Genomic DNA, 71,463 nt, shown 5'->3' with positions numbered 1-71,463 from the left:
GATCTTACTAGATCTTGTGCTTCCTGTATCATGTCTGGCCATGCTCCTCCATTGCACGCCTCTATCAAGCCTTATCATCCATTTCATGGAACTTCCATGAAACCAGTTTCTGCACTGCATCCACCTTCAAGGCTGTTCATGCCTTTGAGAGTGAAGTCCGGCCTTCTACATTCTTTTGTGACCATTTGCGTGTGTCCCTAAGACACAGAGGAAGTGTAGTAAGGATGTAGAGGAAGCCTATGGCGTGGCAAACCACAATCAAAACACACCAGAGGGTCGTTCTCAACTCCCCTCTTGATTGCCATCAAAACTGCCTCTTTGCTGCCTTCAAGCCTCTCTTGGTCTTGGATTGTGTAATCCGACCATCTCTCTGTTTTTCTCTGTTTTTCTTTGTGTTTCAGGAAGAAGAATGAAGCCCTGGCGTGCCTGCAAAGGCACGAACTTGCCCTTGTATTTATTGAAAAGGAATGGTCACCTTTCCAAAGGTTGCACCCTTTCGGTATCATTTCTGGCCATTGATTTAATCAATGGTCCAGATCACACCTGTTCGCCTAGGGCAGTTACCAGATGTCCTTGACAGCCCTAACTGCTCCTAGACACATCAAACACAAGCCTAGGCTGGTTGCCCAAGCCCCTGGTTCAACCACAAGTGCCCACCAGCTCACCGGCACACCCGGGTGGTCCACATGGTCCGACCAGTGTCCGGACCTGGCCCAACTGCCCAAGACTTGAACACTCAGTCCAGCTGAGTTGAGCTGATCCCCAGCTGACCCAGATGAGTGAGCTAGTTCATCCAGCTCAGGGATCTGACACACTCTTCAGTGAGCTACACTGAGCTGCACTACACTTCATCTAGCTGGTCGAGCTTGCTCACCGCATCGCCCAGCTGCCATACACTTTGTACAGCTTCTTTATACTTGTCTCCTTCTTGGTTTAGCTATGTCTCAGCTTCCTGATGCCCTTATCCTTACTTCCAGGCCATAATACCCTTGTGTTTAGGTCACATGACCTGACTGGTGCGTCCCCTTGCACCATGGCCAATTCTAACGATCATATCCAGGATCGGGGACATGACAAGTGAGCTTCCTGGTAATCTTCTTTATTGTCTGGAATGAGCTGATGTCGTGCCTGATCTGAAGGAAAAGAGCTGTTGGAGTTTTATTGCAAGAATCTCCAAATAAGACAGTTTGGTGTAAGTGTGGATCCTCCTGATCCAATGGGGGCTGGTGCATGGTAGGAACTTGTAGAACTCTTCTTGGACTCCTATAATGTCTCCTGGAAGTCTTGGTTTAGTCCTGATGTCTTCTGGTCGGATTGGAATGGCTTGGAAATGATCAAACCGAAAGATTGTCCAATCTTTCCATAAATAGCTCCGGTTTGATTTAAGTGAGTCTTCATTGAACCAACTGGATCTCCTGTGTTCTGGTGTAGCTAAGGACTTCTGGAATACCTCCTGATTGGTTGAATTGATCTCCTGGACGCCAATGTCTGGTTTGAAGCTGATTGAACCGGTTAGCTTCCAATTGAGGCAAGTGTAGAACTGGTTTGACCGGTTTTGGAAAATTGGTCATAACTCCTGATTTCCGTGGCCATTTGATGCGGCCATCAAACCAGTGGTTGAACCAGAGGTCAACCAACCTGTCCAAACCAGCCACTTTGGAGGTACCAGCGACAGAGGTCCAGTCCCAGGCGATATCTCAACAACCAGAAGGTCTTTTGTCATGAATCCAATTTTCCTATCAGGCCAACTCATCAAGGATTCACTGAGGCTTGGATTTACAAGAAAATATTAAAGGAGGAAGAAGTTATGAATTTTACAAACCGGAGGTTCTCCAGCCAGTCCATCTGCGAGTACCCGACTTTTGAAGGATATTCAAGCCCAATGAAGAAGCAGCCTGAACCAAAGCCGATCATAGGATTCAAGAGGAGTCTCTCAGATTTCCAGAAAGCCCAATATCAGGAGAAATGGCCACGGAAATCAGGAGTTATGCCCAATTTGCCAGAACCGGTCAAACCAGTTCTACACTTGCCTCAATTGGAAGCTAACCGGTTCAATCAGCTTCAAACCAGACATTGGCGTCCAGGAGATCATTTCAACCAATCAGGAGGTATTCCAGGAGTCCTTAGCTACACCAGAGCCCAGGAGATCAGTTGGTTCAATGAAGACTCACTTAAATCAAACTGGAGCTATTTATGGAAAGATTGGACAATCTTTCGGTTTGATCATTTCCAAGCTATTCCAATCCGACCAGAAGACATCAGGACTAAACCAGGACGTCCAGGAGACATTATAAGAGTCCAAGAAGAGTTCTACAAGTTCCTACTATGTACCAGCCCCCATTGGATCAGGAGGATCCACACTTACACCAAACTGCCTTATTTGGAAAATCTTGCAATAAAGCTCCAACAGCTCTTTTCTCCTCAGATCAGGCACGACATCTGCTCATTCCAGGCAGTAAAGAAGATTCCCAGGAAGCTCACTTATCCCCTTAAACCATCCAGGAAGACAAGTTCTTGTTGCATTCAAAAAAAAAATTTGTAAAAAGAGGAAGACAAGTTTAATTTCGTGTAGATCATCTAGGATTCAAATTCTATTCATTAGCTTGTTTGCATTCATTGCCCAGCTCCATTTTACATATTTATATTTTGTCATTCATTTCAAAAAAAAAAAATTCTGCATTTTGCAATTTTTGATTCTTGCATTGAAAAGTTTTTTTTAAGAAAAGAGACATCCTCCTATATATTAAAAGAGAAGTACATTGGACACGTGGCGCTCACACAGCTCTTCTCACAAAAATTCTCGCGTTTCTATTGGTCGAATTTTTCTAATTATTCTTTTTGATTTATTTTTTTCATCGACCTTTTAATTGGAAAGTGACATTAATTGTCAAACGCACTAATTATTTCTTGCGCAAGAATCGTAATCAATGTCGACCATTAATCATAGCTTGCAGAACAATTTTAATAAATGTCGACTAATCATTAAATGTCTTAATGGGAAATACATTTTATATTTTATTAGGAAACTAATTATTATCAACATACCTTATTTATATTGACTACTTGCGCAAGTTTCGCATCGTATAAAATGCATATTCGTGATTAATTTTACAAATTTATTATGTTTCCTTTAATCATTAGTCATTTAATTTACATACCTTATTATAACCAATTACTTGCGCAAGTCTCGCAAATCATATTTCTTGCGTCGTTAATACTCTTCACCATCAAAGGACTATATATAGAGTACAAAGTGGCGTTGAAGCAACTCAACCATTCTTCTATTTTTGAAGGAAAATGGCAATGCTCGCAAAGTCAAAAAATATAGTATCTTTGGTCCGAGAATTAAAACCCCGTAAAGATACGTCCCGTATTGAAGTTAGGATTATTCGGTTGTGGAAGAACTACAACAAAGAATCAGGAAACACTATTGAAATGGTTTTTGCTGATAGAGAAGTAAGTGAAGAACACACAGTTTTGTTAAGATTTTGTTTATTGTTTATTAATAATATTATTTTTACTGGTATTCAGGGGACAAGAATTCATGCTTCAGTTGGTGAACAACTCATTAAAAAATATGGTGAAAGGCTACATGAGGGAGATGCAATTGTCGTCCAGTTGTTCAAGGTCTTCGATGCAATTGGTGAATACCGTACAACTCCACATCCGTACAAAATTGGTTTCTATCCAACCACTTTTGTTGGAAAAGCTATAGATTTTCCAAGTGAAGTTCCTGAAAAGAATTTTGCGGATTTTACCGACATTCTGGAAGGAAAGATTGATAGCAGCTGCTTAGTTGGTGAGTCAGTTTAGCACACAATTAATTGTCTGTCATGTTATGTTAAATTTGTTCTTTTTTTTTTTGTATATTGTAGATATTATTGGACAAATAGTCAACTTTGGGTCGCTGGAAAACAAAAGCATTAAAGGCAAAGATAACATGAGGCTTTTGATCGAGCTACGTGACCATAGGTAAGCTGAAATTTCTATTATTATTGGTTATATTTTTAAAAATAAAAAGCTCTACATTTTATGATGAGTTTTTATTATACAGTAATGTCAAGATGATGTGTACTCTGTGGGGTGGTTATGCTAAACAAGTATACGACTACAGTATGAGTAACATGTCCATAATGATAATTTGTATTATCAGGTTCTGTTCCATTAAAGAGTGGAAAGGTATGTAATTTGATTTCTTAAGGTTTCTAATTATTACTCGCAGACAATATAATATGATGAATGTTCTCCAGGGGTTTACTCCATATCTAGCGGGTTTAATTCCACCCACATTTTGCTAAACCCAACGTGTTCATTGGTTGATGAGTTTAAATTGTGGTACGTAATAAAAAATGTATTTTTTTTTAAATGTGTTATTAAATTGGACTCTAAAGTAAAATTATGTCTTTTTATCTATGTAGTCTTCCTGATGATTCACTTGCTATTACAAACAAGGATAGTAGCCAATGGAGTGTTGCTAGTGCTACATCTGTTCGTGCCCGGTTTTTTGTTCTTAATGAGAGGCTAACAATAAGAGATATCGTTGACAGTACTCTGGTTAGACGTTCACTATTATTTTTTATTAAATTTAAATTATTAATTTTAATATTGATCCTAACATGCTGTTGTCTTGAGTAGGTTGGGACTTTTGTCACCTTGAGGACTATTGAAAACATAGATACTGAGCGTGGTTGGCAATATCTAAGTTGCAAATACCACAACAAAAAAGTTATGCCTACAACCAATGTTGATGATGAGAACCGTCCCTTGTTCTACTGCAATACATGTGATAAAGAACACATTGATGTCATTCCGAGGTATTTCATTGAACGCGTACATAATTAAGTATTCTGGTTTTTGTTATATGATGTATAATTATCGTGTACGTTATCCAGTTATTAATTGACATTAAACTTAATTGGTAACTCAGGTTTAAATTAATTGTCCACGTTAAAGACGATACCGGTGAGGGAAACTTTCTTTTGTTTGATGGCAATGCTCAAGTGCTTGTGCGTCGTTCTGCCGCTGAACTCTATGATGAGGTACCGTCAAATTTAAATAAAAGAGGAAATTATTACTATATGTATAAATTAGAATCCTCACTTTTCCCTTTCTACTTGTAGAATCTAGATGAAGACTTGTTACCAGAAGCTGTTAGCGACCTTTTTGGCAAGAGAATCCTTTTTGAGGTTTCAGTTGATGCTGATAACATCAAAGGAAATAGCTCTCAGTATGTTGTTCGAATTGCTACTGCTGACCGTGAACTGATTGAGGAATTTGCTGTTTTGCCAGTTAAACAGGTATTGTTCTCATTGGTGTGTATAGTTCAGCTAATTCTTACATTATCGTAATACTGATCGGTTAAACTTTTTCCTTCTATGTCCTAATGCTGCAGTCTTCAGATGATATTTCTTCTGGTTCAGGTGGTTTATCAGGAACTCCATTGTCTAAAAGAAAAAGCCAAGATGAACAACAGAGTAGCCTAGAGGATCAACATTCCGTGAACAAGAAACTTTTTCTAAAGAAAGTCAAGGGAGAGTAACATAGCTAATGTCAACGATAGCTAATGAGACGTATCTTTCTACTATCGTGGCTTTGTCTTTGTTTTTATTTCTTTAATCCTTCGTTGGAAACTGTTTTACGAATATTGCATTATATCATTGAGATTCTTACTATTTTTCTATCCAAGGATTGGATAAATCTTACTATTCATGGTTTACTAATTAGTTAGTACGAGATTCAACTTGAAGATTGAAGATTTACTACGCTATTAAATATGAAATTTTTGTGTTTTGTATGAATTAATAATGCTATACACGGTTGTTTCAATCTCAGTATCCTTTTTTTACTAATTGGCAGAGCAAGATGCATAGTCGAGAGTGAATATATAATTTTAATAGCTCTTCCATGAATAAATGAAATTGGCAGAAAAATATTTCTTTTTCCTTAACTCCACCTATATCTTGCAGATGTGATCATATAAAGGTTTGATGTGAATTATATTTTTCGGTTGATTACATTTGCATAGACATGCGTTCGTTCATAATTTAATCGATTGACATTCATAAAGGTTTAAGAAAAACTTGAACCGGTTTAGGGTGTTCATTTTTTCTGATGAACTTAGCCCATGAGTTATATCGCCCTTACTACAAAATGAAGCCCAAATACTAAAAATGAGAAATGACAAAAAGGTATGAAAACATTTGACGGGGTCCAGTTGTCATGTGAAAAGTCACGACCCTTCGATTCTCCTTCTTCTATATAAACTGTACACTGACCGAGAAACTTCCCAAATCTATCATTTCTCTTCTTCGTTTGCTTTTGTCTCGCCAACTATTACGCAAGTGAGTTCTCTTTCTCTTTAGGGTTTCGTTTACTGTCTATTGATAAACTGTAGATCGATTTATAAACTGTATATTGCGTTAGGTTTTGTAGCCATCATTTCTATTTACCTGTATATTTCGTTATGTATTTTTCGATTATAGGATGTATATATCGTTAGTAATCAATATGAAAAACAGTAGATCGATTCACAAAGAAAGGAGTTTAGATAGGTTTTGTAGCCACGATATACAGATTTGTTCTGTAGATTATGTATGTTGATCTTGCTAGGGTTATTATAATTTATATTTGAATCGGAGAAAAATTCGAAAACATCATCCAGTTTATTTGTTATAGTATTTTTTGAATTTTGGATTAGCAAGTAAGCAAATGGTTATTATTGGCTGTTTCATTTCTCATCCTTTTATTTTTCTAACCCGTACTGTTTAAACCTAACATGCAAATCAAGATCTATATCATGGCAGGAAACAAGGATCTCAAAATGAAGGCTCCAATGGTGGAAGACTATGGTTCAACCGTTGAAGAGGCATTCAAGAAAGGGCGTCTGGAGACAACTCAGCATTACCGAGCCAAGCTGTTCATGTACAAGCAACTCCAAGAGGGTCTCATGAAGAAACATGATGCAGAGCTTGAGGTCTCCCGCGTTGCAGGGAAATTGGAACTCATTGAAGAACTCTTCAATGAGTCTGCATTCACTGAACTCAAGGAGAAGTTGGAGTCTGATCTTGTGCTTGCTACGGCGAAGGTGGCTGATGTGGAGGTCCCGTTCATTGATTGGTACAAGTTGGGTGAACCACAGATGTTTGACTAATCTGTGCGGTTCCTCAATCTCTCCAAGTTAAAAACTTTTTATGTTGTTTTAATATTATGTTTATATATTTCTGAACTTATTTACTGGTTTGTTAAATCAGTTTTCCCATCTTTATGGTGGGAAATTAAACTTAAGTACTTATTTTATAAATAATCTATTCCGTTTTCTATTGTTTGTGTTTGTTATTGCATATATTACTTGTTAGTTAGCCTGTTTTCAGTAGAGTTTAGTATATGTTATTTCTATAGTTAGAAGAATATATATCATTTTAATCATGAATTACCCATAGAAAGGATAAAGATAAGCGTGAATAGTTAGATATAGTAGTTGGACACATTTGTGCAGACTTTCACATTTCTCAAGATGATAAAGCCAATTAAACTTAATAATTTGATATATTATGAAGTTGATAATTGATTAGAATATATATTCTTGACATAATATAAAATAGAAATTGGTTAATTATAAGTTTCCGTTTTTAACATGAGAAGATATTAGTTGCAATTGAATGAAAAATTTAATTGTCTTTAGGAAGCCTTCGATAATTGATTATTTTGTCATAATCATAAGTTAATAAATTTTGAGATACTAGAATATAATGCGAACTATAAATACAAAGCTTTCATAGCAATTTTTAGTATCTCAAGTTTCCAGAGTCTAGGTGATTGTATTGTCAAATATGCAATCGAGGTATTGTAATGATGATCTGTTTGATATTTTAGCAACTTTATTTGCAGACATGTTGAAAGACTTTGACATGTCAGTATGGACAATTTTCAAGAGTTATTAATATTTTCCAAATTAAATCGCATGCAAAAAAAATGGAAACCTATGTACCTAAATTTGACAGGCAATAATTTTAAATTCCTTTTACATCAAAATTACTATTTCCTTGATCATTTCTTCTTTAATTCAAATAGTACATTGTTCTTTTAATAGTGTCGAATATCTATATATAAGGAAATATATATCATCTTGAAGGAAATATCTTTTTTTTTTGGTCAACTGTAAGGAATATCTATATATAAGGAAATTGTAGTTTGATTGGACTGTAAGGAATATCTATATATAAAGAAGGAAATTATAGTTCAATTTCAACGAAGATTTCGCTTCGATTTGCGGTTTTTTTAAATATGATTATTTATATGTACTCCAAAAATATCAAGTTGATTAAATATCTTTTCCTGTGTATCATAAATTAAACTTGCATTTTTTACAAAAAATGCATTAAATAAATATTGAAGTAAAATCTAATTGGATGAGTCTTAAAAGGGCAAATGGAAAGGCATTTTATGGGAATCGGTGGTCTTTCAATATACATTTTGTTTACTTTATCATTATCTTACCAAACATAATATCAGTCTTCTTCTCCGACGTTTTCTCTAGAATTATCTCTTTACCTGCACCTATCCTTTGGTAAGATTTTATTTTCTATCTTATGTTATGAACACATGTAGATCATCAGTCACTTATTCTATTATCGAATCATGGTTTATTAGAATCATAATAGAAGTGCATATGTTGGTTCTAGAATACATTACAATGATCCTTCTAGGTTAAATATAATATGCAAGACAAGATCTCTCGATGGCTTTCAACAGCGACCTAAATCTCAATACACCGACGGCTGAAGAACACAGTCGCAAAGACCTTGAGGCGGCTTTCAACAATGGAATGATTGCCACTAGGGAGCGCTACCGAGGCCTGCTGTTTGTGTATCAGAACCGATTGGAACAAATCATAGCAAGGCATGATGAAGAGCGTGAAGTGTATCGCATTCTAGGTAAATTAGAGTTACTCAAGGAACTCTTCAATCTGGCGGCTATGAAGAAGGAGAAGAAGTTACTTGAGAACGAACTTGTGCTCGCAAAGGAGAAGATGGAGAGTATTAAGATTCCTGAAGTTGATTTTGTAAGACCCAAACCTGGATCCCATGATCCAACCAGTCCGCGGCCTTACCTAACATTTCTAAGTGCAATTCAGCCGGTTTAAGTCCAATCCTTACTTAGTCATTTTTCAATCATTTGAGGTTTAAACAAAAGTAAATCAATGCGGAAGCTTAAGGCAAACATTCATATTATATATATGTCAAATGTGATCCATACAAAGTATTCAAATCATTCAGTTGCACAATAGGCTATGATAAATCCAAATGTAAACAACAAGTACTACATCACACATCCCACACGGCCAAGGTCTTCATGGCTCCTTAGCCTTACCACGATCCCTGTCAGGACCTGAAATCAAAACCCACAACACATATGCATAAGAATCATGACCGATATCCTAGCAATATACAATCCTAAGCATGGTCCGGACACTTAGCCTATTTCTGGCCAAAAGTGACCCATCCTGATACTTGTCCAAAAACTAATTAAAATGCATGATAAATCATGATAAATCATGATTAAGAGAATGGTCCAAGCGGAATTTCCAGAACCGGCCTTGATCATATTGATCTTGGCCATGAACAGCCTAACCGGCCTCATGGTACCATCTCGAAATCAATGTTATAAAATTATTCTATCACTGATAATTCATTATAAATCCCCACTAAGAGATATCAAACGCCAAATCCCAATAACTCCCACTGGAAGCATGAGATCGGACCATACATGCCCAACCAAGGCCATGGAGAGATTACTCTGATCTAACCAAGCCTTGGTGGCGTGTCCATGAGTTTAGACCCATAGATAACTTCAGAATATGATAGAGAAGAGATATATTGACAGAAAAAGAACAATAGATGCAACCATCCACTCATGGATCAAACGGCCAAACCATCCGGATGGAAGATTTTAGGCGGTTTGTACTTGGTTTGCATCCAGTACCTTAGGTGTGTGTTCGGAAGCCCCCACACTCTTCTCTGCGGCCTTCTCCTTTCCTCTGGTATCCATTTCCGATCAAGTCTCCTTTGCCCACGGCTTAGAACTCACCGGAATCACTTTGCCTTCACACGGACTGCCTTTGCGGTCACACTTCTCTTTTCTCTCTTTGCTTCTGTAGAGATTTGGGCAGAGTTTCCCCTTATGTTTCTGATGATTTGTGTCGACAGAGGAGGGGTTTATTTATAGGGAAGAGGCTTGCCAACCGTCCGGACGATGTGATTGGCTCTTTGGCCAACGGACACCTTTTCGCCCAAACCGTCCCAAAACCGTCCAACCGCTTGCAACTGCTCTCCTCTTCGGTTGGGCTGATCGATCTCAAGCCCAAATGCTTGCCCAAACACTTAGCTCACTTGCCAGAGCCTCCTAGACCCAACGGACGTCCATGACCATCATCCGGTCCATGATCACACTCATGGTCCGCAAAGACCGGCCAAGACTCCATCACTCAGTTCAGCTGAGTTGAGCTGAGTACTAGTTGCCTGAGCTGAGTGAGCTACTCCTCCAGCTCCAGTGAGCTGCCCAAGACTGTGTGAGCTCCCTACCAGCTCCACCTAGCTGATTGAGCTGCCTCCAGACCATATCCAGCTTCCGGATCACTCATCCAGCTATCTTTTCCTTCTTTCTTTCTTATTCTGGTCAAGTCTCAGCTTCCTGATGCACTTAACCCTTAGTTTGGACCATGATACGCTTGCCTTTAGATCTTTATGACCTGGCCAGCCCATCTCCCCGCACCATGGCCCGTCCGGATGCCTTAGTTAGAACTAGGGACATGACAGATTGGATCAGATTGGGTGAGCCACAAATGTCTGATTAACCTATTTGCTTCAATAATCTTCCATGTTTCGAATGTTTAAGGTCCTGTGATCTTTTGGCTACTTATTTCGGTTTTTATCATCTGGTTCTGTTATCCAGTTTATTGAATTATCTTATTTTGTGGAACTAAACTTATTGTTCCTTTTGCTAAATTTATTTTTTATGGACATGGATCAGTGGAATATTTCAAATATGGTTTAGCCTCTTATGCAATTATTAAAAAGTTACTTTAGTTTCGATGTATTTATAGGATGGATTCGGTTTAGTTGGTTTAGTTTCGATGTCCTTTAAGATTTATTAGAGGGATTGATGATCAGTTATACTTGGTGTAATGATAAAAAGTTCTAAAACTTCACAATAGTATGATATTTTTGTAGTTATAGAATTAAATATACTACACATGAAAAACATTAGGTGGAATTATATTTACATGAATTTGTTACGATATTTCAAGCCATAATCAGATCTTTTATTTTTCTTCAATCTACAGAAGAAATACGAAAACTAATTGGAATATTGTATCGTTTTTCACAGGGTGCTACTAAAATGTTTTTCAAGGTCCTGTGATTGTATTAAATAGTCTAATATGATGGTCAAACTGAGATCAAAATCTTCATTTCAAGAAACGGAACAATAAGAATCCGATTGTAAATTTTAAACTATCACTTAATGCGAAGTAAATTTGAACTGGGTCTTAAATATACAAGAGGGCCTTCAAAATCTTCATTTCAATGTTACTAATTACTTAATGCGAAGTAAATTTGAACTGGGTCTTAAATATACAAGAGGGCCTTCAAAACTGAAAATCCTAAGGTCCCATTAGTGTAAACCTAACTCTATAAATCAAGAAATTGCAAATCCTTAATCAAACGTAGCAATACTTATTTCTTAGCTTAACATGCAGCCGGGCAAGTATAGTTGGTCAATTTCTACACAGGTTTGCTCTCTCTCTCGAGATCCAAACATTAATGCTGAACATTACTTTTTTTGAGTTAAGGATTCATGCTTTATTTTCTTTTAGGAACTATGCACATTTGATCAAACTTCACAGTCTTCCTATTGTTATGTAAGTGATTTTTATCTTATAAAATATTTACAATGAATTATACGTTTGGAGTACTTCGAGGGAATAACCTGTCGTATTATATTTTGCAGGTTTACAAAAAAGTAGAGAATCATACAGAGATTGAATTCCATCATAGACATCGATATCACAATATGATGACATTTATACACAGAGAGCAATATTCATTCGAAATCAACGAAGACCAAGATAAATCCAAGTTTGTGTATTGGATGGAGAATAACAAACAAATACCTCAGGTAGTAAATCTAAATTCTTCATATGACGGTGGTGTTTGTAACTTTGTTTGGGATTCAAAAGCTAAATCATGGGCACCAAATATCCAGATTTGAAGTTTGCTACTATATTAAGACCTAATTTGTCCAATTTATTGAATAATTAGTAACATTTTGTTTTATTTTAGACAAAATTTGGAGTTTTCTAAGTATATTATTAGAGATACATCATCGGTAATATTTGGTTCCACCTCCTCTAATATCCATAAGATCATTGATTTGTCGTTTACAAAGAAGGTGAATTACTTGACCACTATATTATGCCTAAGAAATATTTTGAGTGTTTTAAATAAATGTCTTTTGTACCTATTACATGAGATCTTAATAATTATATTTTAAGAAGATTTGATTGCAAATAAATTCCCTGCTAACGTCAATCATATTTATTAACATTCAATCAATATAAAGTAGTTTCATTGTGATAAGTTAATATATAATCTTACCATATGGAAACACCATTTACGGTTTCCGTTTTGTTTTTGGAAGGTGAATTACTTTACCAGAAAGTAATAGTATGAAATTTAAATGAATTATATTTCTTTTGTATTTATTACAAAAGATTTTTATCTTTGATTTTAGAAACCCGAGTAATTAAATGCCATCGCGACTAAAGTCAATTAATCCTATTAACTTTTATATTGAAAGTACAAAAGGAAAAATAGTTGTTATCAATTAATATGATATGAATTTTGAAGATTGTGTCGACCTTCAATTTAATTTTTCCTTCATGGACACACTATTTAGTAAATAACGTGTGTCACCAAATTCTATCTCTTATTGTTACAAAGGTTGTTAGTTTTTTTTATAGAAATTTCAAAGACATATGTTCATGAACCTACAAAGGTTGTTAGGTCCTTTTGTAGAAATTTTCAAGACATATGTAATCATAACTTTTTATAATACATTAACTACGTATATAGTATTATCTAAGTTAATTCAGTAGTTTATATACTGAGGGATATGTTATTTAGATTCTATATTATATAAATATTCAAATAAAACAAACAAAGTAGCAACTTAGAAAATTGAACGAAATAGATAAATAATCATGTAAAAACATAAGTACTTTTACATGCGTTCATAGATAATAACAGATGAAAACTCTTCCTTTAGTTGTTTTTACTCATAGCAAACTCAACAAATTGATTAAGCCTTTCATAGTAGTAACCATGGTTGCATACTCGACCACGTCTTTTCCTTGAGCGGCAACCACAGAGTGTCTCAAGGTTGGCACGAGCTATATAGTAGCCTTGATTCATGAAGTACGGGATATCAGTCAGAGATTTCTTGACTCTTTCCCAGCATTGATCGGAGGTTGAACGATTTTCCTTCCATCCCAGTTTATCCAAATACTTCTGACCTTTATGAAATCGTTCTACGGCAAGCAGTGACAAACCATAAAGATACGTACCGTCTATATAACCTCCATCCGATGAATGGCGTAAATGATATAGGCCTGCATGCTCGTCTTCCTTTACGAACAATTGAAGAATGCCCTCAATATAGTGTGCCTCAGGGTTCCCACTCTCCAAGCATAGTTCGTTGAACTCTATGTGCTTAGACAGCATTTCGATTGGTTGGGCAGCAAAATATGACAAGGAAATGTTTTTGAAGTAGTTGGTGCGATCTGAGTTGGAGTGATCGTCATTTGAAGACGCAGAATCACCGATGGATATGATGTCATAATTGTTTACCTATGCATCTTCTCCCATCTTCAAAGTAGTGTCTTTCTTCTCGGGAAGTATATTCTTTTAATTAAGGTATTGTTTACTCGCAATTGATAATGAGAATGTTGTGAAAGTAATGTAGGAAGTTGTAGGATATTTATAAAGAATAATTTTATTTCTTACATGATGTGATTGAACATGCCAAGAATGCTGTTTACGTGGAAGGAAAAAATTGTTACCAAGTTGTTATTACCAAGGATGCTAGAAGTACGTGCTAAAAAAGGAGAAGGGACGACACATGCAGAAGGGTCTACACCTTCTAGGCTAAAAGGCTGTGGTAATTGTATTGTCATTTAATAAGAGGATATTGTCGTTGATTTTCTTGGCATGCACCAATAGTTAGCATCAAAATAAGTTATTTTAGTAATAAAAAATGTAGAAAGTAAAACCTCAATTAGACCAATAATAGTTTACATAATATATTCTGCAGTTCTATAAATTTGCTTACTTAAATTAAGCTGTCAATTTAGGAAAATGCACTAATGGTTGTGATCGAAATAACTTTAGGAAGGCATATATTTTATGCCATTAACTATAATAAATGTTTCAAAATTACTTCACCATTACTCCTCGCCATTCTCATATGTATAACAATATTTTGTTGCTCAAGGAAAATATTTACTTGACTTATTAATTTCATATGCTCTTATAAGTATGAAATTATGTTATATGCTCGACCATTGTGTAGATCATATTGAGGACAAAGAGGTTATAATATCCACTATATATATTCTCTGTTATTAAGTTATATAAACCTCCATGAATTTTCATATTGATATTTTTGTATACAGAGAAATGGCAGTGACAACCGTGAAGAAATCCATATCTGAAATTATTGAATCAAATTCGGTAAATATTTTGTCCTTTTACTAAATTGACAAAATGTATTTTTGTATAAGGCAAAAGTAATTCTCAGCATCTAATTTTTTTAATATGATTTGCATTTCAATGCTGGTTCATAGTCTGGAAAGTTTATGGTTGTTGCTAAAATCGAGGCCATTGATTTGGATAAACCATGGTACTACACGGCCTGCAAAGTTTGCGCAAGAAAAATGGATAGACAATTAAATGGTATTGAGGGAGAGAATCAAAATATTCACCAGAACCCTCAATACAATTGCAAAAGATGTAGAAAGGATTTTGATAATGGTACTAACTGGTATGAAGTTTATAGTTTTCAACCTTCTGGACTTTATACTCTCATTTTGTTAAAAGTTCATATACTAATTAGCTTTTATATCTTTAGTTACCACTTGGTTGTACGTGTTAGCGATGAATCAAATGTTGAAGCCAAGTTTGTGCTTTTCAACAATATCGCGGAGAAGCTAATTAGAAGACCTGCGTTTCAGTTGGTCGAAGAGGCTCCTCAGGTATTTGCTTCATTTTGAATAGGGGGATTAAAGAATATATTATTTCGATACTTTACATCGTGAATGAATAATTATGTTTTATAGGAAAATCCACATTTTGTACCACAATCTCTAACTGAATTGATTGGGAGGAAAATTCTATTTATGCTGACAATCGAATCTAATGGTCAAAAAGAACAAAATTCAGCATATGTTGTTGATTCAGTTGTTGACAATGCAGAAATAATCGAACTCTTTCATCCACATGTAAGTTTTGTTTTTACTCTTATATAAACTATTTTTAGTATATTTACATTTTCTAACAAAATTATTTATTTATGCAGCCACATGTTGTCATATTTCATGATTATGACTCGGATGACGAGTGAGTATTAAAAGAATCGATGCTAATCCAAAATGAAGGAAGAAAGTTGAAGACATTATGCACTTGAAAGTGCAAGCGTTTAAGCAATTATTTGTTTTTGGCATTTTTTTAAACAATTTCATTATGTTTTCCATTATTTTCCTTTTGCGTTTTGTTTCTTATCACAATGAATAATAAGTTGTTTTTATATAATTGGTTTATAAAACAACTACTATACCACTTTGGGAGAGATTATAGCACATTTAATCTTTAAAAATTTATCAAAAGAATAACCCAATCAGTTGCAATTTAGATCCGAAAAATAATTTTATATCTAAGGTGAAAAAATATTGGGGTTCTATATATGGTAAACTTTACAATAAAGGTACACAGCTAACAACAAATGATTCGTCAATTATAAAAATATCAACTGTTTTCCGAAAAAATATCATATTCACTTACGCAAGGAATATAAACACGGTAAGAAATTAATACCAACTTTAGAATTGGCAACAAAGGATTTTGCATATATTTCAAATGATGGTAAAACCTAATGGTCATTGTGAGGGATTAAACTCACCTCCTGATTTTAGGTCAGGTTATAGTTTAGGAAAGGATTAGGGAAAGATAATCGTGGGCTGAATCCCGTAAGAACTTAAAAGATGAATGAATGATTTTATTGATGATTTTGGGTAAAGAATATGTTTACAAAGATGTTTATAACGTTTACAAAGAAAGAATTAAATGATTGAGAGCTTGTGTGTGAAATGGGTTCTGATCCCCTTTTCTTGATTGACTTCCTCTTTAAATAGCCTCAGGCTCCGTCGGTTGCTACCAACAGGTTCCCGAGATCCTCTCCGTGATTTGAGGGATTTGTAACAGCTCCCCTTTGACCGGGTCCTGCGCCTATTTATTTGTCCACGAGCTACCTCTTTGACCGGGTCCTGCGCATGTTTACTTGTCAACGAGCTGCCTCTTTTCCTTGACCTCTCTGATGAACATCTCCAGCTCACAGCCTCCGGATCTGACTTAGCTGTTTTTGAAGATTGAATTCATGATGAGCCTTTCGCGGCCCGTTATCATTTCTTATTGTCTATCACTAGCTAGGGGGTCATATTTGGGACCAACAGTTGCCCCCAGCTTTCGAGATAAGATTCTTTATCTCGGAAGCTAGACCTAGCCGCCAAGCATCAATCTTTTTGTTGAGATCTCGAGCAACAGTTATCGTTATTGAAGATTTCCTTTGCTTAATCTGATGGCTACGATTGCGTATGAAAAGGCGCAAGTATCCGACTTCTCGGCCAGCTAGCTTCCCATTCGTCAATTCTCAGAGAGTTCAGGTACTTTCGAGATTAACATGTTTAATCTATCCTTTTCCGGAGAGTATGGTTCTAACTTAGGTTTGGTGGGCCCTGATTCAGCTCCAGTCGAGACGTCCCAGATGGGCGATGACAAGGAGGCAGATGAGGGAGATCCAGCCAAAGAAAGTGATCCAGTCGAGGGAGACAAGGATGTCGGGATGAGCTCCCGTGATAATGATGTCTAAGATCTGCGGCTCTTTTTGAATTGTAATGTTGCTTTTCATGACTTCTGCCCAATGGGCTTTGTTTACGTTTCAGACTTATAGCCTGAGGAGGCTTTTAAACCTTGACTTGTTTTAGGATCTTTTGAACCCTCGTTAGCCTGGGGAGGCTTTTAAACCCTTTTATTCAAATTTCGGTTTTGTTTTTCGTATTAAGTCATTTGACTTGGTTTGATCGTTTCTTGGATGAGATTGACTTTTGTCAAGTGGAAGTTTCGGTTAGGACATGTATCGTGATTATTATATACAATGTCTAACGACTTATCAGGTCTCAACGATTTCGAGTGTATTCGATTATGAGGATCCTTAGAAGGAGTTCCTGAAATATTGAGATTAGCTCCGGGTTTTTAGGAACCTGAGCTACCCTGAAGACTTTAGGAGGGGGTTCATGGGAACCTGAATTCGTTTGTGGGATTTTAAGACCCATTGAAGTTTGCTTAGGATTTTAAGACCTTTTGAGATTTATAAGGATTTTAAGACCTTTTGAGATTTGATAAGGATTTTAAGACCTTTTGGGATTTGATAAGGATTTTAAGACCTTTTGGGATTTGATAAGGATTTTAAGACCTTGGAGATTTGATAAGGATTTTAAGACCTTGGAGATTTGGTAAGGATTTTAAGACCTTAGGTCCAGGTTCGTCGAGACCTGATATTGCTTGAAGGATTTTAAGACCTTTAAGATTGTTAAGGATTTTAAGACCTTAGGTTCAGGTTGACGGAGACCTGAATTTGTTCGAAGGATTTTAAGACCTTAGGTTCAGGTTCACGGAGACCTGAATTTGTTCGAAGGGTTTGAAGACCTTAGGTTCAGGTTCATTGAGACCTGAATTTGTTCGAAGGTCAAGTTATCGAAGATAATTGCTTTATTGATAATAGGATACATGGTATCACAATAATCATACAATCGCTGTTTGGGCTAGATGTTCTCAAACATATGCCCCCTTTCGTCATGGTGGAAAGAGTGTTAAAATGAGATTGGGGTTGCACTCATAACACAATTGCCTACGTACCCAGTCAAGGGGTCAAGCCTATCGTAATTCGAGGAATTTAAGTACCTAATGATAGTATTTCTTCAGATTTGTGGCATTCCACGATCTGATTTCAGGTACTCCGGTTCGCACCTTCAGGAGCTTATAGACGCCAGGTCGTACCACGTGGATAATCCGGTAGGGACCTTCCCAATTGGTTCCTAACTTCCCAGCATCTGGTTCCTTGGTTCCTTCGAAAACTTTCCTAAGTACTAGGTCACCTACAACGAATTGTTGGGGCCTGACTTTGGAATTGTAATGTCGGACCATTGCTTGCTGATAGTTTTGAATATGAAGCAAAACTTGGTCTTGTCGTTCCTCGATTAAATCGAAGCTGTCTGATAAGAGCTGGTCGTTAGCTTCGGGATCAGACGTACAGAGCTCTCGACGGAGGCTCCCTGTGGAGGTTTCCGCCGGAACGACAACTTCCATTTCGTAGGCTAAATAGAAAAGGGTTTCCTCTGTAGCCTTTCTCGGGGTGGTTCGACATGCCCAAAGTACTTCAAGTAACTTTTCTGACCAGAATTCCTTCTGGGTTCCGAGGCGTTTCTTGAGGTTTAATACTGATTTATTAGCAGCCTCCGCCTGTCCGTTACCTTGAGGTCGTCGAGGTGTTGAGAAGGTAAGGCGGATATTCCACTTGTCGCAAAATGCTTTGAAGTCGCGAGAAATGAACTGTCCTCCATTATCGGTTACGATCTCATACGGGACGCCGTGGCGGCAGACAATGTCTTTCCACACAAATCTTCGACTTCGAATCTAGTTATCTGTTGGAAAGCTTCAGCTTCTATCCACTTCGTGAAGTAGTCTGTCAAGACCAATCGGAAGCGTAGCTTCTGCCTTCATCTTCCTGACGTTATGAGTGGTTCTACGATGTCCATGGACCACCTCATGAACGGGTACTGAGCGGATATTGAGGATAATTTTTCCGCAGGCTGATGTATAATCGGTGCATGCCTTTGGCATTTATCACATGAAGATGAGTGAACCTCGCAGTCACCGATAATGGTGGGCCAGAAATAGCCATGTCTTTTGATTCGGATAGCTGGAGCTCTGCCCCCAGAGTGGTTTACTCAGGAGCATGCGTGCATTTCTTTCATTAGATTGATAGCATCGAGGCCATGGACGCATTTTAGGTAAGGTCCGGAAATGCTTCGTTTATGGAGGGCTGACTCGATTATGCAGTATCTTGCACTTAATGCTTTGAGTTTTCGGGCCTCCCACTTACTGCATGATCGGTATTCTCCAATCCTCTCTCCCAATGATTTTGTCATGAAGAGATGAGGGCGGGTCTTGTTCAGGTCCCTGAGTGTCGTGACCTGATGTGTCTTGTTCAGGTCCCTGAGGGTCTTGACCTGATGTCTTATTGCCCCCGGAGATATTGGTCGGTTTAGGCTCGAAGGAGTCTAAACTCTGAGGAATATCTCCAGTTCTGGTGTTGTTCTCCGGAGTCTGGGTCGTTTCTTCGGATGCGCTTTCAAAAGCAGAACGACTCCTGGTCCTGGCTGCGTGGACAGGTGAATCCGAGGTCTGGATCTTGCCCCCCGAGGTATTGGTCGGATTAGGCTCGAAGGAGTCTGAATTCTGAGGAATATCTCCAGTTCTGGTGTTGTTCTCCGGAGTCTGGGTCGTTTCTTCGGATGCGCTTTCAAAAGCAGAACGACTCCTGGTCCTGGCTGCGTGGACAGGTGAATCCGAGGTCTGGATCTTGCCCCCGGAGGTATGCTTTTTAAAGCTACGAATTCTGGTTTTTGGGAACCAGTACGTTGTAAGAACTTGGGTTGCTACCGTCTGGGGGTAGCTACCTTCCGTTTACTCTTTCGGCTTGCTATCGATCTCAGCTTTGGTAGCTATGTCGATACTTGGCTTTTCGATTCCCTTTACGGGTATGATCCGTTTTACGAGGGGGTCTTATGTTGACGCTAAAGCAGCCAGCGCGTCTGCTGAGGAGTTCACTCCTCGTGGGATCCTCGTTAGTTCAAATCTGTTGAATTGCATAGTGAGGTTCCAGAAAACTTCTAGGTTTGCCCCCATTCTTTCGTCCCTTGTTTCATACTCGCCGTGGCACTGGCTAGCTACTAGCTGTGAATCACTATAAGCGTTCAGCTCTCGAATTCCGAGGCTTAGGGCGAGTTTTAATCCTGCAATTAATGCTTCGTATTCAGCCTCGTTCTTAGAAGCGCTGAATCCGAGCCTGTAGGATTTTTTGATGGTTTCTCCAGCTGAGGAGGTCAGCCTTAGACCGATGCCGGAACCTTGTCTTGGTGAGGCTCGTCAATGTACAGACTCCACTTCGGAGCTTCCGTTTCCAAGTCTAGTTGTTCGGAAGCTAGCTCGATTATGAAATCGGCAAGGACCTGAGCTTTTGCTGCTGCTCGAGGTCTATACTCGATATCGTATTCACTGAGCTCTATTGCTCATTTAGCAAATCGTCATGATTGGCTAGGGCTGTGCAAAATTGTTCGCAATGGTTGTGAAGTCACTACGACGATTGAGTGCGATTGGAAATAAGGTCGTAATTTTCTGGCAGCTGTTACGACAGCTAGAGCTAGTTTTTCCATAGTAGGGTATCTAGTTTCGGTGTCTATCAGACTCTTGATGGTATAATAGACAGGTCTTTACTCGTTTTGCTCTTCTCGTACCAGCACACCATTAACTGCAGCGGTTGACACAGCGAGGTACAGATACAGTGGTTCTCCCATTCTTGGTTTGGCCAAGATGGGAGGTTCGGAGAGGTAAGCTTTCAATTGCTTGAAGGCTTCCTCGCACTTCTCGTCCCATAAGAACTTCTTATTATTTTTTAGAAGTTTGTAGAATGGGAGGCACTTATCGGTGGACCTGGATATGAATCGATTTAATGCTGCGATTCGTCCAGTCAATCTATGTACCTCTCTGGTTGTCTTAGGTGACGGTATTTTCAGAAAGGTAGCTCTCTGTTTCGGGTTGGCTTCGATGCCTCTTTCGGTTACGAGGTAGCCGAGGAACTCGCTTGAAGGTACCCCGAAAATGCACTTAGCAGGGTTGAGCTTCATGTCGTATTTGTTGAGGATATCGAAGCATTCCCTTAGGTGGGAAATGTGGTTTTCTCCAATTGAGGATTTGACTAGCATATCATCAATATAGACCTCCATGGTTTTTCCTAGTTGTCTAGCAAACATCTTATTTACTAGCCTCTGATAGGTAGCTCCTGCGTTCTTTAACCCGAATGGCATAACTTTGTAACAATAGGTTCCTCGTTCGGTTATGAATGCAGTTTTTTCTTGATCCTCAGGATCCATCATGATTTGATTGTACCCTGAAAAGGTATCCATGAAGGACAGGAGCTGGTGGCCAGCAGTGGCCTCGACCAAACGATCGATGTGAGGTAACGGGAAGCTGTCTTTGAGATAAGCTTTATTTAGGTCGGTGAAATCTACGCAGATTCTCCATTTCCCGTTCTTCTTTTTTACAACTACTGGATTAGCTAGCCAGTCTGGGTAATGTACCTCACGAATGGACCCAGCTTTCATAAGTCGGTCAACCTCGTCGTTAACAGCTTGAGCCTTTTCTAGGCCTAGCTTGCGACGCTTTTGTTCGATCGGTTTGAAAGTGGGGTCTACATTAAGCTTGTGCGTAGTGACGTCGGCGTTTATACCCTTCATGTCTCTGGTGGTCCATGCAAAGGTTCCGACGTTGCTTTTTAGAAAGTCGATGAGCTCCTTCTTAGTCTCGAGAGGTAGCTCGGATCCGATACTCACTTGCTTTTCAGGATTTGAGTCGTCGATACTAACTTGCTCGGTGAGGTTCTTAGGAGGACCTCAAATATTCTGTTGTATCTCACGACCCTCCTGGATCTGTAATTGCTATTGAGGTGATTCTTTGAGAATTTCGAATCCTCCTAGATAACAGATCCTGGAGATCTTTTGGTTACCATGCACGGTAGATATCCCTTCAGGTGTCAGGAATTTCACACATTGGTGATAAGTTGAAGCTACTGCTTTCATCTTATGGATCCAAGGTCTTCCTAGGATCGCGTGAAACGGGGAAGATCTGTCGATGACTACGAAATTCATCATTTTCATGATTCCGTCAGCTATAATTGGGAGCTTAATAGTTCCCATTGAGGTAGCTGTTTCTCCGGAAAAGCCTATGAGGCTAGCTTTCTGGTCGACGATTTCGTACTCATCTATTTCCATCCTCTTTAGGGCGTTATAGAAAATGAGGTCGACGGAGCTCCCGGTGTCTACCATGAGCTTGGGTACTTCGTTCCCTGCGATGTTCAAGGTGACGGGACATCGTCGTGAGGTCTGTCAAGGTTTGACGTCTCACTTTCCCAAAAGGAGATCTTAGTGTTCGACTCGGGGTTAGGAGGCTTGGATTGAGTGTCAGACACAGCCTTCCGTACATGAGTTTTAATAGAATTAACGGAGTCTTGACACATATCGGATCCTCCGAGGATGTTGCCTACCCTTGAGCTGGGGATCGATTGAGGTAGCTGTTTGCTCAGGATGGCCTCGACTTGTAGGCTTTTTCCTTGGGGGAGCTTCCCGAGGACCATGTCGACTCTTTTCTTAGGAGCTGGGGGTGGTGAATTGGTCTCTTTTTCAGGAGACCCTTCTCGTTTCGGTGAGGTATCTCTGGGACCTCTTTTCTGGTAGGGCTGTGGTTTCTTGAGGTCCAAGCCCTTTATTTCTCCGGCAGAAAATTTAACTGCCAGTTATCGTTGGAGGTCCCAACATTCCTCGGTTGCGTGCCCTTGCTTTTAGGATGTGAGTCGAGTATTGCTTCATAAAGGCATTACTTAACTGGTCGAAGCTGTCCATCGAATTTGGTTCAAGACCAGAGAACCATTCGAGGGCTGTTCCGACCAGGTTTTCGGCGAATGTCCTGCAGTAACCTGCATCGTATTCTTCTTTCGTGAAGTTAGCCTTCACGATAGCTAGCCGGAAGGCTCTTAGGTAGGCCTTCGGGTCCGAGGTCCCGTTGTATTCGGGGATCTTAATTTTTTGGGTATCTCTTATGTAAGAGCTGGCAATTCTGTCAGTGAATAGAGTTCCACAGGTATCCTCAATCAAGCTCTCGATTTCGGGAGCTGAGCTCGTTGCCTTGTGGACTTGAGCTCCCGATTTTCAGAGAGCTGCGTGAGTTCTCTCCATATATCTGCGAATAGCCTCAGGTCCCTCTAAAGGAAGGACAGTCGGGTCATCATTAGGTACCTGACGAACAGGTCCCTGATGAAATCGTGTTCGATCATTCTCCCAATCGCTTGGTGGGCTGTCTTGCCCACCGGCCCTTGGGTTATTTTGATGAGTCGGGTTTGTGTGGCGAGCTGAAGGATCAGCATCCGTCCTTTCATCCGGGTTCGTGTTTAGGTTTCTGGCCTGAAACGCCGGAGCTGATGTTCTGCCCCCGGACGGATTGGATACTCCTTCTCCCAACCTAGTGCTAGGTGGTGGAGGAGGTAAGCGAGCACTTCGACCAGTAACCTGATCGGATAAAGAGCTGGTTGATGCTAGGTTGCTTCCCATAGCGCTGGTGAGGGGTGGACTAAACACAGGCGCTGTCCTATCACGAGGCATTTGGAAAGCAGGTCCCTATTCTCCTGAACCAGTGTTATCAAGAGAAAAGTCTAGATGTCCTCGAGGGAACGATACGTCAGTTATTCGATCTCGGAAGGTCACTCCCGAGCCCTGACGTTGCGGTGGTTGGGTTGTTGCGGTTAGAGATCTAGTGACCTCTTCGAATCGTTGCTGCCGAGATACTGTTCATCGAGAACTGTTCATCGAGATACTGTTCATCGAGATACTATCCATCGAGATACTGTTCATCGAGATATTGTTCTTCCAGTACTATTCATCCGAGTACTGTTCATCGGGATACTGTTCATCGGGATACTATTCATCGAGATACTGTTCATCGAGATACTGTTCACCGAGATACTGTTCATTGAGATACTGTTCTTCCAGTACTGTTCATACGAGTACTGTTCGTCGGGATACTGTTCATCGGTTAGATGAATTTGTTGTATGATCGAGTGGATTCATCCTTAAGTTGGAGTAAGGGATTCCATTGTTTCTTCCCCACAGACGGCGCCAATTGTGAGGGATTAAACTCACCTCCTGATTTTAGGTCAGGTTATAGTTTAGGAAAGGATTAGGGAAAGATAATCGTGGGCTGAATCCCGTAAGAACTTAAAAGATGAATGAATGATTTTATTGATGATTTTGGGTAAAGAATATGTTTACAAAGATGTTTATAACGTTTACAAAGAAAGAATTAAATGATTGAGAGCTTGTGTGTGAAATGGGTTCCGATCCCCTTTTCTTGATTGACTTCCTCTTTAAATAGCCTCAGGCTCCGTCGGTTGCTACCAACAGGTTCCCGAGATCCTCTCCGTGATTTGAGGGATTTGTAACAGCTCCCCTTTGACCGGGTCCTGCGCCTATTTATTTGTCCACGAGCTACCTCTTTGACCGGGTCCTGCGCATGTTTACTTGTCAACGAGCTGCCTCTTTTCCTTGACCTCTCTGATGAACATCTCCAGCTCACAGCCTCCGGATCTGACTTAGCTGTTTTTGAAGATTGAATTCATGATGAGCCTTTCGCGGCCCGTTATCATTTCTTATTGTCTATCACTAGCTAGGGGGTCATATTTGGGCCCAACAGTCATCAATCTATCTTTATTATATTGATTAAATATGTCGTCTTCTGAATTCTATAGTCTTCATTTTCTGTCAAACTATATAAGTTTGTTGAAGCCTTTTTTCTAACTGCATTCGGAAAATTCTATAGCTAGAGTCCTGTTCTTACAAAAGACACAAGCAATATCTGAAAAGTCTGACGCATGAAGAGAAGTAATCCACTGGGAACAGACAGTGGGAAGAAACCAACGAAGATTAAAAAAATTGGTATGTTTTCCTTAAAATAAATATAAACCTTTATGAATATATTATAATTTTCGTACAACCGTGTATATATAACTGAGTATAGGTAACCGATTTCGTATGGAAAATTTATACAAACAAAAGAAAATTCTCTAAAACAAATATATTTCATAAGAATTTGGTAGACATTTTGAAGTGACACACTTTTAATAATGATTGTTTTTGCTGCCACACTTTGATAACATAGGTATCAATGACAAAGAGAATACTCCAAGGAGGAATGTAACACAAAAGTCATCCATCACAAACGTTTCACCAGAAACAACAATCAATCCTTTTAGAACGCCCTTTCATAATGTTACAAATCAAGTATTTCGACCCATTAATCCACAGCCATCGGAGCCTAAACCTTGATTAACACAGCAAGCTAGATCTGCGAGAAAGGAAATACTGAATAACAAAAGAACAATAGGCCTTACTACCACAATTAGAGGTTACTCTTTTCTCGGTTTGATTTTCCCGACGTTGATTTTTGTTAATCTGCCAAAGAACAAAACATTTCTGACCATGATCTACGTTAAATTAAACAGTGACAAGGATTTTCAAGCCAACAAAGCTATCAGTTGTACCAAATATCGGTAATATTTTCTTTTCCAGTGCTACTTACGATTTTTCTATAGAACAATTATGCAAAAAATTCTCGATATTACATTTCTTATTTCCAAAGGTTATTGTACTTACGTCTGCAGGTTCCTGTACTTCAACCCAAACTTCACTAAATCTTTCAAATGGCAGTGGCTCTGTAACCAACATGGACCCATCGAGTATAGAAACCGGTAACTAATCACGGCCGATAACATAAGTTATTTTTGAAGTAGTATTATTTTAAAGAAATAGTAAAGACAATAGTAATAATGGACTCTGATTGATAAAAAAGTTTCTTATAATAAAACAATGTTATCTTTTAGCTTCAATTGGTAATCAAGAATCTATTATCGGGAGTACCAACATTTCCTTCAGGAAACGTAAGATAATTGGATCACCTCCATCGGTGAATTCAAAGACTAAACAAAAGAAAGGTAACAACGAGTTTTAAATAATAATGAAGGCATATATATTGTATTGTACTATATCTAAAGTGCGACTAAACTTAAACATTTCCAAAAACAGCAAGGCCAGGTTCGAACATTACAGGACCATCGAGTTCTGGTCTTCCACCATTGTTTGAAACAGATTCAAATCCTGAAGGTATTACTGACCCTGTTTTAATCCTAATAATATGATGACCCGCCAGCAATTTAAATGTTGTAGATGTTTACCAATTTCAGGAAATTCTAACATACTTACATTCGTTTATATGTTTAAATCAATCTTTTCCAGCTACTTAGTGTCCAAACCAAAACAAAACAAATGAATTCATTCCTCCACCAAGGTTCATCGTACAGGACCATCCTGAAGGTATAAAGTCTTTTCCATCTATATACTTAGACATTTATTTATATTCATTGATGATATTCGATTTTATATGTTGTGATTTACTTTTTCACGCAGCTTATAATAATCGATATGAAATGGAGAGTGAGTCTGAAAATGAAGATGAATATGACGACAATCGGACTTACAGTGGCTATCCTGGTGGAGAGTCTTTGATAAACCCATCACCACAACATATCCCACAACAAGAAAATCATACCGTTACTTCATCTATTACTATCGGGTTACAAAAAAACGGTGATGACTTCAAAATTGTACAATCTCTTGATAATAAATAACAATTTATTAGTTATTTTTTATCCTAATGAAGTCATTTTTTATACAGGTTATTACGACGAAGGGGATCCAGTTTGGAATTGTAGGTTTTGTCAAGCATACATGTGGTATGGTGAAAGAATTGCAAAACGCCGTTGTAGCAAGAAACCTGTCTTCTCAATGTTATGTAAACATGGAAAAGTTGTGCTTCCTCGGCTCGCGAATCCTCCAATGGAGTTAATGTATTTGTTATGCAAAGGAGACGAATTAAGTAAACATTATCGAGAGTTTATACGAGCTTACAATATGATGTTCTCTTTCACATCACTTGGGGGGGGGGGAAGATAGATCATTCTATTAACAATGGTCGTGGACCATTTGTTTTCCGAATGTCCGGTGAGAACTATCATCGTATTGGTGATATAGTTCCCGAGCTTGGACAAGCTCCAAAATTCTCCCAGGTGTATATCATTGATACTTTAAATGAGATAAAAAAATAGACTTGACGCTTATGCCGGGTAATTTTGTAGACTTTTTGAACTTATTATGACTATATTTTAGGATTTTGCATGTTTGTCTACAATTTTTTAACTTATTTTTGATTCTTAATATACTGTCCAGGTCTGACGGAGCTAGCGCTAAGAAACTAAGAGAACCACTTGTTCTTCTTCTGCAGAATATGTTAGATCAGTATAATCCTCATGTTAAGGCTTTTAGGTCTGCAAGAGATAGGTTCGACGTGGAATGATCAACAGGTTATAGGATGAGGTTGATTGGAAGTCGGCAATCTGATGGACGGACCCATAATCTGCCCACTGCAAATGAAGTTGCTGCTTTGATACCTGTAGATTTTGTTTTAAATATGGAGCCCCGAGATATTGTTCTAGAGAGTACAAGTGGAAAGTTGCAAAGGATAAGTGAATTACATCCGGCGTATTTGCCTCTGCAGTATCCACTATTGTTTCCATATGGAGAGGATGGTTTTCGATTAAATATTCCAATTGGTTTTGAAGACACGGCTGGGAGAAAACGCAAAAATGTAACTATGCGTGAATACTTTGCATTTCACATTTTAGAGAGGAAGGGGGAAGCACCCACGATTACGAGATCAGGAAGATTGTTTCCTCAGTTCCTTGTGGACGCCTACACAATGATAGAATCGAGTAGACTGCGTTACTTATGGCTGAATCAGAAAAAACTCCGGTCAGTTAGTTATGATGCAATCCAGAAAGCAGCTGCAAAAGGCGGAGCTAAGATGGCTGAGCAAGGGAGCCGAATTTTCATCCCAGCAACTTTCACCGGAGGAAAACGTTATATGAAGCAGCATTACTATGATGCCATGGCTCTGTGTGGATTTCCAGATCTTTTCATCACTTTTACGTGCAATCCAAAATGGCCTGAAGTTACAAGGTATCTGAAAAAATATAACCTTACCACCGAAGACAGACCTGAAATATTGTGTAGAGTTTTCAAGATGAAACTCGATAATCTTATTGAGTTTTTGACAAAAAAGGACGGCTCCTTATTTGGCCCAGTTTCTGCAGGTAAATCTCCTAACAAATTTTCTCCAGTGATGCCGGTGTTTTTTGTTTTGTTTTTCAAGGAACTACTTTAGATAGTATTTTCATCAGTTAAAATGTTTAAAATGTTTTCTTTTCTGTTTTGTCAGTAATGTACACGATTGAGTTTCAGAAAAGAGGAATGCCACACGCTCATATTCTCGTCTTCATGCAAAATGGAGCCAAATTTCCAACAGCTGATCATATAGACACTATTATATCGGCTGAGATACCTGACAAGACGGTAGATCCTGACCTGTATGCAATCGTTGGGGATTGTATGATGCATGGTCCTTGCGGTCCAGCAAAGAAGGATAATGTATGTATGGTTAACGGTAAATGTTCTAAGATGTTTCCGAAACGACTGAACATCAGGACATCGATTGACGCAAATGGATTTCCAGCTTACATGCGTCGTATTGATTAGACAATGGATATGTTGTACCTTACAATAGAAACCTCATGCTTCGATATCACGCGCATATGAATGTCGAGTGGTGCATCCAAACGCGTGCTGTTAAGTATCTTTTCAAATATATCCATAAGGGACCTGATTATGCTTCAGCTGCAATGGATAAAGAAGATGAAGATGGCGTCATCGACGAAATCAAAACATATTACGACTGCAGGTATTATTATATTTATTATTATTACTTAGTATCTATGTGTGAATGAACCGAAAATACATGCATAATCTATTAATATTAGTCTACATTATTAAAGTATACGCTTAGACAAATATATATACTATAAATTAAAAAAACTTTGTTTTACAATTAAATAATTACATTATTAAAATTTTAATACTACTTTCTTTTACATTTTAAAGTCTACGATTGTTGTTTCTAATTTATGTTTATCGTATTTCTATATTAGATATATAACTGCATGCGAGTCGTCGTGGCGGGTTCTTGCTTTTCCTACACATTTTCGTACTACTTCTGTAGAGAAACTTGGATTTCATCTCCCGGATAAGGAGCTGGTGTTTTTTGATGAAGATGAACCTATTGAGAATATCCTGAAGAAAAAATCTGTCAACCAATCCATGTTTCTGGCAAGGTTCATAGCAAATCAAAAATATCCAGAGGCAAGAGATTTGACATATGCCGAATTTCCAACAAAATTTGTTTGGAAAGCAAGTATGAGAGAATGGGTACCACGTAAACGAGGCTTTGCGATAGGGAGGATTGCACATATTAATCCAGCACAAGATGAGCTATATTTCGTAAGAGTAATGCTAAATTGGGTAAGAGGGCCGAAATCGTACGAGGATATAAGAACAGTTGATGGTGTTGTATATTCTACATACGAAGATGCTTGCTATGCTTTGGGTTTGATGGATGATGACAAGGAATACATAGAAGCTATCAAAGATTGTAGTGATAATAGTTCTGGCACGTATGCGAGGAAGCTTTTTTCGAGAATGTTGGTATCCAAAACATTATCTCAGCCTCATGTTGTGTGGGAAGCTACTTGGGAGTATCTAACCGACGATATTCTCTACAAGAAACGACGACAAACTGGAAATCCCGGTGAGCTTTTTTCTTATTAAACGAAATATGTTTTAAATCAGGTCTCTCTTATTTAGTTAATTTTTCAAATTTGCAGAGTTGAACTTGACCATAGATCAGATCAAAAACATTGCTCTAACCGAGATCCAAAATCATTTGCTTAGCAATGGTCGTAGCCTCCAGAAATGGCCCCTAATGCCAAAGCCAGATGATTTTGGTTGTTACAACGGCAATCGCCTTATAGATGATGAGCTTAAGTATGTTGTGGAAGATCAGCTAAAGGAAAATGAAAGACTTATGGCGATGATAACAGATGAGCAAAGAGGGGTTTACAACGAGATTTTGGATGCAGTTTTAAATGATAGCGGTGGAGTGTTCTTTCTTTATGGTTATGGAGGCACATGTAAAACCTTCGTATATAGAGCACTCTCATCAGCAATCCGATCTAGACGTATGATTGTTCTAAATACCGCATCCAGTGGAATTGCTGCATTATTGTTGGAAGGAGGTAGAACCGCACATTCCAGGTTTGGTATTCCGATAGATGCCGACGAGTTTACTACTTGCAAGAAACTGGAGCCAGGATCAGATCGTGCAGAATTAGTTAAAGCAGCAAAGCTCATTGTATGGGATGAGGCGCCTATGATGAGCAGACACTGTTTCGAGACTTTGGATCGTTCTATGCGTGATATTATAAGATCTTCTGAAGACAAACCTTTTGGAGGTAAAGTAGTTGTTTTCGGTGGAGATTTCAGACAGATTTTACCGGTTATACCTGGAGGTGGTAGAGCAGAGACTGTTTTGCAAGCTCTGAATTCGTCATATCTTTGGGAGCACTGCAAAGTTTTGAAGCTAACAAAAAACATGAGATTGCTCGCTGGTCTTACTGATGATGCAGCAAAAGACCTTCAATCCTTCTCAAAATGGATTTTGGATGTTGGAGATGGAAACATAAATTTGCCAAACGACGGTCAAGTTGACATTGACATCCCTTCTGATCTGTTGATCAAAAATATTGGAGAAGATCCTATTCAGACTATTGCAAAGGAGGTTTATGGACAAGCTTTTCAAACCTCAGAAGATAAGGATTTGTATAGACATCGAGCCATTCTCACACCCACAAATGATGAAGTTGATAAAATAAATGATTACATGCTTTCGCAGTTGCCAGGTAACATTTGATTCTGTTTACTCTTATGTTCGACTAACTTTTTACATTATTCTAGAGTAAAGGATTTACACGTGCTTTCAGGTGAATACAAGGTTTACCTTAGCTCTGACAATATAATCCCATCCGATGTTGATGTAGAAGAAAATGTTACCTATCCAACAGAGTTTTTGAACAGTGTTAGAGTGGCAGGAATGCCTAGACATAATTTGAAGCTGAAGGTTGGTGCTCCTATTATGTGTCTCCGTAACTTGGATTTGGTAGATGGCTTATGCAATGGTACTAGGCTAATTGTTACTCAGTTGCTCCCCCATGTCATAGAAGGTAGAATTATAACTGGAAACAGTACTGCTGGAGACGAAGTCTTGATTCCTAGAATGTATGTCAGTCCACCTGACACAAAGTTTCCCTTCAGAATGCGTCGAAGACAGTTTCCCGTTACACTGGCTTTCGCGATGACCATCAACAAAAGTCAAGGTCAAACACTAGAAAGTGTCGGTTTGTTTTTGCCTAGGCCAGTGTTCTCTCATGGTCAGCTCTACGTTGCACTTTCAAGAGTTAAGTCGAGATCTGGATTAAAAATCCTAATAACAGGTAAAGAAAGGAAGGCGGAGACAAAAACATTGAATGTTGTCTACAAACAAGTTTTTCAAAATATTCTGTAGGGAGGGTACGTGATTGTTATTTATTTTTTTCCAATATATTTTTTAAAATATATAAATTGTTACAATTGTTTATTTTTTGTATTGGCAGATGGGTGGTGATGACTATGAAGATCGATACTATTTCATTCTCGGAAAAAGTGTTCTCACTATTTTGATCATGGTATGTTAATTTAATATTGTTTCCATAGAAGATAAAATTTACAAATTTGTAAATCTTTCAAATTATACAAAAATACCCGTCCAGTTTCTTACAAAATGATTTTTTTTCAGGTCTCTCATTGAAGTTGTTTTCTTTATCGAGAATTGTACTTCATACTTTATACAATTTATGGATAATATTTTCAATTTTATTATCTTTTATTTTAATGTGTCTATATACATTTTACGCCTCAAATTCATGCATACAATAATTTTCACCTAAAAAACTCATCACACCATATATACCATCCAATTTTAATTACTGATAATGTAAAATATGTAGTCATCTCTAAATATATACTATTAATTATCGATTTCGAAATAAAAAATTGATGCCTAAAAAAAATATTTTTTCCGAACATTGCAATTATACATATACACAATAACAACCTCTTGATACCGAAGTTACTTTGTTCCATCTCCTCCTTTTAAAATATTGACTACCATCATATGCACTTAGCCTGATGCTTTATTCCAAAATAGGTGTTCTTATGATATAAAATCCGTTACTTCCAAACCCGACCAGTATTTTGACCATATTTTGAAATTGTACATTGCCCGCACAGGGTGCGGGCCGGTCACCTAGTATCATTTTAATTTCGTGCATATCATATTTGTTTCATCATTTTGATATTTGCATTTAAAAAAAAAGGTGTTTGCATTTATTTGTTTCCATTTGAAAAAGTCAAAAAAATCTGCATTTTAAGTTGTTTCCATATCAAATCTGAAAATTCAAAAAAAAAAAATCAGCATTAGTTTGTTTTCCATATTTTCTTTTCATTTGTGTTAATTGTCATTCATTATTGTTTCATTTTGAGTTTGCATCCAGAAAACCAAAAGAAAAAATAATTTTTGCATAGTTTATTTCATTTTGGTTCATATTGGCAAATTTTCTCGGTTTAGTTTAAGTTTCATTATTGCATTGGGTTTATTTTGGTTCAATCATATTTCTCTATTCTTCAATTGATCTTTGAAAGTGGTTTCAGGAAGCCATGGTAGGAGAAGCACACAACCAATATCAGATGGCCAAACAGAACCAACATTTGACAGCTTTGCAAGAGGTTGAACAGATTGCTCAGTTGAGGAAAAGAAGAAAGGCACAAGGCTTCAAGGATCAATAAAAATCCAAATTCTAAAACCCCCAAACTTAATGTTGTTAATTCTCATTTTGATTATAACTCTTTTGCTAATAAAGTTGAACTCTTTAAATTTTCAGGAAAAAGAGGTTATCTTAGATGGGAGAGGAACCTTGATGAATGGTTTCACTACAACAACATCTTGAAGGAAGAAAGGCTAGCTTATGCCATTGATCATCTAAAAGGAGATGACTTTAAATGGTGGGTTCAAGAAGTAGATGATAGATGGTTTTACAAGGAGCCAACTATCAAAACGTGGGGAGCACTTAAGAAAGCCATGAGGTATGAGTTTGCACCAGGTTATACAAGATCTCAGATCAAGGAGCAGTACCCAAGGAGGTATCCAACTCATGGTTCCGAAGAAGCAAGAGACGCTGTCCACAAAGAGGGTCAAAGAAGCTTGCCTCAACAAACCAACTTTCAGCCAAACCAGGGGCACGTCATTGTCCATTTCTTAGGCCAGAAAAGTGACATCCTAAAGGTCATGGAGGTGAGTAAAAACGTCAGCTAAGACACCTTGAGCAGACCCAAAGAAGAGCTAAACAAACCAGTACTTCAAGCAAAGGCTATGGTAAGTCCTATACTTGATAAATTGGTTTATATATCATCTCCCACTGGTATGAGTCACTTGTCTTTGTCCAAGGATATTAAGACAGGTCTTGAGGTCCAGAAAGAAATGACCCCCACACCCTTGTTGGCATCAAGAGTTGTCCATGATTTATTTCCAAGAAAAATGGAGATTCCAAACCAAAAGAAAGAAGAGGCATCAACCCAAGGTAATTCTTCTAACTTTTAAAATTTTAAAGATCAGACATGTTATAGATGTCATAAAAGAGGACACTTTGCTGTGACTTGCCCCACTAAGCAAGCATCGATAGAAACATCACTAGAAAAGAAAAGAGATTTTTCTATGAAAAGTGATAGTTTTAATCAATCTGATTTATTGGCTCCAAAGTCTTGTATAATGCACTTGTCTTTGTCAAAGGGTATTGTATCAGGAAATAAGGAGCATGAGTTCAAAGGAGAAGACCTAGTCTACCAGCATGGCTTGGCTAAAGAGGAGGAAGCCATAAGTGAGGCTGGAAGAAATGATTTGTTGCTTAAAGAAGCAAAACCAGTAATCAAAGTATCAAACCAAGGTAAGTGTTTAACATCACCTTTAGATACTGGTTTAAATTTTTATATTCTTGGTACAGGGATACCAGATGAGAGCTCTATGCTTACTGAAGTGCCAAGGGCCGAGCTAGATCATGAGCTCAATCAAAATCCACACCACAAGTGGAAACCAAAATCTGAACAAAGAATTGTTCAAGTGCCAAAACCTGAGGTAAATTTCACTATAGATCAGAATGCTATTATTATTTCCATGATAAGATTAATGCACTTGTCTTGTCCAAGGGAAAGTGAAATAGGTACAGGAGACCAAGGTGAGAGCAAGCCAAACAAAGAAATAAAATTTCTTGCTGCCACAGCTGAAAGTAAGGTTCTTTGTTCTTTGTTTTCTTCAGTTTATAAATTCCTTTACTTTGGTATAATACACTTGTCTTTGCCAAGATGTTTTGACCCAGGTATAAGCAAAGAAAAAGTCACTTCAATTCGTGATAAAATCTTACAAGAAGAAGTCTTAACCATGTTGTCAATAGATGCTGTCCATAAAAGTGATGCTGAACTAGTACCATTCAAGTTCAGCAAGGGAAGTTTCTCTGATCTTAAAACATCTATGACATTTGATTATTCAGATATGACTCACTTGTCTTTGCCAGAGAGTTTTGATCCAGGAATAAGACAAGAAGATGGTCATACCAGCCTAGGTAAAAAGGTGAAAGAAAGGCAGCCATCAATCCAAAGCTGTCCAAAGAAGAATTTAATTCTTCATCATGCTGATGCACCTATGGTAAATTTGACCACAACTCATTCTGTTTATAAAACTCATATATCAGATATAATTCATTTGGTCTTTGCCCAGAATGTTGAGAATTTTTCAGGTTGCAAAGAAGAAAGCTTAAAAGATATCCCACCGGATACTCTTTTATTGCTTGGAGAATCAGTCCCAAAGATGATCAACAATGAGGTTACCAGTAGTGTGAAGAACCATCAAAACCAGAAGAGAAGAAATGACACTATCCAGGCCAGAGGCGTGATCATTTCCCATCTTTTTAAAGAAGAGCCACCAGATGCACAAACCATTACCAGACCAAAATTGTATCAAGGTAAGGTTCTAAACTCCCAAAAGAGAATGAAACCTGACTTGCTCTATTGTGGTGTATCAGGTTATCCAGTTTTGAGGTCAAAACCTTCACAAGGGGGAGGGAATGATGCGGCCATCAAACCAGTGGTTGAACCAGAGGTCAACCAACCTGTCCAAACCAGCCACTTTGGAGGTACCAGCGATAGAGGTCCAGTCCCAGGCGAATATCTCAACAACCAGAAGATCTTTGTTGGGGTCAAAAACGGTTATCTCGAAATCAACGGCTAAGTCTATTTGTCATATGAAAAACCCTCCGAAAAACGAACACGAACACCCGTAAACCGAAGGAATCGAGTAGCCGACCCCGGCCTTGGCAGTGGCCGCCGGGCGGCTAGCCCCGTGCTGGCCGTGGCCGCCGGCGGCTAGCGCCCGTGCTGGCCGTGGCCGCCGGGCGGCTAGCCCCGTGCTGGCCGTGGCCGGCGGCGGCTAGCGCCCGTGCTGGCCGTGGCCGCCGGGCGGCTAGCCCCGTGCTGGCCGTGGCCGCCGTGGCTAGCGCCCGTGCTGGCCGTGGCCGCCGGGCGGCTAGCCCCGTGCTGGCCGTGGCCGCCGGCGGCTAGCGCCCGTGCTGGCCGTGGTCGCCGGGCGGCTAGCCCCGTGCTGGCTCGGGTCTTCGGACAACAATCTTCGGTACACGAATCCCAGTCCCCGGCAATCAGAAGTCTGTACTTCGAGTCTTTCCCAAGTCCTCGCAGGGCGAATCATCGAGATTCCGCGTACGAAACTCCGGTTTTTACTCCAATCTAAGACCGTCGGAAACATTTCGGAAACTCGTAAGATATCGACGGGAAGGAAGATCTTAGATTCTTCGTACGAAACAGCGATGGTCATCTTAAGACACCACTCGTCTCAACTCTACGAACGAACGAAGAACTTCCAAAGAAATCGTAGAAAACAACGGAAGTCCTGGAGACGGCCCGAAAGGGACCAAACGCGATCGGACAGTCTGTCTACGATTATCTGAGATAGATACGACGATTTACGTTTATCTTTACGTAACAAGATGAATGCTAAATCGACGGAAGGATAAATGTCAAGTTTCCCGAAGATAAATGTCAAGTTTCCCGATAAACGTGGAGGCCGACGAAAATGGAAAGAAGCCCGCCTTGCGGCCCAGAAGGAGAATAGACCGTCATAAGAAGGAGTATATAAAGGAGCTTTGGGAGAGGAAGAAGGGCAGAGCAAAAAATCATTAAGAGAGAGAGCAAATCCGAAACTTAGGGACTTAGAGAATTCCTGCTAGCTTAGGACTTAAGAGTTTAGACTAGCGGAGCAAGACTTAGAACGTTTTGTCTCCTTTATTTCCGTCGTTTTCCGCTTCAGCGTTTCTCTACTTCCCTTTTTCGGAAGAATATTGTATCATCTATTTAATAAAACGCCTTAGTGCAATTTTTCCGCTACGTTGCTTTATTCTATCAATTTCGTTTGGTTGTCGCAGAGAATCCGAGCCTTCAGGGAAAACTAGGTTTACTTAGTTTTCCTTTGATTTATTTAACTAAAATCGACCGTGCGAATTTTGGTTCCCACAATCTTTTGTCATGAATCCAATTTTCCTAGCAGGCCAACTCATCAAGGATTCACTGAGGCTCGGAATTACAAGCAAACCTTCACGGAAGAAGAAGTTATGAATTTTACAAACCGGAGGTTCTCCAGCCAGTCCATCTGCGAGTACCCCACTTTTGAAGGAGATTCAAGCCCAATGAAGAGGCGACCTTAACCAAAGCCGATCATAGGATTCAAGAGGAGTCTCTCAGCTTTCCAGAAAGCCCAATATCAGGAGAAATGGCCACGGAAATCAGGAGTTATTCCCAATTTGCCAGAACCGGTCAAACCAGTTCTACACTTGCCTCAATTGGAAGCTAACCGGTTCAATCAGCTTCAAACCAGACATTGGCGTCCAGGAGATAATTTCAACCAATCAGGAGGTATTCCAGGAGTCCTTAGCTACACCAGAGCCCAGGAGATCAGTTGGTTCAATGAAGACTCACTTAAATCAAACCGGAGCTATTTATGGAAAGATTGGACAATCTTTCGGTTTGATCATTTCCAAGCTATTCCAATCCGACCAGAAGACATCAGGACTAAAACAGGACTTCCAGGAGACATTATAAGAGTCCAAGAAGAGTTCTACAAGTTCCTACTATGTACCAGCCCCCATTGGATCAGGAGGATCCACACTTACACCAAACTGCCTTATTTGGAGAATCTTGCAATATAGCTCCAACAGCTCTTTTCTCCTCAGATCAGGCACGACATCTGCTCATTCCAGGCAGTAAATAATATTCCCAGGAAGCTCACTTATCCCCTTAAACCATCCAGGTTCAAGAAAACATCCAGATACAAGATCATTTATTTAACTAAAATCGACAGTGCGAATTTCGGTTCCCAGGCTGTATCACCATTTATCCTGATATTGGGCTTTCTGGAAAGCTGAGAGATCCCTCTTGAATCCTATGATCGGCTTTGGTTTGGGCTGCTTTTTCTTTGGGCTTGAATCTCCTTCAAAAGTCGGGTACTCGCAGATGGATGGGCTGGGGAACCTCCAGTTTGTAAAATTCATAACTTCTTCCTCCGTGAAGATTTTCTTTTAATTACAAGCCTCAGTGAATCCTTTACGAGTTGGCCTTCTAGGAAAATTGGATTCATGACAAAATAACTTCTGGTTGTTGAGATATTTGCCTGGGACTGGACCTCTGTCGCTGGTACCTCCAAAGTGGCCGGTTTGGACTCCTTGGTTGACCTCTGGTTCAACCATTGGTTTGATGGCCGCATCATTCCCCCCCCTTGTGAAGGTTTTGACCTCAAAACTGGATAACCTGATACACCACAATAGAGCAAGTCAGGTTTCATTCTCTTTTGGGAGTTTAGAACCTTACCTTGATACAATTTTGGTTTGGTAATGGGTTGTGCATCTGGTGGCTCTTCTTTAAAAATATGGGAAATAATCACGCCTCTGGCCTGGATAGTGTCATTTCTTCTCTTCTGGAGTTGATGGTACTTCACACTACTGGTGACTGAAGGTGTATGTGAAGACGATGATGTAGCAGAGCTAAAGTAGTTCATGAAGTGTGACATGAACTACTACATCAGAGAGGCGGTTCGTGAGAAGCACGTATCAAGACCGATGCATTAAAAGAATATTTAATGAAGAGGGATATTAAAGGAAGACTTGAAGAAGAAGCAATCGATCTAAAGAGAAAAGGAAGATTGGCTTATTCGCTGAAGTAGAAGAAATGGAAAGTTTCCATTGGGTAGATAGATTAGATCTAGGGCTTCCTCAAAGATATATAAAAGGGAGCCGTGGCACTGTGTTGCCGGTTAACACACAGAGAGAGCTTTTAGCAATAGAGAGTTTTGTATGTCCGAAGAAGGTGAAGCAAAGCATCTAGGGGTTAAGGGCTTAGGTGGTTCAGAGTCTGTCTTAGATCTCTGAACGAGTGAGACTAGCAAACAAGTCGAGGTTTGTCTTGAGCTTGTTTGATTTATTGCTTTTAAGAAGAACGTGTTTGAGCTTTTGAAAGAATAAATATAGTCGTATTTCTTGGATTTGAATAACCCTGTACTACTGTGTGTTCTACATCGCATAGCTCGCTTATCTTACATTAACAATTGGTATCAAAGCAGGTATATGTGCTTTGTTTATTTAAACAGGTAGATCCTGCGGAGTAAGATGGATAGCCATCGCGAGTTGGTGACAAGTTCCAAGGTGATCCTTGAAGTAGGAAACTATGGATTTTGGAAGGCGCGCATAAAGGCTACAATCAAGGGTATTGACCCATTGGCGTGGAAGGCTGTTGAATCTGGTTGGAAGTCACCTGTTGCAAGAGGCGAGGATGGGACAGATGTTCCAAAACTGGAGGAGCTCTGGACTGATGATGAGAACAAGATGGCTAAGTTCAATGCTCGTGCACTAACTGTCATACATTGCAGTGTAGCAAGAAAGCAGTTTGAACTAATTCAAGGGTGCGAGGCAGCAAAGGATGCATGGGATATTCTGCAAAGGCACTTTGAAGGTACCTCGAAGGTCCAGAGTTCTAGGAAGGATATGCTTGCAACAAGATTTGAAGGGCTAAAGATGGAGGAGAACGAATCTGTTGGAGATTTCAGCTCAAATATTAGCTCACTGGCACAAGAAGCACTCACACTTGGGAAGAAATACAAAGAGAAGAAACTTGTGAAGAAGTTCCTGAGGTGCTTGCCGTCTAAGTTCATGGCATACAAAGCAGCTATGAGCGTCTCCTGTAACACCGACGAGATGACATTTGATGAAGTGGTTGGAATTCTACAAGCCCATGAGATGGAAGTGTCTGGTATGTCTGGTTGAACGAAGGAGAAAGGAATTGCGCTTGCATCAATTGAAAAGGAGCATATGGATGACAACGATCCTGTGAGTCTTCTGGTCAGAAGGTTTGATAGAGCTCTACGAAAAGTGGAGAATGGACAGAAGAAGTTTGGCTAAGGTAGGAAGACATCTGAGCCAGATAAGAACTACAGGAAGAATGATGCTAAGTGCTACGAATGCAAGGGGTATGGTCACTTTCGAACTGAGATACCCACAGTGAAGAGAAGAGAGCTCTAGTGTCATAACTGCAAGGGATATGGACACACTCAAAGCTGAGTGTGAGTCGGATGGGAGGAGAAAGCCGGAAAAGTCAATGATAAGAATCAATGACAGTGAGTCCGACAGCGAAAGTGAAGAAGAAGTGAACAACTTTGTGGCGTTTCTAGGAATAGTGGAATGTGAGTCAGGATCTGAGAGTGAGGCTGAACAAGAGAATGACCTAGATGAAAGCTACAAGGAAGTTCGAGAGACTCTAGTGAAATTGGGCATAGAGAATCTGATGTTGGCCAAAGAGAAGGCAAGACTGGAAGCTGAAGTACAAGTGTTGAAGGATGACCTCAACAGGGAAGCAGAGTTGGCCAAGGAAAGTGTGAATCTGATCAAGGAAAAATTGGTTCTGGCTAAGCAAGCGGACGAACTCAGAGAAGAAGTACTGGCTGAAAGGAAGAAAGCGGCTGATCTTCAAGCTGAATTGGATCAGCAATATCGGAAGATTAAGATGCTCACAGGAACCAAGCAACTTGACAAGATTCTGAGCAGTGGAAGAACTGAAAACTCCTTGATGGGACTTGGTTACAATGGAAGACAGAGTAGCTCAATGGGTACAACACGCTTTGTGTCTGGAGGATTTGCACATGCTGAAGAAGTTAAGACATAAAGTACTCCAGCTCAGATGAGCGGCTGTTTCTTCTGTGGGAAGTTTGGTCACACAAGAGGTATTGCTACAAGTTTCTGGAACGGGTCAAGCAAGTATGGAGACAACACAAGTTTTGGAGAATTGGCAAGACATCTAGAGGCTGGATGAAGAAGACTGACTTGTATCCTAAGACAGTGACCGAACCAAGAAGTACCTTTCGATGTAACATGGCAAGAGTGTCAAGTGATTCAGAATCAGATGAACCATGGTACTTCGATAGTGGTTGCTCAAGACACATGACAGGAAACATCGAGTATCTAGACAAAGTGTCTAAAGTCAAAGGAGGAAATGTAACCTTTGGAGATAGAGGATGTGGAGTTATTCAAGGCAAAGGCACAACATGTAACTCAGATGTACCTAGACTGGTCAACGTGTACTTTGTCAAAGGACTGAAAGCCCACTTGATAAGTGTTAATCAGTTGTGTGATGATGGGCTTATAGTATGTTTCTCAGCAATTGATTGTCGTGCAATAAATCACTATGGTGTTACAGTACTACAAGGTGTTAGATCCGGCAACAACTGCTATATTGTGGGAAAAGAAAGTTAAGTGCTTATCAGCTCAAGGGCATGTTGACCTATGGCATCGAAGATTGGGGCATATGAATTTCAGGAACATGAAGAATCTAGTCTGCAATGATTTGGTTCGAGGAGTACCCAAACTCAAGATTGAGGAAAAGATAGTGTGTGGCGCTTGCAATGAGGGAAAGCAAGTCAAAATACAGCATAAGAAGGTACCGGATGTCCAAGCTAAGGCACCATTGGATCTGGTCCATATGGATCTCATGGGTCCTATGCAAACTGAGAGTATCGGAGGAAAGAGATATGTGTTTGTGCTTGTAGATGACTACACCAGATTCACTTGGGTAAGGTTCCTCAGAGAAAATTCAGAAGCACCTGAAATCTTCAAGATCTGGGCTCTTCAACTCATAAATGAGGAAGGAGGAATCAGGAAGATACGCAGTGATCATGGTGGCGAGTTTGAGAATGAAGCCATGACTACCTTTCCTGAGTCAAGAGGAATAGCTCACCAGTTTGCAGCACCTAGAACACCTCAACAGAAGGGAGTGGTTGAGAGAAAGAATAGGACACTACAGGAGATGGGAAGAGCAATGCTTCATGGTAACAAGATATCAAAGAGGTTATGGGCTGAGGCACTCAACACGGCTTGTTACACAATCAACCGTGTGTATGTCAGAAAACGGACAACCAAGACTCCTTATGAAATGTGGACAGGCAAAACACCTAACCTTGGGTATTTTCATGTTTTTGGATGCAGGTGCTACATACTGAATGATAAGGATTACCTCGGGAAATTTGATTCAAGGAGTGATGAGGGATTCTTCCTGGGTTATGCACAGTCTAGTTCAGCATACCTAGTCTACAACAAGCGGTCTGAAATGATTATGGAATCCGTAAATGTTGTGTTTGATTATTTGTCTGTGGTTTCAGGAAGTCATGTAGCATCGTATGATGAGGAAGAAGATGACTCAACCGTAGCTGCTAAAGACACCATTGAAGAAGGTCCAATGGCAGACACAGTACCTCAACCGGAGATTCAGCAAGTTCATCGTAACCATTCGGGGTCAGATGTGATTGGAGATATTGAAGAAGGACGGAAAACTCGTGGGAAGGTGATCCACTTCAAAGAAATGGTGCAATTCGCATGCTTCGTCTCATCCATGGAACCAAAGACACACACTGAAGCACTGCGTGATGAATATTGGATTGTCTCAATGGAGGAAGAACTTGAGCAGTTCACTAGGAACGATGTATGGGAAATTGTTGCTAGACCTAAAGGAGTAAACGTGGTTGGTACAAAATGGATATTCAAGAACAAGACTGATGAGCATGGAGAAGTGGTTCGTAACAAGGCAAGGCTTGTGGCTCAAGGATACTCACAGATTGAAGGAGTAGACTTTGAAGAGACCTTTGCTCCGGTTGCAAGATTGGAATCCATTCGTTTGTTTCTGGGAATGGCGTGCATTCTGAACTTCAAAGTGTATCAAATGGATGTGAAAAGTGCTTTTCTCAATGGAGTACTTCAGGAGGAAGTGTATGTTGAGCAGCCAAAGGGATTTGAGGATCCAGTACATCATGACTATGTGTACCGACTGAAGAAAGCACTGTATGGGTTGAAGCAAGCACCTTGTGCATGGTATGAAAGACTCAAAAGGTTTCTATTAGAAGCAGAGTACATCAGAGGGAGTATAGACAAGACGCTATTCTTCAAGGAGGTGGAGAAAGATATAATCATTGTCCAAATCTATGTGGATGATATTATCTTTGGAGGCACGTCACAGAAGCTGGTTGACTAGTTCGTTCAGAATATGACTCAAGAGTTTGAGATGAGCATGTGTGGTGAACTGAAGTACTTTCTTGGACTTCAAGTGTCTCAGTCAGAGAAAGGTGTGTTCATCTCTCAGAGTGCATACGCTAAAAGTTTGGTAAAACGATTTGGTATGGAGAACTCCAAGGTTTCAAAGACACCTATGAGTACATCATTGAAGCTTGCACGAGATGAAGCAGGAGAAGATGTGGATGTCAAGCTCTATCGAGGGATGATTGGTAGTCTGTTATACTTGACTGCGAGTCGACCAGATCTGTCATTCAGTGCTGGTGTGTGTGCAAGATATCAAGCCAAGCCTAAGGTATCACATCTGAATGCAGTAAAGAGAATCATGAAGTACGTCAAAGGAACAGAGAGCTTGGGGGTGTATTACTCGAAGAATTCCAACAAGAACTTTGTGGGATATTGCGATGCTGATTGGGCAGGATGTGTTGATGATAGAAAAAGTACAAGTGGAGGATGTTTCTTTCTTGGAAACAATCTTATCTCATGGCTGAGCAAGAAGCAGAATTTTGTATCACTTTCTACGGCAGAAGCAGAATACATTGCCATGGGTAGCTGTTGCTCACAACTTATCTGGATGAAGCAGATGTCAGCTGATTATGGAATGCAATCGGGTCCCTTTCTTGTGTATTGTGACAACAAAAGAGCAATTGATATATCGAGGAATCCGGTCCAGCATTCAAGGACGAAGCACATTGACATAAGGCACCACTTCATCAGAGAATTAGTTGAAGACAATCAGGTAGTAATCGAACATATAGGTGTTGTTCGTTTGCTCATCTGGGTGATCCATCTGGGTGAATATGCAAATTGATGTTCGTTTTGTACATTAAAATGCTACATCCAAATGAATCACCCAACTGCATTTATGAAAACTCACCTCAAATTCTCATCCAAATGAGGGTGAGTCGGAGCATCTGGGTGAAGGTGAGTCTTCATCAAAAATTTGATAAATTTTGTCAAAACAAAAAAAAATTCCGTCAAAACAGAAAAATACAATTTTCCGTCAAAATCGGAAAACACAATTTCTCGTCAAAACCGGGAAAACGTAATTTCGCCAAAACCAAAAAATGTAATTTCTCGTCAAAATTGGAAAAACACAATATCCCAGCAAAATTGATCGTCGAAATCGGAAAAAGACAATTTTCCGCCAAAACCGGGAAATCGAAATATCCCGTCAAAACAAGAAAACACAATTTCTGGCCAAAATCGAAAAACGTAATTTTCCACCAAAACCCGAAAAATGTATTTTCCCGCTAAAACCAGAAAAATGTAATTTCCCCCCAAAACCGAGAAACCGCAATTTCCCGCCAAAACCGAAAAACACAATTTCTCGTCAAAACCGGAAAATGCAATTTCCCGCCAAAATCAAAAAACGCAATTTCCCGCCAAAACAGAAAACCGCAATTTCCCGCCAAAACCGAAAACCACAATTTTCCGTCAAAACAGAAAACCGCCATTTCCCGTCAAAACCAGAAAACACAATTTCTCGTCAAAACTGTAAAAACGTAATTTCCCGCCAAAACCGGGAAAACGTAATTTCTCGCCAAAACCGAGAAAACGCAATTTCCCGCCAAAACCGAAAACCACTATTTCCCGTCAAAACCGGAAAACACAATTTCTCGTCAAAACCGGAAAAATGCAATTTACGTCAAAACCGAGATAACGTAATTTCCCGCTAAAACCGAGAAAACGCAATTTCCCGTAAAAATCGAAAACCGCTATTTCCCGTCAAAACTGGAAAACACAATTTTTCGTCAAAACCGAAAAATGCAATTTTCCGCCAAAAACCGGGAAAACATAATTTTCCGTCATAACGAAAAAGCACATTTTCGCCAAAACTTAGAAAATGTAATTTCCTGCCAATTTTTTTAAAACAAGTCTATTTTAATTATTGTAGTAACAAGTTCATCTCGATGTAGATGCAAGTTGATAAAAGCAAACAAACATAGTTGCATTGAGATGATTCATCTAGATAGATAAACGAAATGCAGAGACGAACAACATCCAGATGGAGCATCTGGATAAAGCATCCAGATGGATCATTTGGATGCATCTTTCAGATGTACAAACGAACAGGGCCGTAGTTACTGATTTGCAGTTGGCTGATATATTCACTAAATCTCTTGAATTTAATCGCTTTATCACACTAAGAAATGCAATTGGTGTGTGTAACCTTGATTGTTGAGTCAATCTGTGCAGAGAGTAGTGCAGGTGCTGATTCGGGATGTACATATGATTCAGATTGGTTTTGGAACCCGAGAACGCTGTGGAAAAGAGCTGCTTGATATGCCGTCAATGCTGTAATGGTACAGGTTTCACGTCAATCTGTGCCCCCCCCCCTCTCAATAAAAAGAGCCAGCAATGTTACAGAAAGATGCTCAGTAAATCAAAAGAAAGAAAAAGTTGATAGATTCATGATGGGAAACAACAAGGGTTTCACAGCGCGAGAATAAAGAATGAAAACCGGCAGTATTGATGAAGGCATATCAATGTGAAAGCTAGCCATAAAAAGACAATCGGTTGCACCAGAGTATAAGACCTAGAAAGAGTTATATGTGCAGCTGGAATCAAGCACTGAGTCAACTCGTGAAGCACTTCACATGAATGGTAAATGAACTGATCTAATTCTTAATATTAATCTTGATTCAGCCAATTGTGAGTTGTGACTCGTGTTTTATTGCTATTGTGAAAGTCTGATGATACAACATTAATTCACGAATGTGCCTAATGCCTATGTGTTTGGATGAGAGAAATTAAATGTTGAATTATTCAAAGGAGAGGATAAAAAGTCAGGGACCAGATGTGCAATATCAGAAAAGTTGATTCAGTTTTATTCAGTTAAGGGAAGTAGTGGGGAACAAGCCCTAGAAATTCTCCGTCGTGCTTAAGAAGCTCAATCTCGCAGCCTCTCTCCATCTCTCACACGATTCACACAAAGAAACCGATCTCTACCATGGGAAAAGTGAAGAACTCAGCTCAACAAGCCGATTCATCCAAGATAGAGAAGCATGCAGAGCCTGAAGGAAGTCGAAGGTCACTCTCAGATGGCGAACCTGAATCGCTTCCGCCGAGAAACGATCCGTCGGCGTCCGATGCTATTCCTGAGGTCACCGAGGAACTTGACTCCTTCAACACTGCGAATGAGAAAGCTCCCTCAGAGGAGAGTGATGAAAGAACTCCGGGTCTTGGAGAAGATCCATCTGCTAAAGTTCCTGAAGCAGATCCGCAACCGCAGAAAGAACCCTCCAGTGCTGTCGTTCCAGCTGCTCCAGTCACTGATAAATCGCCGTAAGAGAAGGATGAGTCTGCTCCACCTCTCGTAGTTGATGACGTTGAGAAAGATCTGAGTGAAGTCGAGTCTGAATCGGCCAAGAAGATGGATGAGGAACCCAAAGATGATGTTGTGACATTGGGATCTGATTCAGAGGAAGCTTCAAAGAAGGAAGGAAGGAAGAAACGGGTGTTGAAGCGGCTAGAGTTGTGTTCCTCGAAACAGAGAAAAACAGGGGAATCTAGTACACCAACCCAAGCTCAATTCCTTACCCCAGAAGATGCGGCCAATTCTCCATATTTGGCTAAGGAAGCGGGAGCCTCACCTCAGTTGAGATCAAAGAAGGCCGGTGACAAGAGCGCTGAAGCAATGCCTAGTTCTCTCAGGAAAAGGTATGATCAGTTCTTAAAGCGTAAGGTACTTGCTGAGCGTACAGTAGATATGAAGGAAGCTGATCAGTGGGGATACTTAGCCGTTATTAAGAAGGGTACAATGGAATCAACTGTCTCTGGTCTTGGTGTTTATGTTGAGCAAGTCGTAGCTGAGTTCTATGCGGGTTTGCCTAGTACTAAGGCCGAAGCAGATGTTGAAGAGGTGGTTGTCTCAGTGAGAGGACAAGCGTACAAGTTCTCACCTGCCCTCATCAACAGTGCCTTAGACTGGGAACCACTCACTGAGGAGGAAGAGGAGGAAGAGGCAGCTATCGATGACGTCTCAGTGACTGAATTGGCATCGTTCATCACCGGAGATACGAGGACAGAATGGGAAGGTCTTACTACAGAAGATCTTACTCCGTGCTATGGAGCCTTGATGACCATAGCTGCATACAACTGGATCCCCTCTACTCACAAGACTTATGTCTCACTTGAGAGGGCAAGGCTGATCTACAAAATGGCTCATGGAGTCCGTGTTGATTTGGGCAAGATGATGTTCAGACAGATTCTTCATCTTGGAGTGACTCAGGTCAGTGATGCACGTTGGTTGATCTTCCCTCGCTTGATTATGGGACTTCTTCAAGGGCAGCATATGGTTCCATCTTACCCCGGTGACAAGCTTCAACGTCCTGTTCCATACAAGAAGGATAAACGAGTGGGGGAGATCTATGAGCAGAGACTAGCTAAAGGAAAGGCACCATCTAAAGCTGAACCAAAGAGAAGCTCTGCTAGGACAACACGTCAGTCATCTCCTGCTCTGATTCCTGCTCCACGGACTGCTACACCAAGCTCCAGAACTGGACCACGTCGTATATCTGTTTATGATCTTGGATCAGTTGCCATCCCTCAGGGACCACTCAACCGGGTTGATCTGCAAGTGGCACTACAGGACACGACTCGAGCTCTTCAAGCGCTAGCTGAGATAGTTCATGATCTTCAGAGTGCTGTAGCAGGTTAGTATCTCTCTCCTTATGAATATTTGCTGTATTTTACTTGGTGTTTTTAATCCGTGTGCTCACAAGCAGGGGGAGAAGAAGAAGACTGAGATGAAGAAGACCAAGATTGTGGGGGGGAGCTGTGTTCTGTTTGCTTTGTTTTTATGTCTATGTTGTTTCAATTGCACCACTTGTTGCAATTCTTTGTTATCCATGTTTTCAGACCGACTAAGATTATGGGGGAGCATTTGCATATGCTATCTTTTGATAATATGTATTGATTTGCTTGAACCCGCTTTTTAGGATAATATAAGTATGTTCTTAATTGTCTTGATTTGGTTGAAATAACTTTTGGACATATATACTGGTGTTGTCTTGTGTGGTTTGTTCTTGTCTTCTATCTCAGGTACTTGTGAGACGACAAATTAAAAAGGGGGAGATTGAAGGTGTATGTGAAGACGATGATGTAGCAGAGCTAAAGTAGTTCATGAAGTGTGACATGAACTACTACATCAGAGAGGCGGTTCGTGAGAAGCACATATCAAGACCGATGCATTAAAAGAAGATTTAATGAAGAGGGACATTAAAGGAAGATTTGAAGAAGAAACAATCGATCTAAAGAGAAAAGGAAGATTGGCTTATTCGCTGAAGTAGAAGAAATGGAAAGTTTTCATTGGGTAGATAAATTAGATCTAGGGCTTCCTCAAAGATATATAAAAGGGAGCCGTGGCACTGTGTTGCCGGTTAACACACAGAGAGAGCTTTTAGCAATAGAGAGTTTTGTACGTCCGAAGAAGGAGAAGCAAAGCATCTAGGGGTTAAGGGCTTAGGTGGTTCAGAGTCTGTCTTAGATCTCTGAACGAGTGAGACTAGCAAACAAGTCGAGGTTTGTCTTGAGCTTGTTTGATTTATTGCTTTTAAGAAGAACGTGTATGAGCTTTTGAAAGAATAAATATAGTCGTATTTCTTGTATTTGAATAACCATGTACTACTGTGTGTTCTATATCACATAGCTCGCTTATCTTACATTAACAGTGACCTCATTGTTGATCATCTTTGGGACTGATTCTCCAAGCAATAAAAGATTATCCGGTGGGATTTCTTTAAAGCTTTCTTCTTTGCAACCTGAAAAATTCTCAACATTCTGGACAAGAACCAAATGAATTATATCTGATACTGGAGATTTATGAACAGAATGTGATATGGTCGAATTTACCATGCGTGCATCAGCATGAAGAATTAAATTCTTCTTTGGACAGCTTTGGATTGATGGCTGCCTTTCTTGCACCGTTTTACTGATGCGGTCATCAAACCAATGGTTGAACCAGAGGTCAACCAACCTGCCCAAACCGGCCACTTTGGAGGTACCAGCGACTGAGGTCCAGTCCCAGGCGAATATCTCAACAACCAGAAGGTCTTTTGTCATGAATCCAATTTTCCTAGAAGGCCACCTCATGACGGATTCACTGAGGCTTGGCAAAATTGGATTCATGACAAAAGCTTCAGGGAGGAAGAAGTTATGAATTTTACAAACCGGAGGTTCCCCAGCCAGTCCATCTGCGAGTACCCGACTTTTGAAGGAGATTCAAGCCCAATGAAGGAGCGGCCTGAACCAAGGCCGATCATAGGATTCAATAGGAGTCTCTCATCTTTCCAGGAAGCCCAATATCAGGAGAAATGGCCACGGAATTATGGAGTTATGCCCAATATGCCAAAACCGGTCAAACCAGTTCTACACTTGCCTCAATTGGAAGCTAACCGGTTCAATCAGCTTCAAACCAGACATTGGCGTCCAGGAGATCATTTCAACCAATCAGGAGGTATTCAAGAAGTCTTTAGCTACACCAGAACCCAGGAGATCAGTTGGTTCAATGAAGACTCACTTAAATCAAACAAGAGCTATTTATGGAAAGATTGGACAATCTTTCGGTTTGATCATTTCCCAGCCATTCCAATCCGACCAGAAGACATCAGGACTAAACCAAGACGTCCAGGAGACATTATAGGAGTCCAAGAAGAGTTATACAAGTCTATGCCATGCACCAGCCCCCATTGGATCAGGAGGATCCACACTTACACCAAAACTGCCTTATTTGGAGATTCTTGCAATAAAGCTCCAACAGCTCTTTCTCTTCAGATCAGGCACGAAATCAGCTCATTCCAGACAGTAAAGAAGATTCCCAGGAAGCTTACTTACCTCCTCAAACCGTCCAGATACAAGAAGAACATCAGCTACATTTATTGGGCCAAGATCTTCATCATCAAGTCTCCAACGGCTAGTTTTCATGGAGCCATCAATCCCTTTGCTTCAAAGTCTTTTATTTCGAGTTTATTACTTTCCTTTTATCATTTTATGACTGTTAGAGTCTGTCTTGGTCGAGCCTATAAAGCTCTTGTCTTTGCTTCATTGTAAAAACGACCTTTGCATTTTATGAATGAAAATGCAGTTTTCTAGTTTTCTTAAAATTATTGTTTGAAGTCTTTTGAGTTTGTGAGAAGCAGCTCTTGAGCAACCAGGCTTATCAAAGTCTCCTTTCACAGAGCTTTGTGGTGTCTATTCAATCCATTTCGTCCATCATCCATCAGATTGAGAGATTCAATCAAACCTTCATCCGCAATTCCACTTCAATCCATCATTTGATCAAGCTGAGAGTGATACACATCCAGCAGCTTGATTCCACCATATCTATCCTTTATCTTTGTTTATTTACTCTGATTTATTCTTCATATCATTAGCATCTCATTCATCTTCCGTTTGTTTCTGTTTTGTTTCATAAAAACTCATAAAACTCATAAAAATCTATCTTCTTTGTTTTCAGGTTGAACCTCAGTTCATCAAGTCTTATAGTCTGATTTCCAGGCTGTATCATTTGGTATCAGAGCTCAAGCTCCTGACTAAGGTGATATCTATCCTTGCATTTCATATTTGCTTGCATTTGTTTTGTCTTTATAAATCAAAAAGCCATAAAAACAGTTTCTGCATTTTTGTGTTCTTGTTGCATTCAAAAAAAAAAAATTTATAAAAAGAGGAAGACAATTTTATTTTCGTGTAGATCATCTTGGATTCAAAACAATTTTCATTAGCTTGTTTGCATTCATTGCCCAACTCCCCTTGCCATTTTTAGATTTTGTGCATTCATTTCAAAAAAAAAAAAAAAATCTGCATTTTGCATTATTTTGATTCTTGCATTGCAAAGTTAAAACAAAAAGGCATATCATTTTAATTTCGTGCATATCATATTTGTTTCATCATTTTGGTATTTGAATTTATAAAAAAAAAAGTGTTTGCATTTATTTGTTTCCATTTGAAAAAGTCAAAAAAAAAATCTGCATTTTAAGTTGTTTCCATATCAAATCTGAAAATTCAAAAAAAAAATCAGCATTAGTTGTTTTCCATATTTTCTTTTCATTTGTGTTAATTTTCATTCATTATTGTTTCATTTCGAGATTTGCATTGAGAAAACCAAAATAAAAATAATTTTTGCATGGTTGATTTCATTTCAGTTCATATTTGCATATTTATCGGTTTTGTTTAAATTAGTTGCATTGCTGCATTGATATTTTGCTAAACCAGAACTTCCCTATTCTTCACTTGATCTTTGAGAGTGTTTTCAGGAAGCCATGGTAGGAGAAACACACGGACAAAGTCAGATGGCCAAGAAGAGCCAGCATTTGACAGCTTTGCAAGAGGTTGAACAGATTGCTCAGTTGAGGAAAAGAAGAAAGGCACAAGGCCAACGTCCACAGCCAGGAGAAAGAAGATTTGGAGATGCACCAGAGGCTGTTTATGTCGAGCCCAAGCCACCAGATCCTTCAAGGATCAATCAAACTCCAATTTCTAAAACCCACAACCATCATGTTGTTAATTCTCGGTTTTTGAATATAACTCTTTTGCTAATAAAATTGAACTCTATAAATTTTCAGGAAAAATAGGTTATCTTAGATGGGAGAGAAACCTTGATGAATGGTTTCATTACAACAACATCATGAGGGAAGAGAGGCTAGTTTATGCCATAGATCTACTTAGAGAAGAAGCCTTCAAATGGTGGGTACAAGAAGAAGATGATAGGAGGTTTTACAAAGAGCCAACCATCAAAACGTGGAGAGCTCTTAAGGAAGCCATGAGACATGAGTTTGCACCAGAGTTTACAAGTTCTGAAATTAAGGAACTTTATCCAAGGAGGTATCCAACTCATGGTTCCAAAGAAGCTAGAAAAGTTGTTGCACAAGAGAGTAAGAGAGGCTGTTCTCAACAAGCCAACTTGCAACCAAGCCAGGGGCACACCATTGTCCAATGCCTAGACCAGAAAAGTGACATCCCAAAGGCCATGGAGAGTAGAAGTGTCGGCCAAAACACTTTGATCAGAACCAAAGAAAAACCATAGCTAGAAACTTTGCAAGTAAAGGCTAAGGTAAGTCCTATACTTGATAATTTGATTTATGAATCTTCTTCCACTGGTATAAGTCACTTGTCTTTGTCAAAGAATGTTAAGACAGGTCCTGAGGTCCAGCAAGATCCGAACTCCACATCCTTGTTTGAATCCAAAGTTCACAAAGAATTATTTCCAAGGAACAAGGAGATTTTAGACCTCAAAGAGGAGGACACATCAAGCCAAGGTAAGTCTTCTGATTTTAAAATTCTGAAAGATCAGATATGTTATAAATGTCATAAAAGAGGACACTTTGCTGTAGTTTGTCCAAATAAGAAAGCTTTGAAAGAAACATCACTAGAAAAGAAGACAGATGTATCTATAAAAAGTGATAGTTTTATTCAATCTGATTTGTTGGTTCCAAATTCTTGTATAATGCACTTGTCTTTGTCAAAGGGTATTGTATCAGGAATTAAGGAGCAAGAACTTAAAAGAGAAGACCCAGTTTACCAGCATGGCATTGCTAAAGAGGAGGAAGCCATAAGTGAGGCTGGAAGAAATGATTTGTTGCTTAAGGAAGGAAAACCAGTAATCAAAGTATCAAACCAAGGTAAGTGTTTAACAACACCTTTAGATACTGGTTTAAATTTTTATATTCTTGGTACAGGGATACCAGATGAGAGCTCTATGGTTAGTGAAGTGCCAAGGGCCGAGCCAGATCATGAGCTCAATCAAAATCCACACCACAAGTGGAAACCAAAATCTGAACAAAGAATTGTTCAAGTGCCAAAACCTGAGGTAAATTTCACTATGGATCAGAAAGCTATTATTATTTCCATGATAAGATTAATGCACTTGTCTTGTCCAAGGGAAAGTGAAATAGGTACAGGAGACCAAGGTGAGAGCAAGCCAAACAAAGAAATAAAATTTCTTGCTGCCACAGCTGAAAGTAAGGTACTTTGTTCTTTGTGTTCATCAGTTTATAAATTCCTTTACTTTGGTATAATACACTTGTCTTTGCCAAGATGTTTTGACCCAGGTATAAGCAAAGAAAAAGACAATCCAATTTGTGATGTAGTCTTGCAAGAAGAAGCCTTAACCATGTGTTCAATAGATGCTGTCCATAAAAGTGATGCTGAACTAGTACCATTCAAATTCAGCAAGGGAAGTTTCTCTGATCTTAAAACATCTATTAAACTTGATTATTCAGATATGACTCACTTGTCTTTGCCAGAGAGTTTTGATCCAGGAATAAGACAAGAAGATGGTCATACCAGCCTAGATAAAAAGTTGCAAGAAAAGCAGCCATCAATCCAATGCTGTCCAAAGAAGAATTTAATTCTTCATCATGCTGATGCACCTATGGTAAATTCGACCACAACACATTCTGTAAATACATCTCCAGTATTAAATATAATTCATTTGGTCTTTGTCCAGAATGTTGAGAATTTTTCAGGCTGCAAAGAAGAAAGCTTTAAAGATATCCCACCGGATACTCTTTCATTGCTTGGAGAATCAGTCCCAAAGATGGTCACAACCATCAACTCCAAAAGTGTGGAGAACCATCATCTCCAGAAGAGAAGAAATGACAATGTCCATACCAGAGGCGTGATCATTTCACATTTCTTTAAAGAAGAGCCACCAGATGCACAAACCATTACCAAACCAAAATTGTATCAAGGTAAGGTTCTAAACTCCCAAAAGAGAATGAAACCTGACTTGCTCTATTGTGGTGTATCAGGTTATCCAGTTTTGAGGTCAAAAACTTCACAAGGGGGAGGGAATGATGCGGTCATCAAACCAATGGTTGAACCAGAGGTCAACCAACCTGCCCAAACCGGCCACTTTGGAGGTACCAGCGACAGAGGTCCAGTCCCAGGCGAATATCTCAACAACCAGAAGGTCTTTTGTCATGAATCCAATTTTTCTAGAAGGCCACCTCATGACGGATTCACTGAGGCTTGGAATTACAAGAAAAGCTTCAGGGAGGAAGAAGTTATGAATTTTACAAACCGGAGGTTCCCCAGCCAGTCCATCTGCGAGTACCCGACTTTTGAAGGAGATTCAAGCCCAATGAAGGAGCGGCCTGAACCAAAGCCGATCATATGATTCAATAGGAGTCTCTCATCTTTCCAGGAAGCCCAATATCAGGAGAAATGGCCACGGAATTATGGAGTTATGCCCAATATGCCAAAACCGGTCAAACCAGTTCTACACTTGCCTCAATTGGAAGCTAACCGGTTCAATCAGCTTCAAACCAGACATTGGCGTCCAGGAGATCATTTCAACCAATCAGGAGGTATTCAAGAAGTCATTAGCTACACCAGAACCCAGGAGATCAGTTGGTTCAATGAAGACTCACTTAAATCAAACCGGAGCTATTTATGGAAATATTGGACAATCTTTCGGTTTGATCATTTCCCAGCCATTCCAATCCGACCAGAAGACATCAGGACTAAACCAAGACGTCCAGGAGACATTATAGGAGTCAAAGAAGAGTTTTACAAGTCTATGCCATGCACCAGCCCCCATTGGATCAGGAGGATCCACACTTACACCAAAACTGCCTTATTTGGAGATTCTTGCAATAAAGCTCCAACAGCTCTTTCTCTTCAGATCAGGCACGACATCAGCTCATTACAGACAGTAAAGAAGATTCCCAGGAAGCTTACTTACCCACTCAAACCGTCCAGATACAAGAAGAACATCAGCTACATTTATTGGGCCAAGATCTTCATCATCAAGTCTCCAACGGCTAGTTTTCATGGAGCCATCAATCCCTTTGCTTCCAAGTCTTTTATTTCGAGTTTATTACTTTCCTTTTATCATTTTATGACTGTTAGAGTCTGTCTTGGTCGAGCCTATAAAGCTCTTGTCTTTGCTTCATTGTAAAAACGACCTTTGAATTTTATGAATGAAAATGCAGTTTTCTAGTTTTCTTAAAATTATTGTTTGAAGTCTTTTGAGTTTGTGAGAAGCAGCTCTTGAGCAACCAGGCTTATCAAAGTCTCCTTTCACAGAGCTTTGTGGTGTCTATTCAATCCATTTCGTCCATCATCCATCAGATTGAGAGATTCAATCAAACCTTCATCCGCAATTCCACTTCAATCCATCATTTGATCAAGCTGAGAGTGATACACATCCAGCAGCTTGATTCCACCATATCTATCCTTTATCTTTGTTTATTTACTCTGATTTATTCTTCATATCATTAGCATCTCACTAGGTAATTACCCGCGCTACGCCGCGGGATTTATTTTTGTTTTATTGTTAATAAAATATTTTCATTTTATAAATGAATAATTATCTTAATATAAATTTTGTATAGATATTTCTAATCTAAACATATATTGTATTTTTATATATTTTGGTTACTGTATAACAATTATGTTTTTGATAATTTTTAAGGAATTAACTTCCAAGTTAATTATTTTCGAGTTTGTAGCGTAAATATCATATTGTTCAAAAAAATGAGGGTTTTAATTTCCCGTATGTGGTCTCAAAGACTCTAAAACTATTATCCTTCTGTTTCATATAAGTATTTTGTATTTTCAGATTTATTTAAATAGAAATATTAGTTTTATGTTTTTATATATTAAAAATCAGTTTAATCTTTATTTTTACCTGATTTATTGATTAAATAAAAATTAATGTGAAACTCTAATTAAAAATAATATAAAGAGCTTAATCATTTTCTTAATATATGTATTTGATAGCCGACTTAATTACGAGACTAATGTATTTGATTCTTATTTCGATTTTGTATTCTATCCTTTTTACTAACGGGGGTGTATTGAATTAGAAGTTTTAGGCGATTTTAGGTTTTTATTCAAATCCTCTGTTATTCAATTAAAGATTTTTAATTTTTTTTTTCAAATCACCTGTTATTGAATATGAAATTTGTGTAAAGTCATTAAAAACCACTTGAAATCCTCTGTTATTCAATCAGAAATTTATAAAAGTTCTTTCAAATCAAGTGTTATTCAAAGCTAAACAATATTTTGAACAAAAAATTTGTAAATGGGATTTCAGAATACTTGCCATCCATTCCTAGTTAAAATTAGTTCATACGAAATCACACCTCTATTGGTGTTATTTGGAGAAACTCGTAAAAAACATTACAGAACAAAAAAAATCAGAAATATATCAGTTTACTTCATTGTTCATTCGTATCCCAATTCTGCTCTCGATCGATCCGTAAAACATCTCAAATTCATGCAAATGAAATTCTGTTTCAACCTTGAGTACACATGTCACGTATCTTCTTCTTTCTTGTTCTGGGTCAGTTTAGATGCTGTAACATTATAATTTTTTGCTCTCTTTTTGTCTCTTCGTTAAGAAAATAAAAAGCCATGACGATAGAAAAACTCTGATTTTGTTAGATTACTTTAACTCTTTACAATCAATTGCTTTTTGTTCTGAAAAGTATTTTAGCTACCAATGGTGTCTCTCCACTTCAAATTGGAGGTGATCTCACTGATTCTCTTGAGGTACCAGTGATTAATTGACACAATATATATAGTATATGACTCTGTTCTAGTTCTGGAAATGGGTTCTATTGATGAATCGTAGTGAAGGTTAAGGATAAAAGTCTAAATTTATATCACTTTTATATTTATACTTATTATTTATTTATTTTCAAATTGAGTTTAAGGTTAAGGATAAAAGTCTAAATTTATAATTGAGAAATTTGCAAAATATAATGAAAACAACATCTTTGTCTCTTTAATATAAATTCTTTTTTTGTATCTTTTTGACTCAATTACCCTTTTCAGTTTTCAAACTTGGTGAAAAAATAACTTTAAAAAATGAAAAATAGAAAAAATTGATGAAATACTTATATACACAAACTGGTATCTTTTGGGTTGTAAGACTTGTTAAATTTTTTTTTTTTAATTATGTTCTACGGAAAAAAAAATCATCTTCTACGGAAAATAGTATAAATTGAATTTCACGTTAAACAGGTTATTATACTTCATCTAGAACCAATACCTTTCGATTGACTGTATGAGGAATGCGAAGTCTACGCATTCTAAAGATAACTACATTATTTATAAATGCAACTTCTACTTTTATGAGTAATTCGAAAGTTCTACGATTTCGAATTCTACACACAACTCAGAAGTTTACACATGGTAGAAACTGCTTATGGAATAATTGTCTCTTATTTACGCAATGTATAAAGTACATTCGACGGATAAGAATAAAAATATTTTCGAAAATATGGCAAGTTCAGTTACAAAATATTCTAAAAATATTTAGAAATCTTTTTATTTTCCCAAAATGTATTTCACCGATATTTTGTCAAAAATAAAAATAAAAATTGATATTCATTTATTTTGATTTAATTTCAAAATTTGATTTTCGAAAAACTAAATAGTAGACAGCTTTCATTTATTTAAAATTATATTAAAAATATATATATGTAGATATTTAAATTATAATCTTAGATATATTTTAATTTATTTATTTTGGTTTAGATATTAAATCAAGTTGTAGAGAACTTATTTAAAAAATGATATAAGATTTTATAGTATTAGGAGTAAATATTCTCCATCACCAATATTTTGTATTGGCTTTTGAAAAAATATTTTATGCAGAGTATATTATGTGATATTTTCGATCAAATTCTTCACATAAATGTTGGTGCATTCTTTATTTGCTGATGTCCATTTTGATGAACTTGGCTAGTAACTTTGAGAATGAGATCGATCATCTGCATCAGAATTAGACCATAGCTCAGATTAGTTTGAGCTTGACAACTCATCAAATAATTCCATCATTGGTTTGATATCCATGGAATTATGGATTGTGGATTTGTGATCTTCTGCATGTTTTAATGTTACTAATGATCCCTAATAATGCCCTGTTACATGGTCTTCGATTTCACCAATTTAATAATAAATTGTAATATCTCGGTTTACTAAAACCGGTTTGGTTTTTCTAGTTAATTTTTTTCATCAGACCAAAACTCAATTCTTTTATTCACTTTAACCTAACCGGTGTATAAATTATATAAGTATATCTATCTCCTTCTACATAAAGCCAAGCCGTCATCTCTTTTTTCTTATCTTATCTTCTCTTCTTTTATTTTTTTGCCTTCGCATGGTTCTAGGTTATTCTTTCAAATCTTCTTGGTTCTCTGTTTATATGTACAAAAAGACGTTGCGTTCATCGTCTCCACCACTGCCTCTTGCAAACTAATCACCACCGGATTCATCGTCCATAGAGTGATAAAGTCATCTTACTCTTGTTGATTTAATGTAGTGGTACCGAGACGTGGAGGAGAGAGCGACGTCGGAGCTGCCGCTCTTCACCATCACTCGATGCTGGAATATATCCACCGGAGATCCACACCGTTACCATATGAGCCGTACCAAACCACCAACGTCGAGAGATCCGAGCAAATGAGATCACTATGCACTCGTGCTTGCACACTAAGCATTTTCTTCTCCCAAAGAAAACTTGTATTCTCAAGAGATGACTGGTTTGCGGGTCACACAATGACATGGAAAAACAAAATGTTTTGATTGGATTTTCAACTTTTTTCATTTAATGACATGTCAATCTCTCAAGTTCTTAAAAATCTGATGTGTCACTCCTGGAAAGAACCTTGTGCTATTACTGTGTGGATTCATCTTCCGTTTGTTTCTGTTTTGTTTCATAAAAACTCATAAAACTCATAAAAATCTATCTTCTTTGTTTTCAGGTTGAACCTCAGTTCATCAAGTCTTATAGTCTGATTTCCAGGCTGTATCATTTACCTAGGCTGGTATGACCATCTTCTTGTCTTATTCCTGGATCAAAACTCTCTGGCAAAGAAAAGTGAGTCATATCTGAATAATCAAGTAATAGGGACGATTTTAAATTAAAAACACTTCCCTTTCTTTGGCTGACTTCTAATGGCATTAATTCAGCATCTTGTAACATCATGGATTGTGTCTCTTCTTTTTGGGCAGTGCACTCCCCCTTGGTTCCTGAAAATATTTCACATTCTCTTGGACAAGACAAGTGCATTAATCTCTTCATGGAAATATTAAGAACATGCTGATCAAAAATGAAGCTTACCATAGGTTTTGGAATTAGAACAATCAAATGTTCAGATTTTGGTTTTCACATGTGAGATGGTTCATGACTTACCTTATGGTCTGGCTCCTTACTTGGAACATCAGTAAGCATATAACTTTCACTTCTACCCCCTGTTCCAAGAACACACACATCAGTAATAGTATCTAAAGGTGGTGTTAAACACTTACCTTGGTGTGATACTTCTAATACTGTTTTTGCTTCATTAAGCATCATGGACTGCTTTGTGTCTTGAACTATCTTCTGGTCCATCACAAGAGTCACGCCTGGTGGTTCTTCTCCTATGAATTCTTGTTACAACACCTTTTGACAAAGACAAGTGCATCACCCAAGAATTTTGAACCAATAAATCAAATTGAATAAAACTATAACTTTTTATAGATAAATCTGTTTTCTCTTCTAGTGATGTTTCTTTCAATGCTTTCTTATTTGGACAAACTACAGCAAAGTGTCCTCTTTTATGACATTTATAACATATCGGCTCTTCTAAATCCTTGAAGTTAGAAGACTTACCTTGGCTTGGTGCCTCTTCTTTCTTTGGATTTGAAATCTCTTTACTCCTTGGACATAAATCTTGGAAATTTTTTGAGTCCAACAAGGATGTGGATATTTGATGTCTTGCATATTTTCATTGTTTTAACTTCTCTTTTTATGCAATTCTATCATATCGATTAGGATTTATATGTCTTTAGGATCCATATTGCATACATATGTCCCTATCAGGTGTTCGAGCATCCTATGAGGTGATTTGAAGTATTTGAGAGCTTAAAAATCCAAAAGAGATGAAGAATGGTGTTTGGCCAAGCAAGACAAGTCAAGAACCATTTGGACCGGGGAGACTTGGACCGGAGTGGGCAACTCGGGCGCATCCTGAACAAGAGAAGAAGGAACCTGGACCGGGCAGGCCTGGACCGGAGTCAGCACCTCGGGCGCAAAGGAGATGAGCAGCGACCGGGAAACCAGGACCGGGATAATGCAACCGGGCGATTTAGGACCAGGAAGAGAGTGACCGGGATCATGTACCCGGGCGGAAGAGACCATCATGTACCCGGGATCATGTACCCGGGCGGAAGAGACTTATGTCTTTTCCTTTCCCTAAACCTAAGTATAAATACTTGGTAATCTCCCAATTTGGGGCTTATCTTAGAATTTTCTTAAGAACAAAACCTCTTGGTGATTTTCTAGATTTCCTTTGAATCTCAATCTCATCTTGATCTTGTGTTCTTGTGTAGATTCTAGTTCTCATCTTTCTATCCCTACATGATTAAGCTAAGATCCATCATGGTTTAAGAGTAATCATGGTGATTAGTGAGTAATCCACTTTTGGATTCATGGGTTAGGGAGATTAAGGGTGATTAGGCTAGATCGAGGATGTATTAGTGTAGATCTATATATTTCCTTGCTAGTAGAGTACTTTTAATGCTTCTTTTGAGTTGGCCACTCAAAGGTTGAGCTTTAGGCATTTCCCACCCACAAAGTGTTTGATGAAATGTCTGAACCAACTCTCCTAAGCTTTTAACACTCTTTACCAAGGATATTTGTTGTTAAAGGTGTTCAGATGGCTAGTAGACTTGATATTAATGATTGCTTGCATTTCATTCAACCTAAGACATTAGATGCTTAAGATTTGCTAGCAAATGAGCATTCATCTAGATATAGAGCTTGTTTATAATAGATTCTAGGCCTAAGGTTTGCTAGATAGGTTGAAAGTGATCATCTTTAGTTCAAAACCTAATCACCCAAGATCATATTCCCTAATCCATGAGTTCTCCCATCTCATAATCAAGAATGTTTCTACCTTCATTGCTTTTTAGTATTATCTTAGATTAAAATCACTCTCAATATGTTGGTAGCACTTAGATTAAGCATAGTCTTGTATTCCCTTTTCTTGATAATTACTTAGAACTGGATTGACATCATTTATATTACAGCATTTGATAGGACCCTTTCAAAAGGCCTTCATCAAATTGGCGCCGTTGCCGGGGTCCTATCATCAATTTGATGAAGGCCTTTTGCAAGGGTCCTATCAAATGCTGTAATATAAATGATGTCAATCCAGTTCTAAGTAATTATCAAGCAAAGGGAATACAAGACTATGCTTAATCTAAGTGCTACCAACATATTGAGAATGATTTTAATCTAAGATAATACTAAAAAGCAATAAAGGTAGAAACTTTCTTGATTATGAGATGGGAGAACTCATGGATTAGAGAATATGACCTTGGGTGATTAGGTTTTGAACTAAAGATGATCACTTTCAACCTATCTAGCAAACCTTAGGCCTAGAATCTATTATAAACAAGCTCTATATCTAGATGAATGCTCATTTGCTAGCAAATCTCAAGCATCTAATGTCTTAGGTTGAATGAAATGCAAGCAATCATTAATATCAAGTTTACTAGCCATCTTAACAACTTTAACAACAAATCTCTTTGGTAAAGAGTGTTAAAAGCTTAGGAGAGTTGGTTCAGACATTTCATCAAACACCTTGTGGGTGGGAAATGCCTAAAGCTCAACCTTTGAGTGGCCAACTCAAAAGAAGCAATAAAATCACTCTACTAGCAAGGAAATAGATAGATCTACACTAATACATCCTAGATCTAGCCTAATCACACTTAATATTCCTAACCCATGAATCCAAAAGTGGATTACTCACTAATCACCATGATTACTCTTAAACCCATGATGGATCTTAGCTTAATCATGTAGGGATAGGAAGATGAGAACTAGAATCTGCACAAGAACACAAGATCAAGATGAGATTGAGATATATAAGAAATCTAGAAAATCAACAAGAGGTTTTGTTCTTAAGAAAATTCTAAGATAAGTCCCAAATTGGGAAATTACAAAGTATTTATACTTAGGTTTAGGGAAAGGAAAAGACATAAGACAAAAGACTAAAATGGCCCTTAGAGAAGGCTAATTTGGACATTAATAAGTGATAAAAACGACCCATGGTCGAAATTGGTCGAACCAACCCGGTCCTGCCCAAACCGGGCGCTTCTTCCTCGCCCAATGGTCTCTTCTGCCCGGGTACATGATCCCGGTCCCTCTCTTCCCGGTCCTAAATCGCCCGGTTGCATTATCCCGGTCCTGGCTTCCAGATCGCTCCTCATCTCCTTTGCGCCCGAGGTGCTGACTCCAGTCCAGGCCTGCCCGGTCCAGGTTCCTTCTTCTCTTGTTCAGGATGCGCCCGAGTTGCCCACTCCGGTCCAAGTCTCCCCGGTCCAAATGGTTCTTGACTTGTCTTGCTTGGCCAAACACCATTCTTCATCTCTTTTTGGATTTTAAGCTCTCAAACACTTCAAATCACCTCATAGGATGCTCCAACACCTGATAGGGACATATGTATGCAATATGGATCCTAAAGACATATAGATCCTAATCTATATGATAGAATTGCATAAAAAGAGAAGTTAAAACAATGAAAATATGCAAGACATCAATATTGTGTCTCTCTGGGCCTCAGAACCTGTCTTAACATCCTTTGACGAAGACAAGTGACTCATACCAGTGGGAGATGATTTATAAACAAATTTATCAACTATAGGACTTACCTTGGCCTTTTCTTGAAAAATTGGTTTGTCTGATTTTTCTTTGGGTCTGGCCAATGTGTCTTGGCTGACAAACTTCTTCTTCTCCATGGTCTTTGGGACCTCATTAGGTTGGTATTGATCATAGAAAACCATGGGCATTGTAACAGCCCGTCCCATGGAACCACCTGCCCATGGACCCCAGGCTCACAGCGCTGCAGCGAACCGACCCCAACCCCTCCATTATGAGATCTCACTATCTCCATAATTAGGTTGTTGGTGAGACTCGAACCTAGGTCCTCACCCTTTAACAGCATTGTCAATTGGTGACAACTTGTCATGTGGGAATGCTGTTAAAGGGTGAGGACCTGGGTTCGAGTCTCACCAAAAACCTAATTATGGAGATAGTGAGATCTCATAATGGAGGGGTTGGGGTCGGTGCGCTGCAGCCCTGTGAACTTGGGTCTACGGACGGGTGGTTCCGCAGGATGGGTTGTTACAGGCATCTGGTTTGGCCAAATCTGGTCTTGATGGATCAAGCTTCTATGACCTCCTTTGGGCACATCTCTCTTTGCCTTTTTGGACCCATGGCTTGAAAACCTTCTTGGGTAACTTTCTCTAATCTCTGGTGTTGGAAGTGAGGATACATACTTCCTGACCATGGCATCTTTAAGATCTTCCTATGTTTTGATAGCCTCTCTTTGACTACTCCATCTTGCACCATTTACATTTTCCCACCATTTGTATGCACTTCCGGTGAGATGTTTGATGGCATGGCTCAGCTTTTATTTCTTTGGCACGCCATGGTATGAAAACCAATCATCCATGGTTCTTTCCCATGATAGATAGTCATCTGGCCAGATAGCACCTGGAAAAGAATAAATCTTAACATCATTAACAGATTTAAAATCATGAGAAGAATGAGTTAAATATTTATGAGTGCAACAATTTTGATGTGGAGTGATCCATGAAGGATCTGGTGGCTTGGGCTCAACATAGCCAGCCTCTGGTGCATCTCCAAATCTTCTTTCTCCATGTGGTGGTCGTTGGCCTTGTGGCTTATTTCTTTTTCCCAACTGAGCAATCTTAATTTGGAGCTCTTGTAGAGCTGCGGACTGTTGGCTCAGTGTGGCCCTTAGGTTTTGGCCGTGTCTCTCCTCTTCCATTGCATCCTGAAAACAATCTCAAAGAGCAAGTGAAGGTATGGAAATATTTGGGTCGAATCAAAATAATTCAAATGCAACAATGCAAACTAATTTAAACAAAACCGATAAATATGCAAAAATGAACCAATATGAATTCAACTATGCAAAAAATTATTTTTCTTTTGGTTTTCTGATGCAAGCACGAAATGGAGAGACAAATATGATATGAAACAATAACTAGGATGATTTTTTTTTTTGAATTTTCAGATTTGACATGCAATGCAAACAGAAATGGAAACAACTTAAATGCATATTTTTTTTTGACTTTTTGAAAATGAAAACAATTAGCTAAATGAATGCAAACAACTTTTTAGTTTCTTTTTATAAATGCAAATATCAAAATGATGAAACAATTATGATATGCACGAAATTAAAATGATATGCTCTTCTTCTTTTTTTTTTTTAACTTTGCAATGCAAGAATCAAAATAAATGCAAAATGCAGATGATCTTTTTTTTTTGAAATGAATGCACAAAATCTAAAAATGGCAAGTGGAGCTGGGCAATGAATGCAAACACAATATGAGATTTCTTTTCAAAATTTTCGTGAATCAAATGCAAGAAACTTCTTCTCTTTTGTTTTTCTTTTCTTAAGAACAAGAACAATGCAAAACTGTTTTTTTTATTTAAGATGAAAACAAATGCAAGCAAATGAAATATGATGCAAGGATATATATCACCTGAGTCAGGAGCTTAGGCTCTGATACCAAATGATACAGCCTGGAAATCAGACTATAAGAATTGATGAACTGAGGTTCAACCTGAAAACAAAGAAGATAGCTTTTTATGAGTTTTATGAGTTTTTATGAAGCAAAACTGAAACAAATGAAATATGAATGAGATGCTAATGACATGAAGAACAAACCAGAGTAAATAAACAAAGATAAAGGATAGATATGGTGGAATCAAGCTGCTGGATGTGTATCACTCTCAGCTTGATCAAAAGATGGACTGAAGTGGATTTGCGGATGAAGGTTTGATTGAATCTCTCAATCTGTGGGATGATGGACGAGATGGATTGAATAGACACCACAAATCTCTGTGAAAAGAGACTTTGATAAGCCTGGTTGCGCTGGAGCTGCTTCTCACAAACTCTAAAGACTTGAAACAATAGTTTTAAGAAAACTAGAAAACTGCATTTTCATTCATAAAATTCAAGGGTGGTTTTTACAAAGACAACTACTGAGCTTATATAGGCTCGACCTTTGGACATTATAACAGTCTAAAATTGACTAAAGGAAACAAATAAAATTGAAATAAAAGTATTGGAAGCAAAGGCTTTGATGGATCCATGAAACTAGCTTTTAGCTTGATTTGTGGCCTTTGAAAAGAGATGATCTTGTATCTTGATATTTTCTTGAACCTGGATGGTTTAAGGGGATAAGTGAGCTTCCTGGGAATCTTCTTTATTGTCTGGATTGAGCTTATGTCGTGCCTGATCTGAAGAGAAAAGAGCTGTTGGAGCTTTATTGCAAGAATCTCCAAATAAGACAGTTTGGTGTAAGTGTGGATCCTCCTGATCCAATGGGGGCTGGTGCATGGTAGGAACTTGTAGAACTCTTCTTGGACTCCTATAATGGGTGTGATTGGTTGGGTTGTAGGAGTTGGTTTTAGCTTTAATTTTTACCTACAACCTTTAAAATCACCAACCATGCTTTATATTGGTTTTTAAAGCTACAGCAAAAATGTAGAGAAAATGACTGTAACTACCTTATTTTCTAAAGTTCCATTTTTTGTTGTAGGAAATATGTTGGTGTAGCAATAAATTTTAAATCTACATCACTTAAAGCTAAATCAAAAAATTCTACAGCCTAAATCTTACAGTAAATTTTCTACAGTTACAACCAAACCAATCACTCCCAATGTCTCCTGGATGTCTTGGTTTAGTCCTGATGTCTTCTGGTCGGATTGGAATGGCTTGGAAATGATCAAACCGAAAGATTGTCCAATCTTTCCATAAATAGCTCCGGTTTGATTTAAGTGAGTCTTCATTGAACCAACTGATCTCCTGGGTTCTGGTGTAGCTAAGGACTTCTGGAATACCTCCTGATTGGTTGAATTGATCTCCTGGACGCCAATGTCTGGTTTGAAACTGATTGAACCGGTTAGCTTCCAATTGAGGCAAGTGTAGAACTGGTTTGACCGGTTTTGGCAAATTGGTCATAACTCCTGATTTCCGTGGCCATTTCTCCTGATATTGGGCTTTCTGGAAATCTGAGAGATCCCTCTTGAATCCTATGATCGGTTTTGGTTCGGGCCGCTTCTTCTTTGGGCTTGAATCTCCTTCAAAAGTCGGGTACTCGCAGATGGATGGGCTGGGGAACCTCCGGTTTGTAAAATTCATAACTTCTTCCTCCTGAAGGTTTTTTTGTAATTCCAAGCCTCAGTGAATCCTTTATGAGTTGGCCTTCTAGGAAAATTGGATTCATGACAAATGACCTACTGGTTGTTGAGATATTCTCCTGGGACTGGACCACTGTCGCTGGTACCTCCAAAGTGGCAGGTTTGGACTCCTTGGTTGACCTCTGGTTCAACCATTGGTTTGATGGCCGCATCAGACCTGATGGGAATTATTAATCCTATACTCTGTTGTTTAGACATGGAGGCACGGAACCACGGCTTGGCCGGTTCAAAGAAATCTCTCCATGGCTCTGGTTGGGCTGCTGAAAACTTCCCAAAGGTACCTGGTCTGTGGGGATGGTTGGCTGAATGACTAAGTACCTAAGGGGAGAGTTTATACAGGTATAAGGAGGTTGGACGAGTGGACAGGGAGCTGGGCAAAGCTACCTGACAGCTCGATCAGCTGGAAGAGAGTGAACCTCAAGTGAAGTGGTTCAGCTTAGCTAGTTGGATGAGCTAGCTAAACAGCTAAGTCAGCTGATACAGTAAGCTATCAAGCTCCGTGGATGTGGCAAAGGTATGATCTAGCAATGTTGGTTTTATCTAGATAGAATGGTTAGGGTAATGGAACCTCGGTTATTGTATGACTTGGATTAGGTTCATGATCAACCTTGGAGCTGGTAGTAGTTGTGTATACTGACCATGGCTAAGGTGATTCGACCTGACAAGTGTTAGATTGGTCTTAGACCAATGGTTAAGTAGAGAATATTCCGCTGTGCATAAGTTGAAAGGATCCAAGCTAGGGAGTGACTAAGGTAGTCTTAAGCTAAGATCTAAGATATACTTCGCCCTTAGGCGAAAGTATAGATAAAGTGCGAAAAATTGAGAAGTTCGGTTAGTGTGTGGACCGAGCGACGTGAGGCATCGACAGCGGCCTAGTTTGGCCGGGTTCGGGTCTTACAGAGACATCCACGGTTCAGCCACCATATTTTCACACTACGTATGAGACTGGAGGGCCGTCCAGCTGTGTACCTATGGAGACAGCCACGACCGAGTTACCATCTTACCCGACTATCTATGAGACCGGAGGGCCATCTTGCCTTCCAGCGATGGACGCATCCTATGTTCCCGGAGTATCTACTTCTCTTGGAGATCCTTACGCTCCTCAGTCCTATCACCACAGACAAGGTAGCGATGTTTTTCTTGGTGCCGGAGATGAATATGTGGATCCTCACGGATACCCATATCATACTACTACCCATCTTAGTGGATCGGATCTGTACCCGACGTGCCTTGCTTGCGGAGCTATCTGGGATACCCTACCTACCAAGTGCGCAACCAGCCGGGGAATCGTCGGAGTAGGCTTACTGTCCCAACTGCGATATGTTACTCTATATATGGCGTTCTTAGACGCTTAGGGCCTGGTAAGTATGGTACTTACTTTTTGTTGTGATATAGCGGTGTATAGACTTTTGTGGTGTGTTGTGACAGCCGATGTCCCTTTTGTTGTATGATATACCATCGGTAAAGGATGTTTTTCTATCAAGTATGTATATATTTGACGGGATGATATGTTTTATATTGAAAATGGTTATCATTTTGCGTTATCTATTGAGTAATTACGTGACCATATTATTCAAGTATGCATGATGATTGTTGCATATTTGAATCGTGTGGTTTACAAGATGAAAAATAGTGAGCAATTGGACATATGGCCTAACAAAACATTTACAATGGTTGAAATATCACACAAATCGTTAGTATCATTAGAACCTTAAAATTTAGACCGCCTTTTAGGAGTAGATAGTGGAACCTAGATTTGCTAGGTTGGTTGGATAGATTGGTTAGATTTACTAGATCGCCTAGATAGAATTTCTAGGTTGTGTAGAATCCTTAGGTTGCTGGTTAGTTTTGCGATTAGGTTAGTTGTTACTAACTTGCATGTGAAGTGTTCTTTTGAGATTGCAGCTTGTGTGTTTGTTGATAGGAACTTTAAGGATGCAAACCTTAAAGTGAAAAGAGTTCAAAGCCAAAAACCAAAGAGAAAGAGTTCAGACGGACAAGACAGTGGTATGGACTGGACAAATGGGAAGAACAAGACTTTGTTGAGAAAAGGCTTCATCAGTATTTGGGAAAAAGGAGAGTTTCAGAAAAAGGATTTGAGTAATCAGAAGCAAGAATGATATCTATCGAAAGGACAAGATAGTATCATGGAAAATACGCGTCATGGCAGAATAAGAGTAAGCAGACAATTCAGTGATCATTCAGGTGGAGAGATATGAAGACGATTGTGGAGACCTTGAGGAGGACACTCAAAGAACATCTGCGAAGAGCGTAAACCGATATGAAGATAAGTTGAGACTGAGTGAACCATGGGGAATCAAGAAGAATTCAAGACAAAGGGGATTGTTCCGGACTACATCAAGGTAGAGAATGTTCAGAATCAGAAGTTCGTATGGAGGACATCAAAGGCGAACCGATAAAGAAGCACATCTAGTAATCAAGTTAGAGTAAAGTAAGGAGGACTTATGGAGTAGTCGTCATCAACGTGGAGCAAGTTCAAAATCCAAAGTGTTCATGGACACCAAAGAAACCGAAAGAGAGATTTCAAGGGCGAATCGATAAAGAAGCAAATCAAGTGATCAAGACCATGAGCCGAAGTGATCCAAGGAGAAATTTTTATCAAGGGGAGAGCAAGAGTCATGGATCTGAGCAGTTTCACACTTAAGAATTCGAGGACGAATTCTATTAAGGGGGGGGGGAGAATGTAATAACCCTCCCGAAGGGATAAAATGATCGAGAGAGTAAAAACCAAGATCCGGAGCCAAGATTTTGGGAGTCTACATATTTGGAAGAATGTTGAGTTTTGATCATTTAAAAATTGACATGGATCGAAGAAAATAGAAGATTGGTCGAGCATCAACTTTGTGGTCGAATCGCGGACGATACGGATTGATCGGGAAATTTCAGAGTACGAGAAGGTCGTAGAATGATCGAGAGTGAATCAGGAGTAAGATAAGCTGCTCTACCCTTATCAGAAGTATCTTTGATTGATCAGACGGACGTTTTGGAAGCATAACATTTTTGGAAGCACGACGGGATAGAAGCTCGACGTTTTCGAAGCATGATGTTTCTTAACCACTAAGTTTTCCCCGCAACTTCGTATGAGCGGAATATTATTCCAGAGACATTATAAGTCGGAATCAGGACGTGAATTGTGGGAACCAAAATTCGCACTGTCGATTTTAGTTAAACAAATCGAAGGAAAACTAAGTAAACCTAGTTTTCCCTGAAGGCTCGGATTCTCTGCGATAACCAAACGAAATTGATAGAATAAAGCAACGTAGCGGAAAAATTGCACTAAGGCGTTTTATTAAATAGATGATACAATATTCTTCCGAAAAAGGGAAGTAGAGAAACACTGAAGCGGAAAACGACGGAAATAAAGGAGACAAAACGTTCTAAGTCTTGCTCCGCTAGTCTAAACTCTTAAGTCCTAAGCTAGCAGGAATTCTCTAAGTCCCTAAGTTTCGGATTTGCTCTCTCTCTTAATGTTTTTTGCTCTACCCTTCTTCCTCTCCCAAAGCTCCTTTATATACTCCTTCTTATGACGGTCTATTCTCCTTCTGGGCCGCAAGGCGGGTTTTTTTCCATTTTCGTCGGCCTCCATGTTTATCGGGAAACTTGACATTTATCTTCGGGAAACTTGACATTTATAAAAGTCAAATTTTTTTGTGACAACCCGTCCCGTGGAACACCTGCCCATGGACCCAAGCTCACAGCGCTGCAGCGCACCGACCCCAACCCCTCCATTATGAGATCTTACTATCTCCATAATTAGGTTGTTGTGAGACTCGAACCCAGGTCCTCACCCTTTAACAGCATTCCCACAGGACAAGCTGTCACCAATTGACCTGCAGATCAATTGGTGACAGCTTGTCCTGTGGGAATGCTGTTAAAGGTGAGGACCTGGGTTCGAGTCTCACCAACAACCTAATTATGGAGATAGTGAGATCTCATAATGGAGGGGTTGGGGTCGGTGCGCTGCAGCGCTGTGAGCTTGGGTCCATGGGCAGGTGTTCCACGGGACGGGTTGTCACACCCCCTTTCTTTTGTTGACTCCTTGATTCTCACCTTCTCTCGTGTGATCAGTTTGTGTCGTTGATCGACGGAATGCTTGGCGATTGCGGACTGGAGGTCACACGTTTGTCCAAGGAGCTGGATTCCCTCGCGGGAAACTTTGAAGCGCACCGAGGCTGCGCTTCAATCGATTGAGAGCACTCATGTTGCCCAGACGTCGACGCTCGAAGCTAGGATCAGCGATCTCGAGCGTGATCTGGGAAAGACTGTGAGCTCGCTGCTCAAGGCGAAGGAGGAGAAGAAGAGCAAGTCCTCGGAAGTTCGACGTCTTAAGAGGCGGATTCAGCGCTTCGAGGAGATGGGAACTTGCACTGCAACGGAACTTGCCGACCCGTCATCCTCGGGTACCCTGGTCCCGAGTTTGGAAATTCCAGAGGTCCAGGGATGCTGGAATCGTTGCGGACAAGGGCGGTGAGGAGGTCAGCGAGGGCGATGGCGAGGCTGTTCCTGCTTCGGGTGAGTCGGAGAATAAAGGCGGTGTTCCGGAGGACGCCTAGGTTGACCAATCCCGAGGGGATTTTTATTTTGATTGTATTTCGGCCGTTGGATGGCCATTATGTATGATTTCGGGACTGGCCGTTGGTGGCTTTGAATCCCTGCCCTTTTTAGGGCGTTGTATTTAACTCGCGGTATGCGTTTATAAAATATTTTGCATTTAGAACTTCTGTTTGTCGAAGTTAGAGGGGCAGGGTGTGAGTTGTCGTCTCATTCCTGCCTCCCTGACGATCACCGTATCCGTAGTTTGTACAAAGCGAGATTTTCCTGCTGTTTACGATTTACGCGAAAATTCGTGGAAACGTATAGACTTGAGTGAAGAGACAAGTTTTTGGGATCTCGCGTCGTTGACGCTTTGCCTATGAGATCTTTAAGATACCAGCAAGGCTGGGTTTAGGGCAAGACCTAGGTTTACTCTCAGACTGAGGCGTGCGATGACAAATCGGCTTTCGTTTTGCCTGTTTGTGATTTTAACCTGATTCGTACCGTTTTAAAATCCGCGAAGTGGTATCGGCTTATATGATTTGTATGGGCACGAATCGAGTTACTTCCTTTACGAAGTGCTGAACCAAATTTGGATTTTTTGTATAGCGCGCTATGGGATCCTTGTCGGATGTAAAAGAGCCTACCCTTAGGTGGCTTGTCTGTTTAGGACGTTAGAGTTCGTTTGTTGTGATCAGCAACAACGA

At 39.2% G+C, this 71,463-nt stretch overlaps 6 protein-coding genes across 6 annotated transcripts; 5 read left to right on the top strand and 1 right to left on the bottom strand.

Moving 5' to 3' along the window:
* The first annotated feature begins 3,297 nt into the window (after positions 1 to 3,297).
* Positions 3,298 to 5,539, top strand: LOC108838652 (uncharacterized). The gene is made up of 10 exons (XM_056995825.1): positions 3,298 to 3,456; positions 3,532 to 3,799; positions 3,876 to 3,972; positions 4,055 to 4,179; positions 4,251 to 4,335; positions 4,419 to 4,554; positions 4,636 to 4,814; positions 4,928 to 5,039; positions 5,121 to 5,297; positions 5,393 to 5,539. The coding sequence occupies exons 1-10, from the start codon at positions 3,298 to 3,300 to the stop codon at positions 5,537 to 5,539; spliced, it is 1,485 nt and encodes a 494-aa protein (XP_056851805.1).
* A 7,780-nt stretch (positions 5,540 to 13,319) lies between these two features.
* Positions 13,320 to 13,778, bottom strand: LOC108833712 (F-box protein At2g35280-like). The gene has a single exon (XM_018607117.2). It carries the CDS (start codon positions 13,776 to 13,778, stop codon positions 13,320 to 13,322), a length of 459 nt encoding a protein of 152 aa, XP_018462619.2.
* Positions 13,779 to 28,914: 15,136 nt separating this feature from the next.
* Positions 28,915 to 32,057, top strand: LOC130500903 (uncharacterized). Its single transcript, XM_056995824.1, has 8 exons — positions 28,915 to 29,060; positions 29,308 to 29,963; positions 30,040 to 30,992; positions 31,107 to 31,113; positions 31,195 to 31,704; positions 31,776 to 31,780; positions 31,864 to 31,935; positions 32,046 to 32,057. The coding sequence occupies exons 1-8, from the start codon at positions 28,915 to 28,917 to the stop codon at positions 32,055 to 32,057; spliced, it is 2,361 nt and encodes a 786-aa protein (XP_056851804.1).
* A 10,883-nt stretch (positions 32,058 to 42,940) lies between these two features.
* LOC108831133 (uncharacterized mitochondrial protein AtMg00810-like) lies at positions 42,941 to 45,251 on the top strand. The gene is made up of 2 exons (XM_056995823.1): positions 42,941 to 43,406; positions 45,166 to 45,251. Exons 1-2 carry the CDS (start codon positions 42,941 to 42,943, stop codon positions 45,249 to 45,251), a joined length of 552 nt encoding a protein of 183 aa, XP_056851803.1.
* Positions 45,252 to 45,919: 668 nt separating this feature from the next.
* On the top strand, positions 45,920 to 46,258 carry LOC108836344 (major latex allergen Hev b 5-like). Its single transcript, XM_018609509.1, has one exon. It carries the CDS (start codon positions 45,920 to 45,922, stop codon positions 46,256 to 46,258), a length of 339 nt encoding a protein of 112 aa, XP_018465011.1.
* Positions 46,259 to 51,592: 5,334 nt separating this feature from the next.
* On the top strand, positions 51,593 to 58,387 carry LOC130500902 (uncharacterized). The gene is made up of 5 exons (XM_056995822.1): positions 51,593 to 51,949; positions 52,091 to 52,223; positions 52,446 to 52,520; positions 52,644 to 52,666; positions 58,244 to 58,387. The coding sequence occupies exons 1-5, from the start codon at positions 51,593 to 51,595 to the stop codon at positions 58,385 to 58,387; spliced, it is 732 nt and encodes a 243-aa protein (XP_056851802.1).
* The last annotated feature ends 13,076 nt before the right edge of the window (positions 58,388 to 71,463 follow it).

This window comes from Raphanus sativus, unplaced genomic scaffold (genome assembly GCF_000801105.2).
Source record: "Raphanus sativus cultivar WK10039 unplaced genomic scaffold, ASM80110v3 Scaffold0056, whole genome shotgun sequence".
NCBI lineage: Eukaryota > Viridiplantae > Streptophyta > Magnoliopsida > Brassicales > Brassicaceae > Raphanus > Raphanus sativus.
The sequence above is the reverse complement of the archived record's forward strand: the minus strand, read 5'-3'. Positions and strand labels throughout refer to the sequence as shown.

Coding starts and splice junctions, on each gene's coding strand:
- LOC108838652 (XM_056995825.1), top strand. CDS start 3,298: ATGGCAATGCTCGCAAAGTCAAAAAATATAGTATCTTTGGTCCGAGAA. Junction 4,180..4,250: donor TTCCATTAAAGAGTGGAAAG/GTATGTAATTTG, acceptor AATGTTCTCCAG/GGGTTTACTCCATATCTAGC. Junction 5,298..5,392: donor CTGTTTTGCCAGTTAAACAG/GTATTGTTCTCA, acceptor CTAATGCTGCAG/TCTTCAGATGATATTTCTTC.
- LOC108833712 (XM_018607117.2), bottom strand. CDS start 13,778: ATGCTGTCTAAGCACATAGAGTTCAACGAACTATGCTTGGAGAGTGGG.
- LOC130500903 (XM_056995824.1), top strand. CDS start 28,915: ATGAATGTCGAGTGGTGCATCCAAACGCGTGCTGTTAAGTATCTTTTC. Junction 29,061..29,307: donor AAAACATATTACGACTGCAG/GTATTATTATAT, acceptor TTTCTATATTAG/ATATATAACTGCATGCGAGT. Junction 29,964..30,039: donor ACGACAAACTGGAAATCCCG/GTGAGCTTTTTT, acceptor TCAAATTTGCAG/AGTTGAACTTGACCATAGAT.
- LOC108831133 (XM_056995823.1), top strand. CDS start 42,941: ATGACTCAAGAGTTTGAGATGAGCATGTGTGGTGAACTGAAGTACTTT. Junction 43,407..45,165: donor ATGTGTTGATGATAGAAAAA/GTACAAGTGGAG, acceptor CAATCTGTGCAG/AGAGTAGTGCAGGTGCTGAT.
- LOC108836344 (XM_018609509.1), top strand. CDS start 45,920: ATGGGAAAAGTGAAGAACTCAGCTCAACAAGCCGATTCATCCAAGATA.
- LOC130500902 (XM_056995822.1), top strand. CDS start 51,593: ATGAGGGAAGAGAGGCTAGTTTATGCCATAGATCTACTTAGAGAAGAA. Junction 52,224..52,445: donor GGAGGACACATCAAGCCAAG/GTAAGTCTTCTG, acceptor GTATTGTATCAG/GAATTAAGGAGCAAGAACTT. Junction 52,667..58,243: donor TACCAGATGAGAGCTCTATG/GTTAGTGAAGTG, acceptor GATTTAATGTAG/TGGTACCGAGACGTGGAGGA.